This window comes from Adiantum capillus-veneris, chromosome 10 (genome assembly GCF_014529385.1).
Source record: "Adiantum capillus-veneris isolate H3 chromosome 10, ASM1452938v2, whole genome shotgun sequence".
NCBI classification, from domain to species: domain Eukaryota; kingdom Viridiplantae; phylum Streptophyta; class Polypodiopsida; order Polypodiales; family Pteridaceae; genus Adiantum; species Adiantum capillus-veneris.
Genome location: NC_140940.1, coordinates 40,821,206 through 40,893,294, shown reverse-complemented (window position 1 = coordinate 40,893,294; position 72,089 = coordinate 40,821,206). Strand labels below are relative to the sequence as shown.

Below are 72,089 nucleotides of genomic sequence, written 5' to 3'. Positions count from 1 at the left end.
TTTGAAAGTAAGAAGCTGGATGCAACTCATCAGGATTACTCTGCTTACGAATGCGAACTCTATGCAATAGTGTCTGCCTTAAAGACATGGCAGCACTATCTATATGGTGCTCAATTCGAGATTGCGTTTGACCATGAAAGCATCAAATGATTTACACAACAAACAGATTTAAAGGGTTGAAAAGCCAGGTGGGCCGAGATCCTTCAAGAATATGACGCCAAGTTAAGGTATCGCAAAGGCCGATACAATGTAGTGGCACACGCTCTAAGTCAAATGCCAGAGATCAATTCGCTTTTGTTCATGGAACTTCGTAGTGAATTTTTGGATTCTCTCAAGGGCAAATACGAGCAAGATGAAACATATTCCAAAGTGTGGAGCCATGTTTAAAAGAGGGATCCTTCTCACTCCAATGTAGGTAGTGTACATTTAACCTCCACACCTAGTTCTCCTTTATCAAGTGATGAACTACAGCGATGGAAGCATTTTACCATCGACAATGGGTACCTACTCCACAAGGGGATAGTTTGCGTACCGACAGACACAGACACTCGGCACCAAATTCTTTATGAATGTCATGATAGTCCAAGTGCAGGGCACCCGGGGATTAGAATAACTTATTCTCTCGTACGACGACAGTTTTACTGGCCAGGCCTACATGGCTTTGTTCAAGCTTATGTCCTGCATTGCCAAAAATGTCAAGTTAACAAGGCAGAGCGCCTGAAAGCAGGAGGACTCTTACATCCCTTGGAAATTCCCAATGGAAAATGGAAAAGCATCTCTATGGATTTTATTGTAGCTTTACCAACCACTGTACGAGGTCATGACTCAGTATGGGTGGTCGTAAACAGGTTGACTAAACTATGTAAGTTTATTCCGACCAAATCAACGGTTAAGACACCGGAACTAGCAAAGTTATTTGTGGACAATCTATACAAATTGTATGGGTTGCCAAGTAACATTGTTAGTGACCGTGACCCCAAGTTTAACAGCCACTTCTAGAGAGCTATATTTAAATGATTGGGTACACAACTCAACCTCAGTACAACTGATCATCCAAAAACAGATGGTCAAATTGAACGGGTTAACTAGGTGCTAGAGGATATGCTCAGAGCATACGTCAGCAAAAAACAAACAGACTGGGAAGAATACTTACCTATTCTCGAGTTTGCCTACAACAGTTCTAAGCATGTCACAACAGGTTTTAGTCCTTTCATGCTCATGTACGGGTTTCAACCTAGATCACCAATTACGGTGGGGTTGGCAACCGAAAAACTCCAACAGGTTAAGGATTTTGTCCAAGACCACATGGATATGACAAAACTTGCTCATCAGAATGTCCGGCAAGCACAGGATCGGTATAAGAAATACGCTGATGAGAAACGTTGGCAAGTTACCTTCGAAGAAGGGGAGGAAGTATTTTTACGTGTGCTAAAACATTCAGAAAGTCTGAAAACTGGACCGACACCTACATTATCTCCCCGATATTGTGGGTCTTTCAAAATACTCAAGCAAGTTGGTGATCGTGCCTACAAACTATTACTACCACCACATTCTCGCATTCATCCGGTGTTTCATGTAAGCCATCTACGAAAGCGGTTACATGGGGACGACAACGTCATTGAACAACAAGTTTTGGTCGATTACATTGAACCTCCTACTTTACTGCATGAACCTGAATGTGTTATGGATTATCATGAGTTGCGTACTCGACATCACGTACGACAACAAGCCTTAATCAAGTGGAAAGAAAGACCTGAAGAAGGTGCCACTTGGGAAAACATTAGTGTTCTTAAGAAGAAGTTTCCCACTTTTGTTTTCGAGGACGAAAACTCTTCTTTAAGGGGGGAGTAATGTCAGGACAAGGGTCCTGTACCCTAAGAACTAGGATAGTCATGGACTATGGCCAAGGGTCGGGCTAGGTAGTGTGGACAGGGGATTCGTCTAGGGCAAGGGGCTAGGAGCCCGCCTATATAAAGGGAGGTTGGGAGGAGGATCTCAGGTCTAGTTTCCCTAGTTCTTACATCTAGGACACCTAGGGGTACTATCCTACCAATTCTGGTCGCAATCCAATAAGGTACCAAAATCACTATCCATCATGAAAAAGGTCCTGAAAACTGCAAATCTGTACAGAAAGGTCTCCCTATGGTCAGGAACACTCTGCTATGGTCAAAACAACTAAAAATTGTGATTTAAGCACCCAAATCTGCAATTAAGGCTCACAGACGTGTAGTCACAAACCACAACAAAACTTACAATGCTTACACTTGAATGAAAGAGCAAAGAGAGAGGAACACAAAGCAGGTTTTGGAATTGAAAATGGATTACCCAATCATTATAAAAGTTTATTACAAGTTTGAGCAGCTTTGTAGCTTGAGCGTACGTATAGTAGAGCTCTTTCTCCTTCAAAGATAAGCCTCCTTTCACATTAAAATTATTGACCTTTATACCTAGAGCCTTCTAAATGGCCAGTGGCCGGCTCATATGGACCTTTACTCTTATCGTTATAGAATTACATCTCAAGGAATTGACCTGCTACTTTGGAATTAGAATTTACGCAGAGTATCACTACACTAGCTCGAAAAAATAATAGAGTACAAATGTGGTGTTTGGCTACGTGTCCGGCTAGGTGGGTGCTCGTTCGATCAGTCTGCTTATCCCCCCCTTCCTAGCTTGTGTCGTCCCTTGACAAGACCCTTGTTGTCCCTTGATAGGACCATGCGCAGTCTTGTCATCATGAAGGTTGTCTTCAGCTTTGTTTACCAACGACGGAGACCCTTGTGTTGATGTGATTACACATCATGTGATAGAGTCAGCACCGGGTGAATAGGAGGCTTGGTGATTGCCCAATGCTCCCCATCACTTGGTGCTGACCTTGGTGTTAGTCATCACAAATGACAGTGGAGTTAGCACCGGGCAAATAGGAGGCTTGGTGACTTCCCAACGCTCCCCATCGCTTGGTTCTGACCTTGGCAAATGGACGTTAGCTCAATTAACACCCACGGATTCCATATCACAGTGTTTTGAGTCAGGGGTCGGGCTTGTCGATCCTATAGGTTTTTGGGTGATTGCCGATGAGAGGCGCACCACATATCTCATTTGACACTATTTACTTTGACCGGCCAGAGTGGACGCCCATGTGTGAATGGGCCAAATTCATATAAAAGGGCCATTGTAACCGAAATCTCCCATTCTGAGAGGTGCATGCTAAAGAGAGTGCTCTTGCCTTATATCTATCTCCTTCTCCATTGTGTGCTCATGACTGTGTGTGTATGAGAGAGAGAGAGAGAGAGAGAGAGAGAGAGAGAGAGAGAGAGAGAGAGAGAGAGAGAGAGTAAGTGTGTGTACGATTGAGTCTTGCGACAACATCGATGACGCGAGGTGGTTGAGCAGTGACGTCGGTTGGCTCCCCCTTCATGGCAGCGCCAGATTCCTGCGACGGCAAAAAGATAGAGGTGAGTGACACACCATTTGCATTCCCAAGCTTCCCTGCTCATGGGTTGCGTGTTTGCAGTCTTAGTGGCTTACACACAGTGCACAACAAGTCTCTAGCAAAACAACATTTTTGGCGTCGTCACCGGGGAGGCGCTCTGCGCTTAGCTTGTGATGCAACTGTTTATTGTCCGTCCTGCAATTTTTTTTATTTGATGCTTTCGCAAGATCTGTTCTTATTTTGAAGTAATTTTTGTATTTTATAGCAATTTTTTGTATTTTACAACATTTTTTTGCACAGTCTGTATTTTTAGTAATTTTCAAAATTAAAAATCTTTTTTTCTATATAAAACCTACAATTTTTTGCTTTTTTGCAATTTTTGATTTTTTTAAAAAATATTAGCCCTCAAGATTTTCCTAACTTGAATCTCGTTTATCTCATTCCTTTCTCTCAATCCAAGTAGCAAAATTGGTGGTCTTCAAGTGAAGGTGAAGAGAGAGAGAGAGAGAAAGAGAGAGAGAGCCGACTACGTCCAAAGCAAGGAGAACTATACCATACACACACCAAAGTAACATTTTTCGTTCTCTTTATGCTATTGCATTTGCTTGAAAGTGATTTACATTTCATGTTGCTTACTTAAATTTATGCTTAAGCTCTTACAAGCAAACCTTTCCCTTGTTTGCTTGGGAACAAGAACAACTTCTTAATTTTGTTTTTTCTTTCTAACTATGGTTCATTACTAATCATAAATAGCCACGTTGAAAAAAGAAAAAACAAAAACAAAAATAAAAGCCGCGAATTAAAAGAATGATCAGGATCGGGATCATTGCCCAAGCCCAAGCCGAGGCACATGCCTCAATCCTCAGTCTTATGATATATAACATAGACTCAATACTATATATATAGTCTACTCCCCCAAGAGGAATGCAGGCATGTGGGATAAGCCCTCCTTCCTCCCCTTCACACTTGCACCCTTGGACTTCTTTGAGCCTTGTATCCAACTTAAAGGCTATTTCAAGGATTTTGACGCTGTAAGTAACCAAATCTAGGGCTGTACAGCATGCCATGTCCCTCTAACCGAGACACTCCTTTGGAGCTATCACACGCTATATTCCATAGCTTGGTAAAAAAAAAGACAAAAAAAATCAACAATTTGAGAGTAAAACCGGGTTGCAAAACATCTAAAAAACTAGGTGAGCGGCCTTCACAGGCACTCATGAATACTTCTAGGGTGCCAAGGTCACATGTACCTACCCTCTAGTCGTGTGCTAGAGCATGAGAATATAGAGAGCGTCTCTGCTTACACGGGCACCCATTATTCCTCCACATTAGGCTCTAAGCCCTCAGCGGGAACCCAAGGGAGTACTACTCAAGACCCCCTCCTAGCAGCTAGTGACTCTTCTTTTGACTCACACGCGGTGGAGAGATATCCTACACAAAACCCTGAAATGTCAAGTCAAGACATGCATGCCTTTGCCCCACGGCACGGGTCTAGTGTGTTTAGCCACTTAAAGGAGACCTTTAGTCGAGCCACCTGTTTGGAGTGAAGGGGATCGGGGAGCACCACAGACAGAGAGTGAGAGAGAGAGAAGGAGACACGACACACAAATGTGGGTGGGGAGACTCCAAGAGTGAGCAGCCCCCTATACACTTATGCTATGTATAAGGTATACAAGTCAGTGGGCGCCCAGACTCTGGGCGGCCGGGCAAGGCACAGACGCCTATACCCCAACAACCTCCCACTTAAAGGCGACTGTGCCTTTAAGCAAGGGAACCTAGTCTAAAGACTAAAAAAGGTGAGAGAAAACCGCTCTCAACCGATGCCCACTGGCTGGCTGTGATCGTGTGCATCCGGCTGTCCTGCTCCCGTGTAAGTCCATACACCACAAGACGTACCGCACACGTACTGCAAGTATGTACACAATACCTGCATATCTCCCTCGTGCACTATGCCATCATCAGTCAACAAATGACTGACAACCCCAACTACATATGCTCCCACTGTAGCTGCGATATCCGGTCTCAAGATCAGCATCTCATACATGAGACCACCGAATGCCGATGCAATGCTAGCGGGCCCTGCTAGCTCTACGGAGCATGCATCAACATATATGTCCCTGGCAATAGGCATCTCTGACTGACAAGGCGTGTCAGCCACATGCATCTCCTGACTGTCCGCAAAAGACGCATCAACCTGTCGTGCAACCTCAGAGCAAACCAGCTGCTCTAGGTGTCTGCTGGAAGACATATCCTGCACAACTATATCCCCATGCTCACTGTCGAGCATAGAAAGGAATGACTGCATAATCGCTGACATCTCAGCCTCCTCTGCAATCATCCACTGCAAACATGACCACTCAATCTGCTGTGACTCACTAGAGCTCTCATGCTCTAACTCCGTATGCATAGACTCTTGCACAACGTCCTCCTGTCGTGACTCACTAGAGCAAGACCGCTCTACCTGTCTATCCTGCATAGAAGTATCTCGCACAACTGACTCTCTGCTTTGCTCAGTCACTAGCAAAGCATGCATGTCTGACTCTGTCACCTCTCTGTGTGACTGCTCAAGTCGTGCCCCAACTGTGTGCACAACGAGCTCACTACTCTGCACTCCATGCAAAGCATCCTGCAACCCACAAGCAAAAGAGACTCGCCTGCTCTCTTGCTGTCTACCTAGCTGCGTGATCACAGAGACAACACCGTCTCTCCCGTGATCCACATGCAATGGGTAACCTGTACCACTCCTGGCACCTCTCGCAATCACTAGAGAACCCAAATGCATCACAAAATCTCGCTCTCGTAGCGAAATCTGACATCCACAATCTCTAAGCTGACCAATCGAGATCAAACTCACTGTCAAATCTGGTACATAGCGCACATGTCGTAACAAGTAAGATGCACCACTCGGTAATGACAGTCTCACATCTCCTGCACCTGCTATCGCATGCACCGATCCATCGGTCAAACGTACACTACCAAGCATCCCGCTAGAATAGCTACAAAACCATGCACGATGCGGCGTGACATGAAACATAGCATCTGCGTCTAGCAACCACTGCGAAGGGAGTGCACTATCCACATGTATAGCATCTCGTGCATAGCTCGAGGTAAAAGTGACATCCCCATCACTAGTATACTCCGACACTACATGTGCCTCAACTGTCAAAGCAACTGAGTCCATGGCATCACTACATACATCTCTGAGACTGCCATGTCTCCTACGATGTCGCATACGATGAAAATAGCGCCGTCTAACGTGTCCAGAATGACCACAATACCAACATGTCATCTGTCGGCGTGCTCGTGAATGTACATGTCTCACACGAGTCCGTGATGACTCAGATCTATCATACATATCATGTAATCTGCGCCAAAGTGCTCTCGAAGTAGTCTCATACATAACAAGAGCATATATAGATTCCGCAAGGTGCAAAGAGAGCGTAGATAGTGCCATCTCCTCTAGCTCCTGCCACTGATCGTCAGACATGTTTGAAGGTCTACCTACATCACCACTCAATGGTCGATGCAACCCTCGCTGTGTCAATGCATCAAGCATACACTCTCTCCATGCCGCAAAGTCTGACCCATCAAACACGCGCATCTGTGAGAGGTCACAATCTGATCGATCACCTGTCTCTGCCATGAGCACAATGTAGCAAACTAGAAAGCAAAACCACCTCACCAACAACACCTGGAAACTGTCTACCAATATGGCCAGAAACACAATGTAAAACCTGTGAGACACACTCCAAAATAGAGCTCCCGCAATGTCAATACAAGCCTCGCCTGCTCTAGTATCACACTGCAATCTGTGAGCTAATCACCAAGCCCACACTGTGCGGTATCGATGCATACACACGCACAAATCTCCCACCTGCAGAGAACACCGCACGCAAATGTTGAGTGCAACCCGCAATCTCTACCTAGATTGCATAAATGATGCGCATAAAACTCCTGGGAAAATTTCGCCAGAGTTTCGTCAGTAAAACGGCCACAAAACCAGTAACCAAACTGACTGCACGCTCAAAACCATGACCAACCAAAGCGCATCAAACCGCACTCCAAATGCATGCACCAATCTCCACACTTTGCATACATCATTGCAAACACCTGCAAATCTAGTACACAAATATCTGCTCTACCTGTGACTGCCAAAAAACATGCTCGAGGCATACATTGCCGAGCTCAAAATGCAATCACATTAGTCTCCCTGAGCATCAAACCACATAAGGCATACATCGTATCCTCCCACCTGTGAGGAAACTTGCAGCAAATATCACTCTCACATCTGAAAGCAAACCATGTGTGGAATCCTCGACACACAATAAACAACTGCTGCTGCTACAGAAAATTCAGCGTTCAGAATTTTAAAATTCTGATATGACGAGTGCGTCTGGAGCGTGCCAAAACCCCAAGGTAGACTCCTGGATCATATGTATCCGAGTCCGGGTGTGAAAGCTATGCCAAAAACAGTGTTTTTGGGACCCGAAAGTGCACAAATAAACTTGCTGCTGTACCTGCTGTAATTCAAAGCATAATTTCAGCAAATAGACATCACCGTCGCGTCCGGAGCGTGCCAAAACCCTGACCTAGACTCCTGGATCATGTAGATCTGACTCTGTATGACGGAGCTACGCAAAAAACTACGTTTTAGAGCCCGAAAATGGCAAAAAACGAGCTGCACACAGTCTTGAACCTGCTCCTGCTCCACTCTGCATGGTGCAATGTCCTCTCAATGCAAGCTCCAACACAAGAGCTCTGCCACAACAGCATCCAAGCACTCGAATGTCAAGCTCTCCTCCGCCGAGCCCTTCTCTAACGAGCTCCACTGAGCTCAAAAGCCCCTCTCACCAAGGAAGCCGCAACCGCCTCCTCGACCAAGCTTGACCACACCAAGCTCCTAATCTCCAAAGACAATGCTCCTCAAGCTAAAATTGCTCTCCGTGAAACTCCGCGATCGATCTCCACTGTCGAGAGCGAGCGAGCTATCGCCTCGAAGCTCTCAAAGCCGTCGTGCTCTCCGCGGTCACCATAGCTCTGATACCAATTGAAGGGGATCGGGGAGCACCACATACAGAGAGTGTGTGAGAGAGAAGGAGACACGACACACAAATGTGGGTGGGGAGACTCCAAGAGTGAGCAGCCCCCTATACACTTATGCTATGTATAAGGTATACAAGTCAGTGGGCGCCCAGACTCTGGGCGGCCGGGCAAGGCACAGACGCCTATACCCGAACATGGAGCCCACAACTAGTGAAGTGAACGAGGGCAATGGGGAGGTAGATTCACCTTTCACTTCTCATGTAGACCTTGTACTCCCCAAGGGTGCCCTGTTGACATCCTACCTACTTCATTCATCAAAGACCCTACTGAGCCATCACCCTCGGGTTCTACTACCCAATGGTAGGAGTCTTGTCGAAGTGCAAGAGATCGAACGATAAATGCAAGCAATGAGGGAGAGGGAAATTGAGAACCTACAAATGTTAGAACAAAGTCGAGCCATGAAAGCGAAGACCCCTATGACAACAATCATGCCAGTTGAGCAACCAAGTGCTCCCAAGATAGCAGTCTTGGAGGATCAGGTGATGGCGAGCCATAATGCTTCACTTCAAGGGGAACTTGCAACATGCCAAGCTTAGAGGGGATATTTTTTACAAAAAATTGGGACTATGACCTACAAACTTAGACATTGACCGACCTATACACATCCTGGACATACCCTGTGGGGTGGTTAGAGGTGGTGCAATCCACGTTTGGGGCCACAAGTTTAGAGGAGCATCAACGGATGATTAGTGATCTCATCCATGGTACCATCCAATTAGGGAGGAAATACCAAGGAATTAATATTCCTTTGACGGCTCCTATGAGATTCTTGGATAGAGGAAAGGCCAAACGACCAACGCTATCACAAATGGAGACTCCCTCAGTGAGTCCATTGTTACTTCATGTGTTGTTTTTCCTGAGTCTCAATACCCTATGAGCCCACAAGCAATACTGCACATTCCCAAATTTAACTCATCGTTCCTTCAAAGAATCTACAGTTACTATGTCTGTCCCACCAAAAAGTACACCTTGGACATCATTCATGAGTAACGCACCACTGCATAGTAGCACAATGCCCACAACATTAACTACAATTGTACATCAATGATATGTACCTATGGGCCCTCCTACCCATGTAGCTCCCACACCCCCGATTGTTTCGACAATCTACACTTCACAACCACCCTATCCGAGTACTCATTCTAGTGGGGCCATACTAGCTAGTATTAACATGTCATATCCTATGTGCGCTATGCCTAGGGCCACACCTATGAACTTTGGGACACCACATGGCACAACATCGTACCCAGCTTGGGACCCAAGGATCACCCGTAAGAAAATCCCCATTCCGCTTGCAGTCCCAAGAGTGCCTGTCCCCACTATACCTGCTCACTTTGGTGACTTGGCAATGTTTGCTCAAGCTATCGGTCGATCTGTTGTTGAAAATATGTGTAAAATGCCTAATAGAGGCTAGAAGTAAGGCAATACAAGTGGCCAAGCTCACATGAAAATACAGTGGGGACGGGGATGCTAGAAAGTATATCGAAGTATTTGAACAAATATGCAATTCTCTAGGAGAACACAATGAACTACATGAGAGCAATGCTTTAAGCCTGGCTTTGTGCTATAGGACCTTAAGGATGGAAGGGAAAAGGATTTACCCTACTCTTTGAAGATTGTTCCTAAAGGAGTATATATGAGAAGGAGTGCTTTGGGGTGTAGCATCTCAGCTCCAGAAAGCCCAAAGAGAGGAAGAGGAGTCAATGAGAGACTTTATTAGTTGCTGAAGCATTTGAATTATCGTTCTAATCCAAATGAGCGCTTCAATAATAACCAATTGCTCAATAGATTCATGAGGGGACTACGACATGAGGATATCTATAACGGCCTAGTCATTAGAGGTATCACCACTTGGGAAGCAATCACCACCAATGCAATCCAATTGGAGGACAATTCAATGATTCAAGGAGTAAGAGTGTCCATTGAGCCTAAATCTACTAGCTCGCAAGCATCGAGGCATGAGCCAATGACCATAAAGCCTATTTTAAAGAGCCAAACATATTTGAGATGACTTTAGCAGATCACACCAAGGCCATTCAAGAAAGTCTTAGAGATAATCGTGCCTCACAAAACAATCATATGTATCCAAGAAGGGAATAACAACGGTGCTTAGTTTGATTTGGTCCACATAGCATTAGTGAATGCCCTACATTTAGAGTAAAATTCAATGGGAATTGCAATGCATGTGGTAGGTACGGTTACCAAGCTAAGGATTTTCCTTGGAGTTCCTACATTGATGTCTACCCCCCCTATTGAACAACTATCACAACACACGGTTCCTAGAGCCCAAAATGTTGCTCAAGCTACATAGCTACCACCTCCAGTGCTAGGACCACGACACCTGCATCCAAGAGTCACCCCTGTGAATCATATGGCTTGCGAGCCATTTAGTGCTTGTTTGGAGGGCTGTGAGGAAGATATAGACCCTAATATTTCCTATGGGATGGATGCATTTGAAGAGTATCCACAATAATGCATGGAGGACTACTAGGGACAAGTCAAACCTATTTCTCAATTACCTACTCTTGCAGCAAGAGGCCAAAATATCAATCTCATTGCTAAGAGACCACCTTTTCAATGCTATGAGTATGGAGGTCCACATTGTGTAGCTGAGTGTCCTATTAAACTACAAAAGAATTCCACACTAGTGCATACCAATCAAGGGATCACATCTACAATGTTGATACTTATGTGTAATCAATGTGGCATAGATAATTTGATTGCTCAATGTCCTAATAATCCAAATTCACCAAGGATCATGCCATTGAACTTAATTGAGATTACTGAGGCACCATCACAAAGTACACTGGTGGTACCAGTAAATGTACTCACATGATCAATGCTCCAAAACCAAAATTATATTCTTGAAGAAAGAGACATGACATCAATCGCCCAATCCAAGAAGAAGAAGAAAACACGAAGGAAGAGATCACAAAAGGTAGTCAAACAACAGTTTAAAGACTAACATAAGGACTGGTGATGACCCCGTGTTTATGAACAACACTGAAAATGATTCTGATTCAGGTGAGACCATGGAGACTAAAATGACCATTAGAAAAGAAAACAACAAGGAGGATACCTTCAAAGCATCATGTGCAGCCCACTAGCCATTGACATTGCACAACTAGAGGTCCCAGAGAAGCCAAAATTGAGCCGTACTGTAAGGAGACGCCAAAAATGAGAGTTATCTCAACAACTAAGGAAAGTGGAAGCAAAATCACAGTCCACAACACAACAAGATCCCACGGACCTACACCCTGCACCTATCATTTCAAATCCTACAATCAGGGAGGAGCGTAAGGTTGTGTATACAAAGGCCCAAAGAATACCTACTAATAAAAGTAGTGGAGTCTATGATGGTCCGGCAATAGCTAAAGAAATAGAGTTACCACACCTAGGTGAGGACTCCAAACCCGTTTTCATTGCCCAAGACTTGACAGAGATTGAGGAATATGTACTTAAGAAGCTCCTTAAGGAATTCAAGGATATATTTTCTTGGACATATCATGACATGAAGGGCATTCCACCTTCCGTAGTGCAACATACAATTCCAATGATTAGCACTGCTAAACCAGTCCAACAATGACCCTACCTAATGAACCGTAAGTATGCAAAGATTTCAGGAAGAACTCAAAAATCTTATCGAATGTGGATTCATATACCCTATTGAGCACTTAAAATGGGTGTCTTCAATAGTTATTGTGCCAAAAAAGAATGGGAAACTTAGAGTGTGCGTGGATCTCAAGAAGATTAATGCTGCCACTAGAAGGGACCATTACCACTTGCCATATACGAAACATGTGCTCGAGAGAGTCACATGAAAGAAAGCTTATAGATTTTTGGATGGATACTCTGGTTACAATCAAATCACGATTGCGCTAGATGACCAAGTTAAAATCGCTTTTTATAATTGAATTCGGAGTGTTTGCATTTCCTGTTATGTCTTTTGGCTTAACTACTGCCCCTGCTACATTCCAAAGATTAATAAATACTGCTTTTAGGGAATATTAAAGGGAGTTTTGCGAAGCTTTTTTAGATGAACTTTGTGTTTATTCTTCGTGGAAAGAACATCTATCATGTTTACAAAAGGTGTTTGAAAGGTGTAGATTGTATCGCACCTCATTGAACCCTTTCAAATGCCAATTTTAGGTTAAGCATGGAGTCATTTTAGGGCTTACTGTGTCCAAGAATGGGATTTCCATAGACGAAAGAAAAATTAAAGTTGCTAATTTACCACCACCTACAAATTATAAGGGAGTCCAAAGATTCATGGAGCATGTTGGTTATTATTGACGGTTTATTTTAAACTTGCTGAGATAGCTCATACATTGTACAAGCTTCTTACCGAGTTTCAATGAACCGAGGAGTGTGACCATGCCAAAGAATTATTAAAAATGTCCCTGATAAGTGGTCCAATCTTGTGAGTGCCCGATTGGAACGTAATTTTTCATGTGCATATTGATGCATCAAACTTTGCTATTGGATGTGTTTTAGCTCAACCACGAGAACATAAATTGGACTACCCTATTAGCTTTGCAAGTCGCCAATTGAATGATGCTGAGAAGAACTACACCACTACAAAGTGGGAAGGTTTAGCTATGATTTATGTAGTAAAGAAATTTTGGTATAACCTTCTTGCCAACAAGTTTTTTTTTTTTTGTGGATCATCAAGCGTTGTTGTATCTAGTAAACAAACCATGTTCCATGGGAAGAATTACACTTTGGTTATTAATTCTTCTTGAGTTTGATTTTACCATCATGGTGGTGAGACTTGGTAAAAGGCATGTCATGTGTAAGAACCGGGGAACTGCCATCCTTGATCCACCACCCAACCTCCCTTTATAGGACTTGCCCCTAGGATACCGTCTCCATTGACAGTCGGCCGGCTGGTCTGTGACCTCCCTTGGGTTTGCCTTTTGCATTACATTACTCCCCCCTTGGAGAAGCGTTTTCGTCCTCAAAAACAATAGTGGGGACAACTTTATAAGTGACACTAATGTTTTCCACAGTGGCATCCTTCATGGATCCAACTGTTCATTTGATCGGAACATGGCTCAGTAGGAGGTTCAATGAAACCAAAAGTAAAATCTTGATTTTTCACATCGTTGTCCCTTTGCAACCGTCTTGTGTAATTGGTACATATACAACATAGCGTGTAGGCTCCATTTAGAAATCACTTGAGTATGCTAAACAAATTATCAGAACTAAGATGTACCTAAAAGAGTACCTCTTGTCACTTTCCATGAAAGTAACTGGCTGATGTAATGAGCCAAGTGTAAGTCCTTGACTTGTTATCTTCTTTATCTTCTTGTATCAATAAAGAACCCCATCATAATCAATGTGCAAGGTTGAGAACCTGAACTATACCTGAAGCTTCAACTAGAGCAATAAATGCTTACTAATTGAATTGCTTGGTGCTAATATATGCACTTTGTATATCCTTTAGCACCAACTTACACTTTGTAATCTACCTAATCTGCCTATCCCCTTGGATACTGATAGTACTGAGGTGTGTTTCCCCACGGCTTACAGACAGTCTTCCAAAATGATTGGTAAATAGGGACCATCGTTCCTTACAACATTGCTAAGAAATTAACAATGTTATGAAGAACCATCTTGGTTAACTTGAAAGATCCACAAGCATCCAAATCGAGCCATGACTTCTATTGGTGATTGGTAGATCAAAAAGTAATCTCATAGAGATATTTCATATAGAGTGCAAAATGCTTCATAAGCAACTAATGTGATGAATATGCATGCTGCTCCAAATCAGTCTTTGCCAAAACTAGGGCCCATAACACCTAGCATGCATGCATTTAGCAAAAATAGATCCAAACCTACAAATACATGATCATACTTGCCAAGACTTATTGGAGAATGTAATGCTCCTAGCACACATTATAGAGGAGTGTAAATAGTCTTGAAAAGAAACTAAATACTTGCTACTGTAATCATTTGCAAGCCTTGCTGAAATGTTTGAACCATAATAGAAGGTGAAACTTTAAGCACTTCTAGGTACAAACAATGAAACCTTTTCATTAACAACTCATAGCCTTGCTATATTCATAAATAACCATCCGTTAATGTTGTTTAGTCACAATTGTAACCTTAACAAGTCTTTCTACATATCCAAAATTTTTGGGCACTGAAATTTTTCCTAATACTACGTGCTAAAAAATGGTCTAGAAAATGGATTTGCCCAGCACTGAGGGACATCGTTGCGACACATAATTGAAGTAGCGGCACCAGTGTAAGCCCCAGAGACTCATATTCTCCACATGTGGAATATGTCTCAGGTAAGGATGTCTAAAAAGAACATCCTTCAAGTACGAGATGTACTTGGGTGTGGAGGTAACTATAAACACGCATGTGACATGTGTGAGAGAGACCCTCATTATCCATGTTCCACACTGGCTAAACCGATCTCCTTGAGTTCCTAGACCATGTTGGTTCCCATGTGACAACATGTACCAAATCAAACCCTACAAATGGGTCTATAACTACGTAATGCAGAAACTTATTTCGAACACTACAACCCAAATTTCTTGGCTCTTACATGACCTTGTCATTTCTCGTAAGAGGAAAAATGGATGACAACATAGTTTATGCATCCTACGTGGAAAAGCAAACAAAAAGAAACAAAACCAAATGAGATGTGTACCTAGAGGTTGAACATAGTGTTCACTTATCCGTAGTGCAAGGCACCTCCCCAAATTTCCCACCTGCAAAGGCCTGGGAGCACTAATTTGAAAATTAGTAAAATGCAAGTAATATTGCACATGTAACCTTGGGTTTTGCCGTTGCAATCCAAACCTTCAGATAAAATCCACATTGTCAAACCCCTTGGTAAGAATTTTGTATGGAAACTTCTCAACTAGCAGCCAATAATATATGAATTCAACTTTGGAAGTTAAAATTATCCACTAGCCCTTGGCAGCTTATGGACTTGTTTCCTTGAAAGTGCAAGTGTGAAGATTCTAAGAATTGACCATCACACCTAATAAGTGATTTAGTAATCACGACCTGGGTCTTACCCCCAAACTGTGAGCATATAGACACTCTTAGTGCTATAGATGAAGTAGGAGATCCATTAAAAGTGAAAACATATTCACCAACCACTAGGTCTTTTTCAAACCCTAAAAATTAGTAATCTTGGGTTTTTATGAACAGCCGTGCTGTTTGAAATGATGGCTATATCTATACACCTTGGTAGAGATAAGCCCTTACGAGTTTAAGACATTCAAAAACTCTACTTGATCCTCAAACTTAAGGCATGTGGTGCTATTGAGGCGCTCCGGGGCAGGTAGCAAGAAGAGAAACCTCTAGACACCCTTCAAGGCTCCTGTGGTGCTCAATGGGGCTGGGGCACAACACAACACAAGCAAGACACCAAACCCACAAACAAAACCCAACTACACAAGGGACACCACCTAGTTTCAAAGCAAACTAGGATGCAAGAAAGGAGAATTATGGAGCAAACCCACAATCGAGCAAGAGATATACACTTGCCCTTACACCAATGCAACACACTCACACACTAAAAACACAAAAGAGATAGAGCAGGGGGGGTGAAGGAGTACGAGCGGAAGTGCGACGCGAGAGAGAGTGCAAGAAGAAGAGCACGACGATATGGTGAACTCGCTCTACTGTAATGTGTAGAGCATAGTGAGTTCTTATTAGGTTTTAACAAAAGAATATGTGTACATACCTTGCGGCCCGCCCACTTACCTGGGCGACCACATTGGGCTTTATATCCCAACAACCTCCCACTTAAAGTCCAATGTGGTACTTTAAGTGTGAGAGAAGCTACTATACAAGCTAATATACAAGAGATGTAGAGAAGTGATGTACTACCCTACACCTAACTGCTTGCGAAAATGCGCAAAGCTCTCTGAGGGAAGTCCTTTTGTAAGTAGATCAGCAGGATTTTCTGTGGTGTGAAATTTGACAAGCTGAAGTTGCTTATCCTTGAGCATTTCCCTGATGAAATGATACTTCACATCCACATGCTTTGTCTTTGAGTGATAAACTGGATTGCGAGCCAATTGTATAGCACTTTGACTATCACAATATAACACAGGCATCTCTTCTTTGATTCCCAAATCTGTTACTAGTCGATTAAGCCAAATTGATTCTTTGCATGCCTATGATGCTGCAACATATTCAGCCTCTGTAGTAGACTGAGTAACACAATCTTGTAATCTAGAACGCCATGATACTGCTCCACCAGCCAATGTAAAGACATACCCTGACGTAGACCTTCGGTTGTCTAAGTCACCTGCATAATCTGAGTCTGTAAAACCCTTTACACTTAGCTCCTGACTCCCATAGCATATACGCATACTCTTTGTAGCTTTCAGGTATTTCAATATTCCTTTCACTGCCTCCCAATGTTTCTTGCCTGGGTTTGACATGTATCGACTTACTACTCCCACTGCAAATGCAATGTCTCGGCGAGTAGCAATCATTGCATACATCAAACTACCCACTGCAGACGCATATGGAATCTTATCCATTTCAGCCTGTTCTTCCTCAGACACAGGACAATCTTGTTTGCTAAGTTTCACATATGGTGGCACTGGAAAACTCAGTGCCTTTCCCTTCTCCATATTGAAACGTTGCAAAACCTTGTCAATATACTCTGTTTGAGATAACCAAATCAACTTCTTTGATCTGTCTCTCTCAATGCGCATACGAAGTATATGACTTGCCTCACCCATGTCTTTCATGTCAAATGATTTTGCCATCTTTGACTTCAAAGCTGAAATTTCTTCCAAGTGCTTGCTAGCAATCAACATGTCATCCACATACAAAATAAGGATCAGCCAACTACCATCCTTAGCCTTCTTTGTATATAGACAGTGATCGAACTCACTACGTTTGTAGCCTTGAGAAAGCATAAACTTGTGGAATTTATAGTACCATGCCCTCGGTGATTGTTTTAAGCCATAAAGACTCTTTAACAACTGGCATACCCAATCTTCCTTGCCTTTCTCAACAAACCCTTCTGGCTGCTGCATGTAAATTTCCACATCTAAATCACCATGCAAGAACGCTGTCTTGACATCCATTTGGTGCAACACCAAATCTAATATGGCAACCAATGTAAGAGAGCTTCTCAATGTAGTCATCTTGACCACCGAAGAGAACACTTCATCAAAGTCAATGCCTTGTTCTTGCTTAAAGCCCTTGGCAACAAGCCTTGCTTTGTACTTTGGCTGACTATCATGAGCGGTGATCTTATACCTGTAAACCCATTTACAAGTTAGAGCCTTTTTTCCCTGTGGTAATTTAACTAGCTTCCATGTCTTGTTTTTATGCAGAGCTGTCATCTCTGACTGCATGGCCAATTTCCAATTCCCGGAGTCCTTCATTTGCACTGCTTCCTTGTGACATGAAGGCTCATTGCAATCAGTCAACATGACATAGTTCATAGATGGAACAAACCTATCAGGAGGTCGCATGACATGTCCAGATCTACGCACAATAGGTGGCTCAGGCTCAGCCACAACCTCTGGTTCCACTCTATCCTGTCGTTGCTCCTCTTGAGCCCTGACATTTTGTCTTGCACGTGCAGGTCCATGTTCTTGGAAGACAACTCTTCTAATCTCCTTAACCCTCTCTTGTTTAGAATGATAGTTGGATGCATTAAAGTGAACATCATTGCTGCGGACAACCTTTCTGGATTCGGGATCCCAAAGTCTATACCCCATCTCACCAGAATTACCATAGCCTAGAAAGATGCACTTTCTACTCTTTGGCTCAAGTTTGTTCCTAAATTCCTTTGGTACGTGAGTATATGCCTCACAGCCAAAGACTCTGAGATGCTTGTATGAGGGCATTTTGCTTGACCATACCATCTCTGGCACTGAATCCTTCTGCAAAACCTAGCTAGGAGATCTATTTACAAGATGAACAGCTGTTGATACAGCTTCAGTCCAAAACCCATTTGACAGCTGTGCATTAGTGTTAACCCTCGTGGCTCACGGACACCCTATCGCCTACGACGGACACCATAACCGTATTATTTATTTAAGTAGAGTCAGGCACCGGGCTTGTCGGTCCAATAGGGAAATGAAGAGTGATCGCCGATGAGAGGCGCACTCTAACACGAACATGCTAGGGTTAGTTGGCTAAGCATGGGCGCCCAAGTGTGAATGGGGTGAGCTCACATAAAAGCCAATTAAACCTAAAATTGAGTCATTCTCTCATTGTGCAATAGAAGCTGCTCTTGCTCCATCTCCACCTTCTCCTTCACCATCTCCTTGTGTGTGTGCGTGTGTGTGTGTGTGTGTGTGTGTGTGTGTGAGAGAGAGAGAGAGAGAGAGAGAGAGAGAGAGAGAGAGAGAGAGAGAGAGAGAGAGAGAGAGAGAGAGAGAGAGAGAGTGTGAGAGTGTGTGTGCGATCGAGCGTTGCGGCGGCACGACGGCGGCAAGGCGGTTGAGCGCGGCACGACTGCAGCTTCTTCTTCATCGCGGCGAGGAATCCACTACGAAGGCGAGCGTAGAACGGTGAGTGACACACCCTTTGCTCTCTTGAGCTTGCTAGTTTAGGCTTGTTGTGTGCTTGGAGCCATTTGTGGCTCGCACACGGTGTATTGGCAAGTCCTTTGCTTCGACAGTGCGACAAGGAGAGCACATTTTTGGCGCCGCTGCCGGGGAAATGCCCTACACTAAGCTCGGTTAAGCACTTTACGCTTTCTTGTGGTGCAATTTCTATCATAGGAAAGGTAGGGAATGAGTGTGTGTAGTTGTGTGGAGAAGGATTTGTGAAGAAGGAAGGTGTGTGGTTGTGTGGAGAAGGTTTTTTGTTACACTGTACTGTCTTTTTTGTTTTCTGTTAAAGAAAGAGTTACATTTTTTTGCAATGTCCTTTTAGAATTAAGGTATTAGCTATGGAATGTTAGTTCTGTAAGGTTCAATGTTAGTTCTGTAAGGTTAGTTTTGTAGATCTGTTAGCTACTGTAGTACTGTGTAAACAGTGTTAGAGTGTGTGTGGCAGTATCTCCATTAGCTGTAAGTAGATAAGGTAGGTGTAGGTTAAGTGTGTGTGTGCGCGCGTGCGGCGCCGCGATCGCGGCGAAAAAAAAAAATCCGAAAAAAAAAACGTGAGTGAGGGGGAGGTTAGATTTTTCGAAAATAAAAAACGTGAGTTATAAAAATGGCCCAGGCCCAGGCCTCAGTCCTCAGTCTTATGATGTATACTAGACTCACTCTTATATATATACCCTACCTCCTCAAGAGGGAATGAGAGCATGTGGGACAAGTCCTCCACTCTCCTCCCTTCTCTTCCCACTTGCACCCTTAGACTTGCTATTTGGAGCCTAGTTCCCCAGCTAGGAAAAGACTGTTTCGGGCTTTTCTGGAGCAAAATAGAACCAAACGGTGGGCTATAAAGCACAGCGCGTCCCTCCTAGCGATACGCTCGTTTCGAGCTATCACACGGCCCATTCCACGACACGCTCTAAAAAATCTAGCAAAAAACCAAACAAAAAACACGCTAAAAACTAGTCACAAGGCCTCCTAGAGCAGCTTTTTGACACCTCAGGGTATCAAAAGCATATGCACTTACGTTCTGGGCGGGTGCTAGAACACGAGCATATTGAGGGTGCCTCTGTTCATACGGACACCCATTACCCATCCACGATAGGCTCTAGACCCTCAGCGAGGACACAAGGTAGCACCACCCAAGACCCTAAAATAGCCGCTAGTGATTCCTCCTCCGACTCAGAAATCATGGAAGCATACCCTACCCAAAACACTGAGAGAGAAGGCCATGCACCTCGCGAAGCTCCACAGCCTAGTACTAGTATGTTTAGCCGTTTCATGGAAACATTAGGTAGAGCTACTCGCTCGGAACCTGATGCAAATGAAGCACACGAAGGGGGTGGGGAAGTGGACTCTCCTTTCACATCGCACGTGGACCCCACACCCCCAAAGAGTGTCCATGTGGATATCCTGCCAACTTCTTACCAAGAAGGCCCTGTTGAGCTGCCTCCTTCAGAAGTTCCCTCTAGAGTACCGTTGGTGACAAGTAAAACCACGGGGAGCAACATTGCTTCTACCTCACAAGAAACCGTTAACACGTCGACTCTAGAAGGATTGTTCATTAATGATCGTTGGACATACGACCTCCACACTGAGGTGTTGACGGATCTACACTTTGGCCACGCCTACCATGTAGGATGGACAGAGATTGTACAATCCACCTCTAGTGCCACGAGCATCGAAGATCAACAGAAAATGATATGTAATGTTATCCATGGCATTATTCAATCGGAAAGGCAAAACCGAGGGGTAAATATACTCTCAACTGGCCCCATGAGATTTCTGGATACGAGCAAGGCTCAACAGCCTACTCTATCACAAATGGAGACTCCTCTAATGAGCCCCATGGACCCATCTTACGTCATTTCACCTGGGGTCTCTATGCAATCTGAGCCTCCAAGCGACAACTTTAGCTTCCCTAACTTGGCTCAACCCTCTATTAAGGAAAACACAGTGCTCACTCCAGGGATAAGCCTGATAGAGAATGTACCGATGACATCTACGGTTAGCCCAGTGCCACTACCTAGTGTCGTAGTACCTAATATGGGGCCTCGACCGTATGTGCCTCTAGCCCCTTATGCACACATGGCCCCCACACCTCCAATTGTACCACTTGTTTATGCTCCTGGAGTGCCGCTCCCTAGCCCTTATCTGAGTGGACCTATGCCCGATTATGTTCCATATCCTGCATCATCCACACATATGCCAAGACCGGTACCCGTCCCTCTCCCACATATGATTCCAAGAGTACCTCCACCGGCCCTCCCTCCTCACATAGGTGACTTGGCAGCGTTTGCTCAAACCATAGGTCGATCTATCGCGGAAAATATGCGTCATGCATCTGATAGAGAGCCTAGAAGTAAGGCAGTACAAATTGCCAAACTCACGCAAAAATTCAATGGGGACGAAGATGCTAGAAAACACATTGAAGTGTTTGAACAAGTATGTGATTCCTTAGGGGAATGCAACGAACTACATAAGTGCAATGCCTTAAGCTTGACATTAAGTGGGAAGGCTGGAGATTGGTATAGAACCCTAAGGGTGGACGAGAAAACAATCTACCCTACCCTTCGAAGGTTGTTTCTAAAGGAGTACATACGAGAAGGTGTGCTTTGGGGTGTAGCATCTCAGCTACAGAAGGCCGAACGTAAGGAAGGAGAGTCAGTAAGGGACTTCATTAGTCGTCTAAAGCACTTAAACTCTCGCTACCCTGTAAATGAGCGCTTCAACAATAACCAACTGCTTGATCGATTCATTCGAGGGTTGAGGAATGAAGGAATATATAATGGACTAGTGATTAGAGGTATCACAACCTGGGAAGATGTCACTGCCAATGCAATCCAATTAGAGGACAATTTGATGATAGCAGGCATGAGGGTGTCTACTGACACGAGATCCACTAGCTCACAAGCCATTGAGTATGAACCTATGACTACAAAGCCCATTGCCAATGAGCCAAAGGTATTTGAGACATTCTTGACAGACCTCACCAAGGCAATCCAAGAGTCTCTTAAGGATAGTCGACCCCCTCAAAATAGTCACATGTATCCAAGAAGGGAGCAACAATGGTGTTCCATTTGCTTAGGTCCACATAGCACTAGTGAGTGCCCTACGTTTAGAGTAAAATTTAATGGAACTTGCAACGCATGTGGTAGGTATGGTCACCAAGCTAAGGATTGTTTAATGATCAAACGTATGATGGCAAATAGACCACCTGTAGCCTGGACGGATGCGCTTGCATTTAGATAATCTTCTTAGCTTAGCTAGTACTAGAGTAGTTGTTTTAACCTTAGTCATAGCTAACTAATTGATAGACTCACCCATAAGCTCAAAACTCTTGATTAATTAATTTAATCAAAGTGAAATTTATTTGTCCTTAATGGCAGTCTAACATTTCATAAATCTTGCATTTACTCATTTCCACATGCACTTTACATTCCCCTCATGATTTATGGCAATATAATTCCGCTTGCTAAAACAGTGACTTTGCCTTGTAGATTCAAATCTAAATGCTCTACAACATGGACATACCAAACTTCAACTCAATAGCTTCCGAGGAATGAATCTACATCAGGAAGGGGGGCAATGTTAACCCTCATGGCTCACGGACACCCTATCACCTACGATGGACACCGTAACCGTATTATTTATTTAAGTAGAGTCAGGCACCGGGCTTGTCGGTCCAATAGGGAAAGGAAGAGTGATCGCCGATGAGAGGCGCACTCTAACACGAACATGCTAGGGTTAGTTGGCTAAGCATGGGCGCCCAAGTGTGAATGGGGTGAGCTCACATAAAAGCCAATTAAACCTAAAATTGAGTCATTCTCTCATTGTGCAATAGAAGCTGCTCTTGCTCCATCTCCACCTTCTCCTTCACCATCTCCTTGTGTGTGTGCGTGTGTGTGTGTGAGAGAGAGAGAGAGAGAGAGAGAGAGAGAGAGAGAGAGAGAGAGAGAGAGAGAGAGAGTGTGAGAGTGTGTGTGCGATCGAGCGTTGCGGCGGCACGACGGCGGCAAGGCGGTTGAGCGCGGCATGACTGCAGCTTCTTCTTCATCGCGGCGAGGAATACACTACGAAGGCGAGCGTAGAGCGGTGAGTGACACACCCTTTGCTCTCTTGAGCTTGCTAGTTCAGGCTTGTTGTGTACTTGGAGCCATTTGTGGCTCACACACGGTGTATCGGCAAGTCCTTTGCTTCGACAGTGCGGCAAGGAGCGCACAATTAGACAACATACTTCTGACCTTCTCTTGTATGGTCCTATTCATCCTCTCAGCAACACCATTTTGAGGAGGATTGTAAGGAGCAGTAAGTTCACGTTTTATACCTTTTGACTCACAAAAGTCCTAAAAGGCCTTTGAAACATACTCTCCACCATTGTCAGTGCGTAAGCATTTAAGCTTCTTGCCACTCTGATTCTCCACAAGTGTCACAAACGTTTTGAAAACACTAAACGCTTCATCCTTGTGCTTGAGAAAGTAAACCCATACTTTCCTCGAGTAATCATCTATAAATGTCATAAAGTAAGAAGCTCCCCCTAGAGATAGGTTAGGCATAGGTCCACACAAATCACTATGAACAAGTGCCAACTGTGTATCTCTTCTATTGCTTCTATGCTTATGTGGCTGCTGTGTTTGCTTACCATACAAACAATGTTCAGAGAATTCAAAATCATTAAATGAAAAGCCAGGCAAATAACCAGAACGAGACAAGATTTCCATTCCCTTCTTGGACATATGTCCTAACCGGCTATGCCACAAAGAAACGTTCGGCTGCTCAGTTACATTGATTACATTTTTAGAGACATTTGATACATAAATCATGTAAAGTCCTCCAGACTTTACTCCATGTGCTACTGTCATAGAACCCTTGGATATCTTCCACATGTTCTGTCCAAAAGTGGTGACGTAGCCAGCATCATCAAGTAAACGTGTGCTGATCAAGCTCTTTGTAATTGCGGGAACATGTCTCACATTCGTCAGCGTGAAAGAAGAGCCATTCTGAAACTTCAGTTGAACATCTCCAACACCTAAGATCTCACATGTCTGCCCATTGCCTAGCCGAACATGATCTTTAGTGGTCATATAAGAGGTAAACCACTCCTTGTTTGGAGACACATGAAGTGATGCCCCTGAGTCTATAATCCAGTCACTCAGTGCATTTCCATCAGATGCTGTAAGAAGAGCTGATTCCATTGTATTCTTCAAGAAGTAGATGTCTAGACTGTCATCCTCTGCAACAGTGTTTGTCACATTTATTTCTTGAATCTTCACTGAGGACTTGTTCTTCTCACCATGGTCTTCAGCTTTCTCTTTGCCTTTTTCTGCTTTCCATTCTCTGTAGTCTCTTTTCATGTGACCCTTCTTGCCACAATGGTAGCATTCTATGTCACTCTTGCCTTTAGCACTGCGGGACTTGCTACGAGACTGATTCCTCTTTCCACCTTTGTACTTTTCTTTGGTCCTTCCCCTGACAACTAAGGCTGTTCCTTTGCCTTTGTCCATTGTCTTTCTATTGGTTTCTTCAGTAAGCAGACTTCCTTCTACACCTGCTATGTTCAAACCATCTGGAGGTGCAGAATTACTCAAAGCTATGCGAAAAGTGTCCCAACTTTTCGGCAATGTGATCAACAGGAACATAGCTCTAACAGGTTCATCAAACTTGACACCTTGAGCTGACAACTGACTATAGATTGTGTTGAATTCATTCAGATGATTGGACATAGGTGTCCCTTCTTTCATCTTCAAGTCAACAAGCTTCTTAAGCCAGTATACCTGTGAAGCTGCACTCTGCTTCTCATAAAGATCACTCAGCTTTAACCATGCTTGATAAGCCGACATCTCGTCTGCTACATTGAAGTAAACGATTTCTGCCAAAGTCAGCATAATGGTAGAAAGTGCCAATTCATCCATTTCGCTCCATTCATCTTCGTCCATATCTTCTGGTTTTATCCCCTTGAGCTGTATAGGTTTTATCTGCTTCTTTTGTACCAACGCGTGGCCAAATCTGCTTCTTCCACAATGGGAAATTGGTTCCATCCAGCTTCTTGATATTGTAAAGAGCAGTGTCCTGTGATCCAGCCATAGCTACGCTTCACAGTGGTTTACTTTTCTGGGAAAAATTCGGCAGAGTTTCCCCTGTAAACTGACCTCTGAACCAATATCAACCTGTCAAATGAACCAAGAAAGCTTCAGATTCTACATAAATTTCGGCAGAGTCTCCTTTGTAAAATGGCTCTGGTGTACTCAAAAAACAGACCAAAAAACAGCTCAAAAAACACTGTCTCTCTGACACTGTAAGCTGTGGGTAAACTTGTCCTGCACCTGTACTGTCTCTGACTGTCCTGTCACTGTCCTGTAAGCATAGACTGCGAGAATGCCTCAACGGCAGTAAAGCAAAGATGCAATCCCAACTGTCTAACTCACAGTCAATACATCCTAGCTGCCTATCTAAGGGTGCTCGAGGGATCGCTCCAAGACCTGTATCACCGAAAGGATCTCAACATTCGAGAATCCCACAGCTCAATAAAACCTCACTCGACCCTCAACAAAGGCTGCAGTAAATCTGACAGTACATAGACTTCCCACAAAGTCATACATCCACAAATTTCCCACTGTATGCTGTAACTGCTGCGGCGGTTGTTTGCTGCGTGACTCACAGCCAGCAAACCCTCAACAGACATACATCATCTTTGACAATACATCCCATGTGGAAGTACCTGTAGGATGAAATCTGGAATATCAAGTAGCAAACACAAGCTACCTGATGAACTAGTGGATGTCACCTATAGTCTGTGTGTAGATGCGCCCATGTCGTATGTGACACGCCTCCAAGAACTGTGAGCCGTCCTTCGATGTGTAGACAACCACAAATCAACACTCTGGGAGTGTCGATATCCTCAGCACCTGCAGTCGTAGGCCGAAAAACCCCAAATTTGCAGAGTCGGATCTGCACCCGCTTAGACCACATAGTCGAAAATGGCTTGCGTAGAACTTTGTCGAAGCTGAACGATAACCGAGATGATCTCAGAATGAAATTTTGAGCACACCAAGCCCTACGGGCTTACCCAGAAGATTTGGGGCCGTGTCTTTGCCTGTCGAATTTCACTCCAATCTGAGCTGGTGACTCTAGCCTCCTGCAGTGCTGCCCCAAGCCTCGATCTGAGCTCTGATACCAATTGAAGGAGTACGAGCGGAAGTGCGACGCGAGAGAGAGTGCAAGAAGAAGAGCACGACGATATGGTGAACTCGCTCTACTGTAATGTGTAGAGCATAGTGAGTTCTTATTAGGTTTTAACAAAAGAATATGTGTACATACCTGGCCCGCCCACTTACCTGGGCGACCACATTGGGCTTTATACCCCAACAAGGAGAGAGAGAGAGAGAGAGAGAGAGAGAGAGAGAGAGAGAGAGAGAGAGAGAGAGAGAGAGAGATTGTGTACAATTTAGCTTCAACCTTATGATTTGCACAAGAAGGTACCTAGAGCTTGGGGATTCAAATGACAACACTTTAGATTTGGTTATAGTACTACACACTAGCACATTGTCTTAGGGTTATGGGAGCCCTCTCACCATCCACCCTCTTACAATGTTAGCCAAAGAAACAGTCAAATCAATGAATCACAAGCACAAGCAATGAGAAAACAACCTTCAATGAACAAGTTACCTTATGGAACTGAGTGAGTTTGCCAAGCCAAATTGGAAGAGAAGGGTGAGCCTTTGGAAATCAGTTGCACCCAAGCTATTAATTTTATTGATGTTGGAGTAGATATAACAATGATGGGAGGAGTATAATTTACTCACACTCACTCACAAACTCAAATTAGCTTGAGCTTGTCTATGCATCAAGGTGATGGTGTATAGAGAGCTCACTCTCTCTTCTTACAACTAAGATGGAGACTAGAGTGTGCTAAGCTCAATGTAGTGTGCAATAGTGTGAAGGTCTATTTTATAAAGAGGAATGGGCTCTATTTATAGGTTTTTGGGAGCCTTAATTAGGATTAGACCTAATCAATTTTATTGTGAATACAAAAGATTATGAAATATTTTTTATTTTCAAAATGGGAGTGGGTCTTCCTTATCCCTTGAGTCACATGGATGTGGGCTCAAGAAGAGAAATTATTGAGAGTAAAATGAGAGAGAGGTGAGTAACTTGGAGGTGCCTACTCTAGTAGATAGTAGAGGGTGCAACTTACAAAAAGGGTTAGTCATTAGTGTTAGTAGTTTGTAGTTAGTAGGATGGGATAACATTACATGGCATATGCACTCAAGATGCATTACATGATCTATACAATGATAAAAATTAAGCGAGTGATGAGAATATATACAATTTGATGGAAACCACAAGATGAAAAGGGAAATTTTCACCTATCTTCTCCATTGAATGAAGTGGTTGTAGAACTCTGTCGGTGTAGTTCTTGTGACCATGGAAAAGTTAAATGTTCCATGATCAAACTCCTCCTTTGATAGATCTTAAGCTTGGTTATTTGTTGATTTTTTCTCTTTTTGTGAAAGGATGAAGAGTTTATGGTAATATGAATTTAATTATAGAGAGAGAAATTGAGCAACATGTGTGTAAAGATGATAATTTTTGAGCTATGGAGTAAGGGAGAGATGGAACTGGTGAAGAAGATGAAAGAAGGCATGAATGGTGTAGGTTTTGGTGCTGGAGAAGGAGGATGATTGTGTGAGTATGTGTGGAAGTAGGAAAGGAGGTGAGAGAAGACTATGGACTACTTGTGAGAAAAGTGGACAGATTGTGTGAGTATGTGTGGAAGTAGGAAAGGAGGTGAGAGAAGACTATGGGCTACTTGTGAGAAAAGTGAGCATATTGGGGTCCACCCAAAAAATCCTATCTCACCGGTGGTAGCTCCAGATTATCAAACTTTTTGAGGTGTTTTTTCAGCTCTTGTTCCACATTTTGTCTTTTAACCACCACTTCAAATTCAGAATGGAGATGGATATAAAAAATCCCACCAAAAAGTCTATTTTTCTTAACAAAAAAGTCTTCAGTGGCCCCCTTTTTATTGAATTTGCATAAGGCTCCAAAGGTGAGCCCCTCCTTGCGTGAGAGCATGACCTAACAGATTCTTAGGGGTTTGAAAATATACATGGTTGTGGATTATGCATAAATATAATATATGGATATGATGAAAAAAAGAAGCTAGTATATATAAACAATTTATGGAATCTAGAATAGTGTGAGTTATATAGAAAAAAAAATATATAAAAATATAGGGAATCAAATGAGGAGGGTCCTCATTTGTTCTTATTGATGTATATTTATTTACAAGAGGTAAGAAAAAATACCAGTAGAAAATAGGAATTTAGTGAAAGGCAAGGACTGATAGTGGAAGGTATTTTTTTGAGGTTTTTCTTTGGAGTTGATTCACACAAAAAATAAGAGAAGCTTGCATGAAAATATTTCTATATGGAATAAAGAGTATGAAAAATGGTAAGAAAAATTGTGGTAATGGTGAGTCAATGTACATAGCATACATAGGTACATAGTGCACACCTAGGTAGAAATATTTAAACAAATACCAAAATAAATATGAAAATTCTTTATATTTCGGCCCTATATACAATGAAACATTTATATACAAATGGGCCATAGTAATTTCTTTTGATTTTATTTACCTTTTTGGCTCAACTAACCCAATGACTAGGTGGTTGAGGGTTTTAAGGAGATATGGAAAAAGTCCCCTAACTCACATATGCCTATGTACAATGAAAAGGTAGAGATAGCCACAGTGTTTGAGTGATTTTGATAGGGTGATTAGCTCGCTATAGATATTTCAGATAGCCAAAAAATGGCTATCACTACAATCATGCAAAAAGATGGCTAACAATGGGATGCTTGCTTTGTCATTATAATCGATGGGTACTCCACCGAATATAATTGTTGAAGCTTGAAAAAAATCACTAATGGATTACAAACAAATAGCTCTTAGCCATTCCAAAATAGGTGGTAATAGATGGCTCTTAGTCCTTCTTGTTGCCTCTTAGCCCTTTCTGTTACCATATTAACATAAAATCATGCCTAATTTCACATGTCCTGCATAGATGATGGAGAGAGAGAGAGAGAGAGAGAGAGAGAGAGAGAGAGAGAGAGAGAGTTGGGTTGAGGAAAACCCCTCATTCAAATGTGGTGTATGCCCCTTGCATATGCTCTAGTGCAGACTATGTTTGTGTTATAGCTTATCCTATAAGCGCACAACAATGTACTTGTACCACTTGCTCGTAGAGAGAGGGAACACAAGTGATTTCTTGACCCATCTATTTTGGATGTGAGCGTGATTGGTTTAGGCTGACCTTAGATACGAAACTTTGCCTATGAGTAAACATAAAAAATGTTTTAAGATATCAGTAACTTACCTTGTCCTTGACAAAGTAGTTAGTGTTATAGCGGAAGCGTGTGCAATGATGGGTGTTGTACGTCTATCGTACTAGTATGCCATGCATACATAGCAAAAACAAGAATAATAAGCCCTTGGCTTCAATGAAAGTCTCAACCATGTGAGCTTCTAGTATACGTTGGATAGGGGGAAAGGGGAACACACCCGAGACACAAGTAGCTTGCCTCTCTACAGCCCTTGGTAAACACAACACCCCAATCCACTAGGATTCACCTTCAAAAATTCTCTTTCCTGCTAGCCGACCAGTTTCTGCACACCTCTCGAGTCAACCACACTATACAAGATCACGATCGAACACATACACACCTCATGACACACTTTCGAGCTTCCCTCGCACACCCAAAACCTCGTTCTTTCTCTTTGCCACAAGACACCACCGGTTCGATGGGGGCACACTTGCCTACACACACATTTGACACCGCGGACACAAGCACAAGAGGTGCAGAACAGAGGGGGGAAGGGAAAATGACACAAAAATGTGGGCAATCTTTGCTTTCCTTTTCTCAACACAACCTGGTTCAAATAGCCTCGTCGACACAGCCTCGACGGGCATAAAAAGCTGATCTCACGGTGGACGACAACCCTCGCTGGTGCAGTCATCGAGAATCGGACTTCTTCCTCCTGCTTTCGTTGTCGAGCCGCGCACACATGCAAGTGAGCTCCTTTCCTTCCGAGCTCTCATGGTCCGAAAGTCCTTTCTTCAAGAGTCGCTCCTTGGCCTTGCCTCGCCCTCAACCAAGCCTGCAAAGAAGCTGACCATCTACCGAAGCTTGCCTTGTTCCTTCGCCCCTCAAAAAAAACCCCTCCTTTAACGGCGCCGTCCTCCTTCTTCTTTTGCCCCTTTTTCTAAAAAGGGTTTCCCCTTTTTTTCCTTATAAAAGAATTCTAAAGGCTTTTAAAGGCTCCACCGCTAGGCTTAGTTCCACTTTGCTTATTCTTCTTTTTTTCCCTTCCCAAATCCCAACCATCTTTTACTTTTAAAGTTAGGCTACAATAAAGAGCTTTTCAAGTAAAGGTTTCCACACGTGGTCGGTGCTTCGTGCGCTTGGACTTGCCAAACACCCATCGCGTCCATCCATTGGAATGCCATCCTACTGGTTCGAAACCATGAGAAATTTTTTCGCACTTCAATCTTTTTTGAGGCCGTCAATCGAAACTGCCAAAAAATGGAAACATATTTGTGATCGCCTCCCATTGACCTTGGCGTATCTAGTCGACCATGGTCCCGATCAACGAGCCATAAATTATGGATAATTCCTCACATCATGTGCATTTTTTTTTGAGAACCTTAGCGAGCTTAACAAACCCCCTGCCGATGCGCCTACCACTGTCGCCCAACGAGTCCACAACTGCCCCCCTTGAAAACTTTGTCGGCCCATAACTTGCACGTCTGAGCTCCAAATAGAGATCCAAAAATATCGGCATGATCCACAACTTGATATTTACACACTTGCTTGCGCATTCTATCTCGGGCCACCTGTCCCCATCTCGCGTGCCCGTCGGGGATCTGCAAGACCTTCCAACTTCGAACTGGCACATCTTTCATACCGAAGCTCCGTTTGATGAGCCGTCTGGACGGGCCTCAAGAGCATCTTGTACCCTACATTCCAAGGCACATTCCCTACATTTTGGACACTTTGGTCTGCCATCCCAATTATCCCAATTTGAAGGTCCCTTGGCCTAAAAAACCACTTTAGACGTACATTTCCGCTGCCACTAGTCTGCCAAGGACTTTTCCACCTGCTTTAGCTCGCCGCCATGCACCTGCTAGCATCCATAGCACTGCTTGTCACCCTTCCTGGCACGGACCAACTTTGGTTGCACCATCATTGCCCACCCCCTAGTTGAGCATTCATGTTCAACCAAAAGCATATTTACAGAACTTGAAATTTGCAACACTTCACTGGCACTCAAGCATATGGAAAAAGGCACAACCATATGTACAGTATATGCAATATGTACAACACTGTGTATCTGTTACTTTCAAATCTCTTCAGGTGGGTTGCCCAACCCCCTCGGCTACAACCCCCTCGGCACTCAAGCATATGGAAAAAGGCACAACCATATGTACAGTATATGCAATATGTACAACACTGTGTATCTGTTACTTTCAAATCTCTTCAGGTGGGTTGCCCAACCCCCTCGGCTACAATCTGGTTCACATTAGGCACCAGACCTCTGTCAAAGTACAGCTTGATCCGTACAGCATTTATCCTGTGCCTGAGAAATTTACTATTGACTCTCACCAACTGATAGGTCCCATTCGGAAATGCCTTTGTTAAGTATGGAGCCTGATTTACCCTTGTAATTTTCTGTGGTAAAAGCGCACATTTGTAAGGCCCCCATTATGAGGAGAAGCCATCGTGTGTGAAGGAAAATCACTCACCGGAAACCAAAATTTTCACGGACAAGAATCAGGGGCAACTTTAAAGGCCTCGGGGGCGGAGGCCCTCGAGATTTTTTTTTCCGGAATATTCTTTTTCGCCGGAATATTATGGCCGGACGGCGGTCAGAAAGTGGTCGGAAAACAACCGGTCGGTTGGCTGGTGGTCGGAAGTCAATGGCCGGTGGCCGAATTCAAAAGCAGACTTGTCTTCTCAAGGGCGGCCACACATGGGCGAATTGGAGGGTCCGATTTGGACTTATTCGCACAAGGGCGGCTACACATGGCTGTCTCTCATAAGAGAGGGCAGCCCTTTTGGCCTATAAAAGGATGCCATTTCTACACACATTTCATAGTGTGAAGTTGATGCAACAAGGTGAGTGTGAGGTGGTGAGAGTGAAGCAAAGTGGGAGCTCCATTAAGGGTATAATCCCTTTGTAAACTACTTCTTGTTTTGAAGTACTAAAGCCATTGAGTGGCTGCTTTCCCGTGGATGTAGCCCACATTGGGTGAACCACATATATCGTGTGTACTCTCTCTCTCTCTCTCTACTCTATAATCTCGTGTATATAAATCTGTCTCTCTCCATTAAGTAATCTACTCAATTATCTATTTAGCTACGTTTTATTTACTAACAACTTGTATCAGAGCAAGGTTTTCTCGTAGCTAAATTATCTCAAGGAAAGGATTCCTTGAATTGAGTGGGAGTTATGGCGGAGGAAGGGAAGCTCAAGATTGAGAAGTTCAACGGCAAAAACTACCAACATTGGAAGATGCAGATTGAAGACTATCTCTACCAGAAGGACCTCTATTTGCCATTAGGCGGTCTTGCGAAGAAGCCCGCAACAATGGCAGATGAAGCATGGATTGTCCTTGATCGAAAGGCACTGGGAACAATCCGATTAAACTTGGCGTCAATGGTAGCCTTCAATGTTTCGGAGATGAAGACCACGGAGGACTTGATGAAGTCACTTGACGACTTCTACGAGAAACCATCGGCATCCAATAAGGTATTTCTTATGAAGCGCTTGTTCAATCTAAAGATGGCAGAGAATGGTTCAGTTGCAGAACACCTAAATGAATTTAACACAAACATAAGTCAACTTCGATCAGTGAAAATCAATTTCAATGACGAAGTGAGAGCTCTCCTTATACTATCATCTCTACCGAATAGTTGGGACAGCCTTGTGATGGCTGTAAGTAATTTTATCTCTGGCACAAATACTCTTAAGTTTGATGATGTTGTGGGTGTTCTCCTAAGCGAGGAAATGCGAAGGAGAAGCACAGGAGAATCATCAAGTGTTGCACTATCAGTGGAAACAAGAGGAAGGCTTAAGGAGAGGTTCAAAAACCAAAAGGGTCGTGATCGCTCAAGGCGGAGCAAGTCATGCACAAAGTCAGTTCTTGAATGTTGGAACTGCGGCAAGAAGGGCCACGTCAAGAAGGATTACTGGTCCAAGAAGAAGAAGGAGACAGAGTCTCAAGACAACAAGCCAACATCGGAGGCCAATGTGGCAGGTAAAGTAGAGCAAGATGCTCTAATTCTCTCATTAGACAATGTGTCTAATTCCTGGATAGTAGATTCCGGGGCTTCATTCCATGCGACACCACACAAGCAACATTTCCAAGACTACACCAAAGGTAATTTTGGGTATGTATACTAGGGAGATGATGAAGCTTGTGAGATTGTCGGCAAAGGTACAGTTTCTATCAAAACTGCTAACGGAAATGAATGGAAGCTTAAAGATGTTAGGCATGTTCCTTCTCTTCACAAAAATTTGATCTCTACAGGACAATTGGACGATGAAGGTCACAACATTGCATTCGGAAACAAACGGTGGAAGATCTCAAAGGGATCTTTGGTGGTTGCCAAGGGTAAAAAAGTCGGTACACTTTACTTGTGTACTATTAGCACGCAACCTTCAGCTTGTGCAGCAACTACAGAAGTTGACAGTGCGGTGTGGCACTACTGACTTGGACATATGAGTGCCAAAGGAATGCAAATCCTTCAAACAAAGAAGCTTCTACCAGGTTTGAAAGAAGTGGACTTAGAGTTCTGTGAAGATTGTGTTTATGGTAAACAAAAGAGGGTAAAATTTCAAAAATCAGGAAATGAAAGAAAAAATAAAAAACTTGAGTTGGTTCATTCTGATGTTTGGGGTCCTGCAAGTACACCATCACTTGGTGGCTCATTGTACTATGTAACATTCATAGACGATGCGACTAGAAAAACATGGGTTTATGTCATGAAGAATAAATCCGATGTATTTTCCATATTTCAAAGGTGGAAGGCCTTTGTGGAGAATGAAACAGGTACCAAGATTAAATGCCTCAGATCCGACAATGGAGGCGAATATTGCAGCCAAGCTTTTGAAAGCTTTTGTGCTAGCAATGGCATTCGGAGGCAAAGGACAACCCCAAGGACACCTCAACAAAATGGGATTTCAGAAAGGATGAACAGGACAATCATGGAACGAGCACGAAGCATGCGGCTACATGCAGGCCTACCGCTTGAGCTTTGGGCAGAAGCTGTAAGTACCTCTGTGTACTTAATCAACCGGTCACCCTCAACGGCATTGGATGGGGGAGTTCCAGAAGAGGCATGGACAGGTAAACCGGTGAATTATGCATTTCTCAAAGTGTTTGGGTGTGAGGCTTTCATGCACATAGATAGAAGCCTAAGATCAAAGTTAGATGCAAAGTCCAAAAAGTGTTTCTTCATTGGCTATGGAGAAGGAGACTTTGGGTATCGCCTATGGAATCCTGAAGATGGTAAAATCTTAAGGAGTAGGGATGTAATTTTTAACGAACAAAATATGTACAAAGATTACTTGGAAAGAAAACAAACAAAAGAAACGGGTGATGAGTACATGGAGCTTGAGGACGGTGAAGACTCAAGGACTGCAAACGGTGACAATGTGCAACAACGTCAACCAAATGGGGAGCCTCAACCTATTCCCCGAAGATCTACAAGAGCAAGTAGACCTCCAGAAAGGTTTGTTCCTTCCTTCAACCATCTCTTGATCTCAGATTCTGGAGAGCTGGAATCATATGAAGAAGCTATGCAACATGAATCCAAAGAAGAATGGATGAAGAGCATGCAAGTGGAGATGGACTCACTACATCGCAACCAAACATGGGATTTGGTTGAGTTGCCTAAAGGTAAGCGGGCACTTCAAAACAAATGGGTGTACAAGCTAAAGGAAGAAGAAGGTGGGAAGAAAAGGTACAAGTCTAGGCTTGTGGTAAAAGCTTTTTCTCAAAAGAAAGGTATTGACTTCAATGAAATATTTTCTCCTGTTGTAAAAATGAACTCAATTAGGCTTTTCTTAAGCCTTGTGGCTGCTCATGATCTAAATCTCGAGAAAATGGATGTAAATACGGTATTCCCTCACGGTGACTTAGAGGAGGAAATCTACATGCTTCAACCAAAGGGGTATGAAGTAAAAGGTAAGGACAAAATGGTTTGCAGATTAAAGAAGAGCTTGTATGGTTTAAAGCAAGCATCAAGACAATGGTACTTGAAGTTTGATCGATGGATTCACAAGATGCAACTCGGATCACTGCGTCTATACGAAGAATTTGGGAGATGGGAAATTCATCATCCTAATGTTGTATGTTGATGACATGTTGATTGCAAGTGCTAACATGCAGGACATCAAATACCTAAAAGAGGAGTTGTCCAAATCTTTTTCAATGAAAGATTTAGGTGCTGCAAAGAGGATACTTAGTATGAAAATATCAAGGGACAGGACGAAGAAGACAATAAAGCTATCTCAAGAAGATTACATCAAGAAGGTACTAGAAAGGTTTGCAATGCAAAATGCAAAACCAGTTTCATTTTAAACTAACGAAGGATATGTGTCCAAAGACACAAGAGGAGATAGCCTATATGTCTAAAGTTCCATATGTTGCAGCGGTAGGTTCTCTAGTGTATGCTATGGTCTGGACAAGGCCAGACATTGCACATGCAGTGGGAGTTGTGAGTAGGTTCATGGACAACCCAGGTAAAGAGCATTGGCAAGCTGTGAAGTGGATACTTAGGTATCTAAAAGGGACAACAACAAATGCTTTGTATTTTGGAGGAACTGATATTTTTCTAGAAGGGTATGCTGATGCAGATATGGCAAGTGACAAAGATACTCGAAGGAGCACTACTGGCTATGTGTTCACGGTTGGAGGCACAACAGTAAGCTGGGCTTCAAAGCTGCAGAAAGTGGTTTCACTTTCTACCACGGAAGCAGAGTATGTAGCAATGACGGAGGCAAGCAAAGAAATTCTGTGGCTTCACAGATTCTTAGAAGAGCTTGGATTCAAACAAGACAATTGTGTCTTGTACAGTGATAGCCAAAGCGCTATCCATCTTGCGAAGAACTCAGCCTTTCATTCAAGGACAAAGCACATTGAGGTGAGATATCACTTCATACGCACTCTTTTGGAAGAGGGACAGCTAAAGCTAGGAAAGGTGCATACAAGTGAAAATCCTGCAAACATGTTTACAAAGGTGGTCAACAAGGAGAAGTTGAGCTTTTGCTCATCTTCAATCGGCATTCAAGGATAAGAAGCCAGAATGGAAAGCAGTCACAGGTTTGGTTTGGAGATCAGTCTCCAAGTGGGAGATTGTTAAGTATGGAGCCTGATTTACCCTTGTAATTTTTTGTGGTAAAAGCGCACATTTGTAAGGCCCCCACTATGAGGAGAAGCCATCGTGCGTGAAGGAAAATCACTCACCGGAAACCAAAATTTTCACGGACAAGAATTAGGGGCAACTTTAAAGGCCTCGCGGGCGGAGGCCCCCGAGATTTTTTTTCCGGAATATTCTTTTTCGCCGGAATATTATGGCCGGACGGCGGCCGGAAAGTGGTCAGAAAACAACCGGTCGGTTGGCCGGTGGTCGGAAGTCAATGGCCGGTGGCCGGTGACCGAATTCAATGGCCGGTGGCCGAATTCAAAAGCGGACTTGTCTTCTCAAGGGCGGCCACACATGGGCGGATTGGAGGGTCCGATTTGGACTTATTCGCACAAGGGCGGCTACACATGGCTGTCTCTCATAAGAGAGGGCAGCCCTTTTGGCCTATAAAAGGAGGCCATTTCTACACACATTTCATAGTGTGAAGTTGATGCAACAAGGTGAGTGTGAGGTGGTGAGAGTGAAGCAAAGCGGGAGCTCCATTAAGGGTATAATCCCTTTGTAAACCACTTCTTGTTTTGAAGTACTAAAGCCATTGAGTGTCTGCTTTCCCGTGGATGTAGCCCACATTGGGTGAACCATGTATATCATGTGTACTCTCTCTCTCTCTCTCTACTCTATAATCTCGTGTATATAAATCTGTCTCCCTCCATTAAGTAATCTACTCAATTATCTATTTAGCTACGTCTTATTTCCTAACAGCCTTTTGCACTTTGTACAGACCCGTCCAGTTCTTCTTGAACTTCTTTTGGAAGGTGAAGTCCAAGTAGCTCTCGTATTTCATTACCAGGTCTCCTTCCTCTATCTTCTTGTCTGGCAGACTCTTATTGACTTTAGACACTCGTCTTTCCCGCTGCTTCATGTAGTAGTCTGCTGTTGCTTCTCTATTCATCTGTAATGCCTCAAGGTTGGCAATCCTATCCTGTAAGACAGCTTGTGGAGTGGCATTGATGCACCACATACCTTTCAAAGAACCCAGTTGTGCATGCATTGGCAGTATTGCCTCCTTGCCATAAACCAACTCAAAGGGAGTAAAATTGGTCGCCACTTTGTAGGATGTCCTATAGGCCCATAGACACTTCTCTAAATTGATCTCCCATTCTGTCTCTTGCTTATACACATACTTTGTCAGCATCTTGATGATCTTTCCATTGTCATTCTCCACAAGACCATTGCATTGGGGATGATAAGGCGAGGAAAATCGATGCTGAATCTTTAATTTCTCCACTAATGGCTGCATAAGCTTGCTCCTGAATCCTTAGCCTCTATCAGAAATGAGTACCCACAACACTCCAAAATGACAACAAATGTTATTGAAAACAAAGTGGGCTACAATCTGTGCATTAACCTCCTTTACAGCTTTGGCCTCGACCCACGTGGTAAGGTAGTCAATTGCCACTACAATGTATGTTTTACCGCTTGCTGACTTCGGGAGTGGACCAATGGCATCCAGGCCCAACTTCTCAAAAGCATCTTGGGCAATGATAGCTCCCTGCAATTCAGCTATCAGCCTTCTCTCACCCATAGTCTGACATTCATGGCAGGTTTTGCACCAATAGTGCACATCACGTACCATCGACGGCCACCAAAAACCTACTCTCAAGATTTGAAACAAAACCTGGTCTTTAACTTGATGCCCGCTTTCCTGATGACATTGCTGCAGCACCATACCGATTTCTTCCTTATAAAGTACCCTTCGCAGCACTTCATCCCGTCCATAGGTCATAAGATCTTCCCCTATCAGTGTAAACTTGAGAGATTTCTGTACTATCTTCCGTTTTGTAGCTTGGACAATCTTTAAGAGCATTGACCGGTATTTAAAAAGTCTTCAATCTCTTTCAAGGTCTCACGACTAGCATAGGTGGCTGGGGCCACATATATTCCTGCAACCTGTACTTGTACTTTGCTGCTTGCAAGCTGATCCACTTCTTGGTTCTGCTCTCTTCTAACATGCTTGAACTGAACCTCCTCAAAAAACTTCAGCAACTTCTTGATGGCATAGAACCAATGCTTTAATGAATCCCGTTTCACCTGCCATTGGCCCAACAACTGCTTGATGACTAACAGTGCATCACCTTTCACTACCAACCTCGATATACCAAACTCGACACACTGTTTCAAACCTAAATGGAGGGTAAGATACTCCGCCTCATTATTGATTTGAACATCCTTCAAGTCATAGGCTTTTGAAAAAATCACCCTGTTGCGTGGATCTCGTATCACCACACCTCCACCTGCTTTTTGTATTACCCTCCTATATGCTCCATCAAACCACATGGTAAAATCTTCCGCTAAGTCAGGCTCCTCCTTGGTTTCATCCCGCACCACCCTGGGATAGATCGGCAAATCAACCACCTTGATGACTAGAATATCTGCCAGGTGAGATTGACTTGTATGGTCAACTTTGAATTCAAACTCAAATTCTTGTAGCTCTATACCCACTTCATGATCCGTTTCCCTGGCTTCAAGTGCAACACTACCTCCGGAAATAAATTATTGGCCGCCGTTAGCACAAAAAACTTTCGCACGATGAGATACACCTTGAACTTCCTGCAGGGGAAAATTAAGGCCATCACCCACTGTTCGGCTTCATTGTAGGTTGCCTCCCCAGGACTTATCACCCTACTTTCAAAATAAATAGTTTTATAGCTCCTTCCCACCTTTTGCAATAGTACTGCCCCAATGGCTACCTACAGTGCCTACCGCCATGGCAACATAAAAATCATCTTCACGATTGGGAGGACACACCGTAGGTAGTTGACACAAGATTTCTTTCACCCTGTCAAAAGCTACTTGAGCCTCTTCATCCCATTTAAAACCATGCACCAGCTGCGCCCTTTTTTGAAGGGGGTATATATACTGTGACAACATCCAAAAAAAACTTGACAGATACTTCAGCCTGTGCACGAACGACACCAAAGCCTGTGCACTGGAAGGAGGCTCCATCAAGACTAGAGCCTTGACCTTTTCTGGATCCGATTCAATCCCATTTTGTGACACCACATGGCCCAACAATGACGCTCGGGGCTGTGCTGATTTGCACTTCTTGGGGTTCAACTGACCGGGCCCTCTTCATCCAACCTCTGAAAACACAATCGCAGCTTTGACAAATGATCTGCCCTTGAGCTATAACATCCAATGTCGTCCATGAAAACCCTAATGAACCTACCCAAATAGGGGCTAAACACCTTGTTCATCCAATCTTGAAATGTGGCATAGACATTCACTAGCCCAAAAGGCATCCTACGATAGGCAAGGCAACCCCATGGAGATATGAATGTTGTCTTTAGTTGGTCTTCAAGAGAAATCCCTATCTGAAAGTAACCTGAAAACCCATCCATAATGGAATACCTCTCATGGCCAACCACCTGATTCAAAATCTCATCCTAAAACGAAAATGGGTAGTGATTCCTCTTGGTCGTAGCATTCAATGGCTTATAGTCGACACACACCCGCCATCTCCCATTCTTTTTAGGAGTGATAACCACTGGGGAAACCCACTCTGATTCCTTTACGGGGTATATAATACCTGCATCCAGTAACTGATTGATCTCTTGCCATATATACTGCTTGAGTGAGCTAGCGTATGTGTCATATACACCCTCTTGTGATGTAAAGAACCTGTAGCCCATTTGACAAATTTCTCTAAGTTTGTATGCTAATAGCATATTCCAAAGTGTGGAAAGGGAAATCGTCCTTCACATAAGTATTCATGGAGTTTTGGTGCTCATAGCTAACAGATACTCTTTGAAATTTACTATGTCATAAAAAAAGTCGACCTTGTCAAATTGTACCACGTATTGAAAAACATAAAACTTCTTTCAAAATATGTACCTCGTACCTGATGGGCTTGATTAGTATCATCGTGAGAATTTGTAGACAGAGCCTTGCTCCCATGATGTCTTAAAAAACTTGTCGGATCTCGCTTGCCGACAATGGGTGGATCTTATCATTGCCTGATTGCATTTATCCTTAGAATTTGTAGACAGAGCCTTGCTCCCATGATGTCTTAAAAAGCATGATTGCATCAATGACAAAGAACTTTCCTAGGAGCCATGTCCTAGTACAACTTCTTGAAAATGTAATCAGTGATTGTCCTTGCTGAATACCAACACCTTACATGCCACATACCTTGCCTGTACCAGCATGCCACATGTCTTGCCTGAACTTGAGGAGCAAACACTGCCTAGAATCAAGAAATTCCAAGACAAAACTGGGAATTTGATATCCATAACGGTAGACCCTTGATGGTATAATTTATTCGGCCAGCCGACTGTGCTCATAGACGTTTAAGATATCACATGCCATGCATGAAAAATGTTCAAGACTTACCGAACATGCTCAAATTGCCCCATGCTGAGGACAAATATCACTAAAGAATAAGTTATCATGCTTGCCTTTTCTTGTTGTGCTGATAATGTAGAGAGATCTGCGAGATTCAATGAAGTCATAATGTAAAACGTTAAAGTCGACTTGCTTACCGACTCTTAGAAGTCCACTTCGAACAACGAGAACATGTCTTTGTAGCCACAATGCAACATCTTGCATGTTGCATGGCCCTCCATGCCAAGCTTACTGTTAATCCATGTTGGATCACTACCATCCTGATTTAATATCAGTTAAGATATGACCATAACTTTCTTCTTCGTAAAGAGTTCACAATTTTGGAGATTTATAGCTTGTACTGCAATTGACTGGTTTGATGGAAGATTTAAAGCGTTAGTACACTCTACTGCAATAATTGTTGCCACCATCCACGGACTGCTTGGGTCTATCTACCATGGGCCTCATCCCTGAACGAGAGTGGGTGCCCAAAAATAGGACACCCTAAATAAAGTTTAATCTTGAAAAGTATGCACTTCAGCCTTGGCCATGGCCGCTTCTGCAGATAGCACATGCAGGGAGAATAACATTTGCGCCGTCTTCTATCGACTCCAAGTGGCTTCAAGCAAGGAAATGAAAATTACAGAGTACGCCTTGGTGCTTCTTTTTGGTGCTGATCGCGCCCCCAATTGTGTAGGTCCACTCCCGTCTTCTCTTGCATGCAAGGGGGGTTTCCCCCCCAGCCGTTGTGAGCGGGATGGAAACACACAAAACGCCTCTATAATGACCCAAGACACACTCTTGGGATGATACACACACACACACACACACTATGGGGCACCACTCGGCTTCCACAACCCACTTGGCCGAGACTGGGAACACAACGATGGAGCGAGAGGAGAGAGACTACCCATTTACCCACTCCACACAGAGAACACACACACACACACACACACCCAAAAAACTCAGCTCAAAAGAGGAGAATTTTTGATGTTTAGATACAATTGAACTTGGGCCAACACCAATGGGGCAAATAACTCACACAATATGGGTAAAATATGCCAGATACAATCACAAATTGGAGCAGAAGCTTCGCTCATAGGAGAAACTTACATAGCCAAAACACTAGAAAAAAAGTGAGGAATTTGGCAAAATGGACAGCATCATCGCATCCGGAACGGCCCAAAACCCCAGTCTACAATGTCACAGTACTCAAATCTGACCTCGGATGAGCAGTTTACAGCCAAAATAGGTTCCAAAAACAGCAAAAACACAATTGCGGCTGTTCCTCCTCTTGTCTCCACGTTTTTTTCTAGTCTTCTCTCAGGTTTTTCAGTTCCCACACTTAGCTTTATTACTTGGTCACCCTTGGCCTTTTAGTTGACCTCAAACGGACCCCGAATAGTCCAAAAAGTGGCCTCGCAGTGCATAGTTGTCACCCTGCTGCATCCATCCGCACACCTGGCACTCAACTTTTTCCAATAATGCATTCTGCAACCACGTGAAGTGGACCCAAAAGATGGTCCTCATGATGACCTTACATAATTCATCACAAGAAAACACCCACGTTGTGTCCGTACTTATCCACGTGCAAGTATTGATCCCATTCGACCTCCTGACGCCACTAGATGCCATCTGACGCACCTGCTTACCTCATGTCGTCGGCCCATAGATAGCTTTCTCGAGAAGTTTTACACGCTACCAACTCCTCATTATTATAGAAAAATACACTGGTACGGGTAATAGTGAAAATCGATGCACTATGTACATGTTGTCCTACCTGTACACATGTGGGCCCCATTTAACCACCTGGCTATGGAAAATGGGCAATCCTTTTTTCGATGCACCATGCATGTGTATATACATATGCGCAATCCCTTGCTCCAGAAAAACTCCATAACTTGCCCATCCCCTAGCCTGCTAGATCATTCATGATCAGCAGCAGTAAAAAGAGATATGAGACTCGCCGCGTCACAGGTCTCCTCATCCCTCACCAACATTACTTGCTCCATAGATACTGAACTTCTTGTAACTGTAAGAGCCTCTCTTTGAATGCATCACTAGGCGGCCCAAGCAACTTCTCTAGCATCTTTACTGCAGGCAACTCTACCTCCACAGGCAATAGTGCTTCCTTTCCATATACCAGATGAAATGGAGTAAACCCTGTACCTATCTTCACTAACGTACGGTAAGCCCATAATGCACTAGGAAATTCCAAATCCCAATTCTTTCCTTGGTGCTCTGTCACTTTTGAAAGAATCTGTACCAACTCACCATTGAATCTTTCATTTAAGCCATTACACTGCGGGTAATAAGGAGTGGTATGCTGGTGTCTAATCTTCATCTTTGCACATAAAAAGTCTAGCAGTTTAGCTCTAAATCCTGGCCCCTTATCTGAAAGTAGCTCCAGTGGCACCCCAAACTTGCAAAATATTTCATCATACACAAATTTTGCCACATCCTTTGTAGTGATCTGTTTTACTGCTATAGCCTCTGCCCATCTAGAGAGATAGTCCATTGCAGTCAAAATATAGCTTCTGCCCCTTCTTGTGATAGGTAACGGGCCAATTGCATCAATCCCCCACTTTTCAAACACATCAAACGCCATAATGGTTTTCCGTAGCTCTAGCTTCAACACTCTCTTCCCAAATGCTTGACACGTATTGCAAGACCTACACCAATGGTGAACATCCTTGTGCAAACTAGGCCATATATACCCCTCTTGCAAGATCTTATGCAAGGTGATCTTTAGAGCAAAATGGCCACCACATGCGCCTTCATGATTCTCTTCCAACACTCTATAAAGCTCCTCCCGCCAAGGTACACGTCTCAACACGAGATCAGCCCCTTTCATGTATAAGACATCATGAGATCATAATGGTTTTCCGTAGCTCAAACTTCAACACTCTCTTCCCAAATTCTTGACACCTATTGCAAGACCCACACCAATGGTGAACATCCTTGGGAAAACTAGGCCATATATACCCCTCTTGCAAGATCTTATGCAAGGTGATCTTTAGAGAAAAATGGCTACCACATGCGCCTTCATGATTCTCTTCCAACACTCTATAAAGCTCCTCCCGCCAAGGTACACGTCTCAACACGAGATCAACCCCTTTCATGTATAAGATATCACCAATCAATTTGTACCTAGATGCTCTACACAGAAAGACATACTTCTTAGACTTCTGAATGTCCTTCGGAATGATTCTTATTAGCAAAAACTCCTCTTCTTGAGCCAAACTTTTCCAGCCATGATAAAGAGGTAAATTGGTCCTCAACACCTCCCCAATCATGCTTTGAGCTGCTTCATGTGCCTCTCCATTTAGAGCACGTTCAATGTGTCTGATGCTCCATGCTTCAAAATTTTTTAATAGGCCTTTAATTCTGAAACACATTTCCTTCAATGCGGTGTTCTTGCTCTTCCACACACCCAGCACTTGCTTCACAACTAACAAGGCATCACCTTTTATGCTCAACCTTCTAATCCCATGCTTCAAACAAATGTGTAATCCGGCTTCCAAAGTAGCATATTCAGCCTCATTGTTACTATGCGCATCCAATTTAAACCCTCTCTTGCATACTAGCTTCCCCTCTGAATCATGAAGTGCTATACCCCCTGAAGCTGCATCATGGCTCTTCCTGTATGAGCCATCAAAGAACAACACATGTGCATTGCTGATCTGTGACACTTCTTCAAAGACCTTTCTCACCACATCTTCCTTAATAAGAAGGGGATTCTCCTTATAAGTCAGCAAATCAGCTAGTGTAGCTCTTGTACTGTCTTCCACTAGAAAAGAGAACTCAAACTCTTGCAGCTCAATTACCCATTTCTTCACCACATTTGACATGTTAGTGCCATAAATTAATTGTGGCAAAAAAGCATAGCTCATCAAGAAAACAAAAGGTCATGGTAGCAAGTAATGACAAAATCGTCGACAAGCAAATATTACACGGGCCATCACTAGCTCTACTTTCGAGAATTTTCTCTCTGCTACCAACTTCACTCGGCTTGCACAATACACTGGCCTCATATAATGGCTGCCCTTCCCCTTTTGCAATAGCATGGCTCCAATGGAATTATCCCCTACTCATGGATTTACATAAAAAACTTTCTCCCAATCAGGAGCCTGCATGGCTGACAACCCCCCTAACACCTCTTTCACCTCTTGAAATACTTCTTCACACTTGGTATCCCAACCTCTCATAACTTGCCAAACTGAATCCAAGATTTGATCAATGAATCGAAGAGGATATGGGTTCTTCTTAGTGGCTGCGTTTAAGGGTTTAAAATCTACATACATCCTCCACTTCCCATCCTTCTTTGGACTGACTACTACTAGACTCACCCATTCTGTGGTTTCCATTGGAACTATGAACCCTACCTTCAATAACTTGTCCACCTCTTCCCGCAAGGCTTCCATTTGCTCTTGACCCATCCTTCTTAGCCTATGCCTCACTGGCTTAGCACCTTCTTTCAGCTCTATATGCATCTCTTTACCCTTGAACCCTCTGATCTCTTCATATGAAATGAACAAATCAGGAAAACTAGCCAGCATATGCAAATATATCTCCTTCTCCATAGTTGAGAGGTCTCCACTGATCATTTGTGTTATCAATGCTTGCTTCGTTGACAATTCAACATTGGTTCGCATCAGCCCTTCAATCACTTCATAAGGCTCTTCACTTTCATCTTCAACTTCATTCGCAAATGCAACTAAGCCAGACTCCTGGATTTCTTTGTCCATCAAAAGAAATGCAACATCAATGTCCTCATCACTGCTGGTAGTACTATCACTGTCCTCATCAGTCATCACTGTGGAATAGTCTTCATCACTAGACTCATCCTCATCTTCATAAAGCTCCTCCAATCGTTTCCTTGTGTCCATATTATACAGCTTCTTGGCACCTCTCTTTCCATAGAGACTAATCGTACCACGTTGTGACGTGTTTTGGCGAAATGGTGCAGACCACCCCAAAGTCTTTGCGAGATGTTTTTTGGTTCTCTCATACCTCTTGGATGTTAATAAAGCATGCTTGTACAAAGTGTACAAAGGCGGTGTGTGCCAGCTGTCTCTACGCATGCGGGCCAGTTGTGCAGGGTACATAGTTTTGTTGTTTTTGTACATAGAAGTGTCGAGACTTCAAAGTGTGAGTTAGTTCTTTAAAAATATGAATAAAAACTGAACTTTTATCAGGTTGGGGTCGTGAGTGAGGAGGGATATTCAGCTGCGAAGAAGAAACTATGTGTTGCTGCAGCCTGCGGTGAAGGGTGGGGGTTTTGGTGTAGAGGCGCCCCTCTTGCTTTGCGAGAGCCTGGTGTGGTGAGTTGAGAGTGTGTCTCTCCTCAATGGGCTGATGAAAGTGGGTGCTTAGCTCTACATATTGACCTCTCTTCATCTTGGTTTGAGGTATGGCAGCCATATTGTTTGTGGTTCCCTTTGGTGCAGCTAGTCGAGGGTAGACTATGCGCTGCAATTCCTTGCTTGTACATACACAAAAGAGCAAGGTTTTCCCCAATTTTTCCATCAGTTTTTCTGAGTTTTTTTAATGAACTTTGTGGGCTTTCAAGGTGAGCTTGATCTGGATGGGTTTTGGTCAAGCTATGTGTATATATAAGAGCGCCTATGGAGTCTCTACTAGCACATGGAAGGGCGTTTGAAAAGAAGTGAAGCTCTTGGTTTTATGAGGAAAAGTGCAGAGATTTCCATTGTTTTTATTTACTTTTTTACTTTGGTTTTCTTGGTTCCCTTGCTTCCTTTGGTGCATTCAAGTATAGTGGGAGTTGTAGCGGTGTAGAGGGAAGCTAGTTGAAGCTAGTTGGGGCTGAGTGCGAGTGAGGCTATCAAAATTCGTGAGAGAAGATCAGCCCATATTATCTTGAGAGAGATATACTCTTCATCCTCTTTTCTTGGTTTTTGTTTGAGGTGTTGTAGAGGCTAGCCCCCCAATCCTTCACATAAACTGGTGCCCCCACTGAGGAGGGGAGAGTAGTGTTTTGCTGCTTTGATTGTCAGGTTGAAGTCCACTTGGGAATCAACTCAAGGCCTTGTGTAATATTGATTTGAAGATGATTTTTCAGGATTTTCATCACTTGAAGAGGTACTTGGAAGCTTGTGATAATGTATTTGATACATGTGGATAGAAAGATGACTATAAGCAGGGTTTGCTCTTCTTGTTGGCTTGCCATTAAAGGCACTTTGAGTTCTTGAAGGTACTTCAAAAGTTTCTTATGGATGATGCTATGTATGACATATGTGGTAGTTGGGAAAAGACAAAGGATTCTCTCTTGGAGTTTAGCAAAGGTCTTGCAAGTGGAGAAGCAGGTTATGTTAATGAATATGCATCTCTATGGGATAAGGAAGGCATTGTCTTCAATAGCACATGCAAAAGGGATGAGGTCATGCAAATTGTGAATGTGAACTTCCAATATGAAGAAGCTCATTTGGGTAAGCCTATGGCAGAGTATGCATTGTGGAAGCTTGAGGTAGGTCTTTGTGACCAAGAAGTCAAGTGTGATAATGAAGCATCATGTGATTGTGTGGACGATGAAATTGTAGATGAGATGGATAATTGTCATGTGGATTTGGATGCTACATATGCTATCATCGATACTTCTCATGGTGATGAAAGCACTGATTTTGGTGACTTGAATGCTGATTTGGAGTCCTTTTCTATGAATGATGTTAAGGTGAATGAAGACTATGTCTCTACATACGGGTTATTTGATGCTTTGGTGTCTCATGCCTCTTTTGATAATGCAAAAATTGAGATCTTTTATGATTATCAATATCCCATTGGTATGCATGAGATGGTGTCACTTGAAGATTATGTGTCTACGTTTGGCTTGTTTGATGAGATTGAGGACATTTCTAATGATTCCAAGCATAGAGATGAAGAGCATGCATCCCTTGTGAATTTTGATATGGTGGATGGTACTGAGGCGGTCCGGGGCGGGCAACAAGAGAGGTGACCTCTAAACACCCCTCAAGGCTCCCGTGTTGCTCAATTGGGCCTGGGGCAACCACAAGCACAACACAATAAACAAACCCACAGCCAAACCCAAACAAGATAGGGGCACCACCTAGTTATGGTATGCGAACTAGGACACAAGAGATTTTTTGTCACAACCAAGAAGATACACCACAAAAAACACACACAAGCAACCTCACACCAAGACACACAGAATGGACTAGAGAGAGCTAGAGCAAAGGGAAGAGAGAGAGGAATGGATCTTGCGTGATACCTTATTTGTGACTTGCAAATGGAGATGGTTCGTTATGTTGCTATCGTAGAGCTTGTACAAAAACTCACTCAATGCTTAGTGAATGCTAAACATTGCCAACACACACACACACACACTGTCTTAGGGTGTGGGAGACCTCTCACCACAATACCCTCTTACAATGGACACAAAATTGGCAATGAAAACACACTAAAACACTTTCTAAAGCAAGATCAAACGATAGAACTCAAAATACACAAGTCACCTTGAATTCACTAAACCGTATTGCACAAGTGGAAGGACGAATATTTGAACGTTGAAGCACGCCTTTGATGCACTAAACCTCAATTTATTGATGATGGAGGAACATATACAATAGTGGTTTTGAGATTTTGAACTCACGCTCTCTCACTTGCAATGTGTAGCTTGAAAGCTGCTCTCACACCAAGTGTGAAGCTCACAAAGTGGTTGCTACACCTAAGTCTCTCCTCACGCATAGAGTGTTGGGGTGCTATGTGAGATATTGGAGGTTGTTTTACAAGAAGGAGAGGGGCCTATTTATAGGTTGGAGACCCATCATTAAGATTATTTGGAAATCCTAATTTACAAGCTAACAAGTCAGGATTATGATTTTTTTGAATATCAAAACATTGCGGGCCTTCTTTGTCTGCTTGAGTCATGGATGTGGGCTCAAAAAGAGCATTATTGATGGTAGATAAGGTGAAAGTAGCGTTTTAAGGAAGAGAGAGAGAGAGAGTGTTGAGCCAGCAGAGGATCACACCCACATTTTTGCTCACACCCATCATTTTGTAACCATTGATTGTAATAAATGTCTTTCCGACATTAATTTTGATTTGAGCCATTCATTAAGTAACGGGACTCAATTGAGTTTCCAGCTTGTAATCCCGAAGTAATTTCACCTGTTGATGTAATAATTAGAGATGTTCTCACCTCCAAGGCTGAGGTATATAAGCCAAAGTTTTGTAACCTAAGGGAGATTCGAATTATTAATCAAAGTGAGTTTTGAGCGCCGTGACTGTGTCTGAGAGAGAGAGAGAGAGAGAGAGAGAGAGAGAGAGAGAGAGAGAGAGAGAGAGAGAGAGAGAGAGTCTTATCTTCTTTGTGTTAGCAATGGTGAGAGCTACGCACAGATACAAGAGTGCGCGCTATCGGCTTCTATGTGTGGTAAGTTCCTACGAGCTTCGGTGTGAGTTTTCTTCCAACTCGTGTGTCGGAATAGAGCGTGCAGCATATCTATAGAACCACAACGAGTAGAGCTACACATTAGTACCATCGGGGTCAAGTTTCGGTCACCTGTATTTTTCGGCCTGTCTTCATACGCGTTTACCGCACGGAGTGGTTATAGGTTGATTTTGCAGTTCAAGTCTTTAGGGTGTTGTTCTTACCTAGTGTATAGACTTCCCCTTGAGTTTGAGATCGATTCAATGATTCTAGATCCTGTTTCGTATAGCATTCGTTCGTAGTACGGATTTCAGTCACTTGCGTATTTTAGAACTTAGATTTGATTTCCTTAGTAGTGATTGTCATTAGAAGGTCGAGTAGGTGATTTGACACCCACCTAGTTGTTTCCATGCGCCTGCGGGTCAAGCTCGTCCTCGTCTGACAAATTCTGTTGTTGGTTGAGTTCTCGCTATTTAGCTTCCGCTAGCGGCGTAACCGCCTTAACATTTGGCGCCGCTGCCGGGGACGAGAGCCCTAAGTAGGTGACCTTAGACTAATCCTACGAGGTGAGTCGTATAAACTACTTTGTATACTTTAGTTAGAAAAGATCTAGGAGTGGTGGACTCCGAAGGTCGAGAGATACTAGGAAGTGGGGTATTCCTGGGTCTTCCGTGTTGACAGTTTTTTAGTTTAGCTTAGATTTGATTGTTTTTTGATGGTGTTTAAGTGGTTGTTGACATAAAAAGCATTTGCTATCCTTGTGTGGTAGTAAATCTTTTTTATTTTCAATTGCAAAAAATCCATTTTATGATTAGAAGTAGCTTAGGTAGGGCCTGATTTGATCCTGATCTAGAGCTATCAATTGGTGTTCTATTTGCTTGATGTGTTTGATTGCATGTTAGATCACTGAAAAAGTCGCTTTGGTAGTGAAATATGCAATAAACAAAGTTCAGAAAAATTTTCTGTGTAACTGATTGTTGCTGAGCACTTAAAAGAGCTATTGGAAGAGTTCTGTGCTGAAAAACTGGAAATCTGCAACTTTAGACATCATACGCGTATGATGTCTTAGGACCTAAACAGAGACTAAAATTGAAAATTTGACATTGCCAGAGTGTTTAGAAGGGGGGTTTTACCCTAAGATCAACTTAAAACAAGAGCATTAACACTCAAAGAAACCCAAAAAGACAAGTCGGAGTCCAAGAAACGCAAAGAATAGGAAATTTTGGATTCAGATCTTGTTTTTACATTCAAACCTGACAAAAACACTTGAAACTCAATTATAAACATTGGAGAAGGCTTAAAACCAAAAATAGTCAAAATCTGGGACAAAAGACATCATACGCGTATAATGTCTTTTGCACATCCACTGCTTATTTTTGATATCTGACCTGACAAGATTGTTACAAACACTGTAGAAAGCATAAATATCAAGTTTGGACCCAAATTGATGAAAAAGACATCATACGCGTATGATGTCTTTGACCTAATTTTGGACATATTTTGATACTTTGCTAACACAGATCCATTGTAATAGCTGTCTAGAGGTTATATTTCAAGTTTCATCCCATTTGGATCACAATTGACCCAAAAAAAAGTCAAAAGCGGAAAATTGCCAAGAAAAGCCTAAATTAGCCATAACTTGCTCAAACAGAGTTCAAACTGAATTTTGTGAGTGAACAGAGCATAAAGGGGCCACTGAGAGTGAGCATAACCAAAATAGTCAAAATCTGTGAAAAAAGACATCATACGCGTATAATGTCTTTTTCAGCATAACTGCAACAAAATTCTCACTTGATGAAACAGAAGTTGTCCAACTGACAAGATTAAACAATTGACCAAGTATCAATCAGTTTGGATCAATTCTGACCACAAAAACTTGGGGAAAACAAATTGCCGAGACGGAAAAGTTAAAGTCCTTTAGGGGAATTGATGAATTTGAGATCGGGCAGGAATCTCCGGAATAATCAACCAAAACAAGGGGAACCAGCAAGTGTCATATCAACCGAGGGAAGTGTAAACCAAAGTTGGGTGCAACCATTAGAGCCGATCTTTGAAGGAAGTGTCTCTGATACTTCTTCGGAGAGATCTTACGAGATTTTCACCGAACACTGGAACACTTGAACCTGAACAACAGAGAAAATATGGCAGCAGGATCATCAAACCCTTCCGCCACAATGAAGCTATTGTTCATAAAATACCAGTACGACAATGAGCAAGGTGCCAAGATCTACAAAGATGGAATGGACCGCTATTGTGTAAAGATAGAAGATAGACCTAGTGAGTTCAAGGACTTAGTGCCTGTGAGCTATAGCGGAGATAGATATCTAGATGACGAGGGTACCATGTACTTGGTAGTCCTAAACCCTAACATTGTGGACAAGTGGGGATTGATGGGCACCAAAGCCAAAGTAGATGAAGAACTTGAGGAGAAAGCACCAATAATGAACTTCCCTGATGCGAGGTTAAGAAGAGAGAATGAAACTACAAGGATCAACACTGATAACATCTATGTGGGGCTATACAAATATAATAATGGGGAGCAAGATCTCTATTATAGATGTGAAGAACCCTACACCGGAGAGTTGACAGACAAAAAAAGACTTTATGTCTTTACCTACACAGAGGGATCGGAAGTGAAAATTGCCGCTTACGATAAGTATGGCAGGCAATACTCAACAATGGGCAAGAAAGAATTAGAAGGATATACATACTTTGGGGGACCACTACATCAGTATTATGTTACTTCTAGCTCACATAGACCAGCACCAACAAATGGAGTGCAAAACTCAATGACAACAGGAGGACAAAGAACTCAGGTTGCTGACTCTTTCAGTCAACCTTGGGACTCGAAGCTCGGACCAATGGGATCATTACATTCCAGAGAGTCAATGGAGACGAATCGAGGTAGTGCAGTTCCAATCCCCACCTATACCACTCCAGGTCCAAGGTTTGAAGCGGAACCATCACATTTACCTCCCAGTAGTAGATTCAGGGCAGAGGAACCGACAAGGGTAACCCATGAAGTCCATGATGCTAGAGAAAGCTTTAGCCGGGACACAGGAGCAATGAGATTGGTAGCAGATCATAGACGTATGAGACCATCTCAAGTAGCCAAGTGTATGCCAAAGAAGTATGGTGGTTCAGGAGATCCGTATGCACATGTGTCACTCTTTAAGCAAGTCTTAAGAGCTGAGCAGATAACAGATTTCCATACACAATACGAGGGATTTGGTCTTACTCTAGAAGGTACTGCATTGACATGGTTTCAACCAATGAACATAGGGGGATTCCATGACATTGACCATTTGCTAAGAGAGTTTGCTGAGGAATTCTCAAAACGAGGGATTAAGCACAATACGGTCTCACAAATATATGCTTTTAAACAGAGAGAACACGAAAAAGTGAAGGAAGCTTCACTTCGCTTCAAACAATACATTGAGAGATGTCCAGTACGTGAACGACCACAAGATGACAGACTATCTGTTCTCTTTATTGAGGGACTGAGGAACGACACTCTCAAGAAGGACTTGCACTTGAAAGCTTGTACAAGTTTCGAGCAAGTAACGAGAGAGGCATTGTACTTAGTGGATAACTGTACGGTTTATGGAGAGGTGTCAGCGGATACAGATTTTGCATCCAGTAGCTCCTCCTCCGTAGCGAGCGAGACTACCACTAAAAAGAATGTTCAAACAACAACCATGCCAAATGTAGAGCAAATGATAGAAGATGCTCTAAAAAGGATGGCACCATACCAAAAACCATTGCCAAAAACCACTGAAATGGTGTGCTATTGAACAAAAATGGACAAATCATCCAACAGAGGAGTGTTATTACAACAAAGGGTATGTAAGGGAGCGCCAGTATGCACCTCCTGCTCAATTAGCACCACCTCAGATACATCCAGTACCTCGATACCCAACGGAAAATGTACCAGGACCTATGGGGATAGAAAGACCGCAACCGGTATTGGGACAACAACCACCTTTACCAGGAGCAAGACCAGTGGGCATTAGATATGCACCAACCTTAGAGAATCAGGAAGAACAAGCCTTAGTGCCTGTTCAAGCCTATTATGAAGAATCGGGTGCACACATGTCTCCGACAGTGTATTACCCACCAGAAGAACCAAAACAACCAGAACCATGGGGCATGATGGGGAATGTTGGAACACCAACAGTTACAAGTGCTTCTGATGAAGAGAGATACAATTTGGACGCAAGAACATTGATGTTCATAGCTCATGGAGGGTTAACAGGACAGAGACCATCCTATCCACAAAGGACGAATCAGTGGGACCAAGACCAGCACTAGGACCCTGTTACAAGTGTGGAGGTGACCATCTGATGAATGTTTGCCCACATACGGAAATCATTAGAATTAACGCTTATTGCACTGAGTGTGGGGTTACTCACTTCATTGAGGATTGTTCAAAGAATCCAAACAAAGTGCAAAAGACGACATTGAATATGCTAGAAACTATTCCTACCAGCAGTGGGTCTGAAAATGAAACTCTGATACCAACGCAAGTTGTTACTAGAGCTCAAGCTAAGAAAACCACTAGAGAACCTGAGAATGGAAAGTTAGCGACTGAAGTGGTTAGTCAAGGACCGCGGAGTCAGAAAAACACATGGAAAGCTAGAAAAGCACGCATGAAGTTGAGAAAAGAACGTGAAGACGCTATTCTAGCTGAGGAACTAAAGCAAACTAAAGCTAGATTAGAAAAACTTGAGAGTCAAAACGGGAAACGAGAGATGAGCCCGGAAAGAACGAAACAAAAGAGTATCAAAGAAACAACGAGCTTAAGCTCAGGGGGATCAGTGCTAGTCGACAAAGTACACGAACCATTGGACGCACTGATGAGAGCTTACGAAGCTAGGTTAAAGAACAACCAAACACAAGAACAGAGGTGGATGACATACCCAAACGCGGAATTGGAAAAGCAGAGACTTGAAATGTGCCAGAGAATGATCGAGACTGCACAAGCCTTATTAGAACCACCAAAAGAAACAATGAATTGTGGGAAGGAAAACCCAATTCAGCAAGAGACTATCGTTTCACGGGTAGCTGAAAAGACTCCCAGTGCACAAAAGCCTGAAAATACACAAAAGGATGACCGCATAGTATTGAACACAACCGATCAGGAGATAGAGAGTTTTCATCCAGTCATACAGAGGATTTACGGAAAAGATGAGGATTACAATGAATTTTGGAAACAAGTGAGAGAGGCAAACTTTGCAAACGAGCTAAGTTGCCAAGCTAATCAGACAAATTGGGAAAAGGACATCAGGAATCCTCCCATAGTGGAATTTGAGGCAGGATCTCAAGTGGACTTGGATCTGCAATCTTACTGGGGAGATGGGGGCTCTGTTAGAACAATGGAGAGCAAACCTCATTCACTGAAAACCTTACCTTCATACTTAGGAGAGTATGAAGCAAAATCCGAGATTAGAGCACTTCCCTCACGAAAAATCTCATCAGAAAAAGTCATGGACTCGCAAGGATTGATAGAGATTTTGTCAACACCAGTGACATGCACTATCACTCTAGCTGAGCTTTTGAGGCTAAGACCACATATGTGGACCACTGTAGGAAAATGCTTGGAGAAATTCGGGATAAAAGATCCAACATCGAGATTGCAAGAGAGCATAGAGGAGCTGAGCAAACCACAAAAGAACGCTAAGCCTGTACCCTTAAACAAGGTCGGAGAGTATTGCGAAGGTGAAGAGGGGAATACAACCTTACCAGTTGAATTCCAAGGAGTGAACACGATGGCAATACTAGACAGCGGAGCTGGGGTAGCCATTGCTACAAAAGAAATCTGGAAAAAATGGGGGAAACCAGCAATAAGGAAGACTAGGTTGAAACTCCAATTAGCAGATGGACACATGGAGAAACCTATGGGGTTATTAGAGAAAGTTGTAGTGACTTCTTGCGGCATTGAATACGAACATACTTTTGCTATTGTCGATTTTGGCAAGGAGAATAACTATGATATCATATTGGGAAGACCATTCATGAGACAGTTGAAAATGGTCCAAGATTGGGGCTACGATCACATATACTGAGAAATATGGAAACCACTACACGTGTGAACCTGAAAGACCATAGCTACAAAGATGTGAACCGAACACCGGTAGAGGAGTTTGATTCAGCTACTTTGGCGGGATCCGAATTTCCAGCTTGGTTAGGTAAACCCAAGGAGTTATGGATGTGTGGAGCTTCGAAATGTGGAAGTCTGAAACGAGAAGAATGTGTTTTAGAAAGGGCTATCGAAGACGAAACTTATGTAGAGAACCCTTTCCAGAGGACACGTTTGAACCATTAGAATGGACACACATTCTAGCAACCCTAGATGTTTGTGCAATTCCGGATGGTCCCACAACGAAATTTTGCGACAAGGACGGGTACGACGTGGTTCCGTATTTCATGTTGAGAACTGTACTCGAAAAAGAAACTGAAAAGAACGATACACTGGAAAAGGAAGATGAAGAAGAGGTGTTTCACGACATTCCCGATCATCCAGAGTGGGGAAATGAAGCAGACAACGAGTCAACGGACAATTCAAGCGGAAACGAAGAAACTATAACGGATGTCCGATTTTATGATTTTCCGAACCAAACTAAACAACGCCAGAAACGCTATAGAGCAAAGAGAAAAACAAAAGGGGTTAGAACCAATCCGATGCCTAGAATAAGAGGAAAAAATCAATTCCTAATGCTAGTAAAGGCTGAAGATTGTGTTAAGGATAAGATTTCTGGAAGAATGAGAGGCAGTGATCAAAAGAGCTTACGAAAAGACAAAAGAGGCTCAAGAAATCAAGTTCAAAAGAATGGAACGAAAACTGAAACAGAAAAATCAGAAAAGAACAAGCGCAACAGAGAACACGGAGTCCAAGTTAGAACGTAGAAACAAGTACAGAGAGCTCAAGAAAACTCTGAAAGAAGTTTGGACGACAGAAATTGAGAGTGGAGAGGACGAAAACGCCAAAATCAAGGAAAACATGGATGTTCCCTCTCACTATAGGAAATTCACAATAGAGGATAGGAAGGTGATATTAACCCAACCTATTCGAGAGAGGAAGGAGAACGAATCTTATGACGGACCGGAGGATGCAAAAAAAGTTGATTTAGCAGCTCCAGGTGAGCCACCTAGACCGGTGTACATAGCCACAGATTTGTCTCCAGGCGAGGAAGAGAGACTTTTGAGTCTTCTCAGAGAGTATAGGGATGTGTTTGCATGGTCTTATAAGGACTTAAAGGGAGTTGACCCATCGATATGCCAACACACAATCCCACTGAAACAAGACGCAAAGCCTAGCAGACAGAGACCATACACATATAATGATACGTTTGCTAAGCGAATCAAAGAAGAGATAGATAAGCTAATGGAAGCTGAATTCATATACGAGATTGAACACACCGATTGGGTATCTCCGATTGTGGTAGTACCAAGAAGAACGGAAAACTCCGAGTGTGTGTCAACTTAAAGAAAGTGAATGCTGCAACAATCAGGGACAATTATCCCCTGCCGATAACTGATCATGTTCTAGAGCGTGTATCAGGGAAAACAGCATACTCCTTTCTTGATGGTTTTTCAGGATATAACCAGCTAGCCATAGCACTGGAAGATCAACATAAAACAGCTTTTGCAACGGAGTGGGGAATTTATGCTTATCGGGTTATGCCTTTTGGTCTAACCAATGCTCCCGCAACCTTCCAGAGGCTGATGACGCATGCTTTCAAAGAATACTTAAGGTTGTTTCTAGAAATATACATGGATGACTTATGTGTACATTCTCTTCTGAGAGATGAGCATCTAGAACACCTAAGAAAAGTATTTGAGAAATGTAGGACATATCGCATTTGTCTCAATCCTGAGAAATGTGTGTTTATGGTCCGACAGGGCAGAATTCTGGGACATATTGTCTCACAAAACGGAATATCCACGGATTTAGAGAAGATAAAAGTTATAGTGGATATGCCTAGACCAACCAATGCGAAACAAGTACAGAGCTTTATGGGACATTGTGGATATTATAGACGATTCATTTACATGTACGCTATAATAGGCCAACCACTTTACAGGCTAATAGTGAACTTTGAATGGACAGAGGAGTGTGAGGAATCGTTCAAGAAATTGAAAGAGGCACTCATTACTGCTCCAGTCTTGAAATCACCAGATTGGGAGAAGATATTCCATGTGCATATAGATGCTTCGGCATATGCAATAGGATGTATTCTGGCTCAGCCAGAAGAAGGAAACATGGATTTTCCTATCTGTTACGCCAGTCGACAGCTCAACCATGCAGAGAAGAATTACACCACAACAGAGCGAGAAGGATTAGGAATGATCTATGCTGTGAAGAAATTTCGGCATTATCTTCTAGCCAACAAGTTTGTGTTTTTTACGGATCACCAAGCCTTGCTCTACCTAGTGAATAAACCATGCAATACCGGGAGAATAGTGAGATGGTTCATTATCTTACTGGAATTCGACTTCACGGTAGTAGTAAAGAAAGGAAAAACACATCTTAGAGCTGATCATCTTTCGCGATTGACGAATGGAGAAGACCCTATAGGAGTAGATGACGACATGCCAGACGCGTACTTGTTCAACATAGAAATGATACCGAAGTGGTCTCAAAATGTCGTTAACCTATTAACCTATGGAGGAGAGTTCGATAGAAGAGAATACAACCAGAAACATATTGCTATTCAGCAATCCAAGAATCTTCAATTGGTTGCAGGAAGGTTGTATCAATTGGGAAATGATCATGTTTTACGACTATGCATCAATCCTGAGGAATATAATATATATCTGCGCGAAGCACATGTTCAGGAATGTGCATTTCATTGTTCAAGAAGGAACACATATAGGAATTTGTTACAATTGGGAGTCTATTGGCCAGGAATGAAAGAAAGCGTACATGAATATGTCACTGTATGTATTGTATGTTCATCAAAACCGCCAGCAGAGTATTCGACATTATATCAGATAATGATCGCTCCAGAATGGAGTCAGTATATTGTTGAATATCTCACAAATAGAACTTTCCCAGAAGGAACGTCAAAAGCTCGTCAGAAATCTGTAGAGACAGAAGCTAGAGATTACGCTTTAATAGGAGATCAACTCTATAAGAGAGGTAAAGACAACCAGCTTAGGATTTGCGCATCAGAGTCTGAGTATGTGATAATCCTGGAGCAAGCTCATGGAGGAGTAGGTGGAGGCCATTTCTCAGGTGATAAGACAACAAAACTTGTCTTAGCCGCAGGAATATGGTGGCCAACATTACATATGGACGCTGAGGAATACGTTAAACGGTGTGATGACTGTCAGCGGACCAAAGTACCACTTAAAAGAGATGATATGCCGCTTAGACCAATGATGGGGGCAAGAGCTTTTGCAAAATGGGGGATTGATTATGTCGGACCCATTTCACCTCCTGCATATAAGACTCATGCACAATACATCATTGTGGCTACAGACTATCTAACAAAGTGGGTCGAAGCAAAGGCAACTCAAAAAGCAGATGCCAGGACCACGGCACAATTTCTATATGAATACGTCTTTGTACGATATGGATTGCCAATAGAAATTGTGAGTGATCGAGGCACACATTTTATAAATGAAGTGATAAAGATCCTTCTAGATGAATTCATGGTAATCCATAGGAAATCAGCCCCGTATCATCCACAAGCAAACGGACAAGCTGAAGCAACAAACAAAACCATATGCACGGTCCTTACGAAGATTGTATCTGAGTCGAGAACTGACTGGGACCAGAAGTTGCATTCAACATTATGGGCATATAGGGTAGCATATAAAACATCAATAGGAACGACCCCATATAACATGGTTTTTGGGCTAAATGCTATCTTACCAATAGAATTCTTGATTTCAACCTTAAGGGTGGCTAAGGATCTAGAGTGGACAGGGCACGAGCTTTCTGATAGAATAGATGACCTGGAAAAGCTAGATGAGCTTCGCCTAAAAGCAGTAGCTTCTATCTACGCTCAAAAAAGGCGACAAAAGGAATTTTTTGATAAGCATGTGCGGACTAAAGAGTTTAAGTTGGGGACTATGTCCTAGTTTACACTCTGAAACAGCATGCTAAGAAGCTTAAAAAGCGAGGGATGGGACCTCTGGTGATTAAAGATCTATCACCAAGTGGAGCCGTCAAGCTTGCTACATTAGACGGAGAGGAAATGCCCAATTGGATTAGTGGATGCAGAGTGAAAAAGTATCTTTTGCCGCTAACCCAAGACATGCTTCTCAAAATACATCAAGAAAAGCTGCGTGTCCAGAAAAAGAAAAAGATTGAGGAGGAAGCGCAAGCCGAGGCGAAGGAAAGAATGGAAAAAAGAAGACTACTGCGTCAGAAACAGCGCAATGAAGGAGCAATACGAATAAACGCAGTCAGTATAACAGAAATGGATAATGACAAAGAAGAACCCATCATTGAATGCAAAGTAGGAACCAACCAAATCAAAGCCAGAGCACTATTGGATTCAGGAGCTCAAGCTAACCTACTTTCACTCAGTTTGTATAGACAATTGACAAATGACACTAAACTACAAACTGCCAAGCAAGAGTTAAAGAGTTACTCTGAGAATTCAATCAAAACTGTCGGATGCACAGTTTTACATATACAGATTAACCAGTATGTGTATCCTCATATGTTTTACGTGGTTGAAGACCAAGCTACACAACATCCATTATTGCTAGGACAACCATGGCAGAAGCAATATAATGCAATGATTGACTGGAGTTCTAATTCAGTGCTTATCAAATACGAAGGTGAAAGTCAATCAGTTAAGTTCACCAAAGGAGAAGAGCCAACTCCAAAGGACGAATCCAAAGACAAAGATAAACAACAACCAGAGGAAAAGAAGAAGCAATGGCAACCAAAAGTTTCTATACAACCGGATTACTCTTCGACGAGGAATTCTCAACAGTGGATAAGGAAGACAAGCAATAATATAACAGCTCAACCTTGGAAAAAAACGGAGTCAAAGTTGGTATGGAGACCAAAAAAGACTGTGCCAGAGAACACAAAGGTGGAAAACAGAGTCTTCAATACCAGACAACAGAGTGATTCCAGACAATCAAGGACAGTGAAACAGATCTGGATTCCAAAGAAGTTCATGACGGCACAAAGCTATAGCAAGCAAATTTGGATCCCAAAGATTTGTAAACAGGAACTCCCTTCAATACAATCAACGGAAACTCCTAGGTATTTCAAGGCGAGGAAATCAACACACAGAACAAAGCAGGTTTGGGTCGCAAAGAGTTTGTGGCAAGCACAAGAAAAGCGGAAGCAGATTTGGATTGTGAAAAAAGACAACAAGGTAATGAAGAATCCATCTACTGATTCTACTACCAAATTGCCAAAACCAACCTAAAACCCGACCACCAATCCATCAATCAAACAAAGAGCAGCTTTATTAGAAAGAATGTTGTATCGTCGCTCTACAATTACATTGGGAACTTATGACCAAAACAACTACAATGCTTCACCCACAGACACTTCATAGTCGTCCGGGAGGACTCAGACTAGGAGGGGGGGAGGTATACAGAAGCTACAAAGCAGCTACAAGCGGAAAAAACAAAGAAAAACAAAAATTATATTACAAGGGCAGTGTCTTACATGATTTTGCAATTTTTTATGTTTGATTGCGGATATTGATAATATTTATGCCCTTATATACCTTGTTTTGCAACAAGAAGAGATCAAATGATGAATTTGGGTCTCTATATGTGTAAATATCACTAAATAAGAGTGTTTTTGGAGCTAAAAAGTGGTAATCCAAGTCCAAAAATCACAAAGAAGTGTATATTCATATACACAGGGTTACCAGCTATTTATCATGTATGTTTGGAATTTTTTGGCTTCAATTTGATATTTTCCTTTATTTTTTATGATTTTCTTAATAAAAATAAAAGAAAAATAAAAAAGCAGGTGAAATGAGATCGGAAAAAAGAAAAGAATAGACGGTGATGGTCCTAATGACAAGGGCAACCCAGGATAAAAATTGGGTACAATTCTGAAAAAGTTGCGGAAAGCCCGAAATGACAGAATTTTGGCAAAGTGGACAGATTTCTAGGAAACAGGTCAAACGGAGTCCAAATTGAGAAATTTCAAATCCTAAAGTGCATTTCACGACGAGATAGGAGCACATGTCAAATTTGGTAACAAGTGATCCGGGAAGTCCGAAGTTAAGTATTTTTCACTTCACTATCAAGCTCATTTCCACTATTACCTTCTTGGAGAGAGCAAAGAGCACACAGGAGCATCCGACCTTCTACCGCCTTCTACGACTGCTACGAGAGCTCAGAGGACACCAGACATGAGAGGTAGACTCGTTGCCATAAGCTTTTGATGCTTATTGTTAACTTTTGTCGCGAAAACTCACCAAAACCAAGAAACAAGAGCAGACTGGGAATGGGGAAGAACGCTAGGTAGGGGCACAACTGCCTAACCAAACCTTACAAGAACTTAGAGGTGGGTTACCCTAGTATAGGAGATGAGTTTCTAGCACTCAAAGCTCAAGAAAGAACGACTGGAAAAACCCTAGGTCAACAGAGCCTGCAAGAGGCAAACAGAAAAAAGTTGTCGGAACGACACAAAACTTCTCAGGAAGCTTAACAACATCGAGGTCAATGCAACCATGGAGTATCTCTGGGTTTGGATCACCAAAAGTAGGTCGGAACAACCGATTCGGCTGCGGACACACAAAGCGTCATTTTGGCATAACGGCTAAAATTGACGACCAAATGACATGAAACTTCACAAGCAGCTTCAAATATACATGGATGACTTATGTTTGCAAGCAAAACCCAAAAGAAAGCTGATTCACTTACCGATGGTGAAAAAGACACTTTCGGGCAACCAAATGGAGAAAGATGGAGAACGGGGAGCCAAAGTCAAGTTCAACCAAATAGGTGGCTTCACAACATATCCAATGAGCTGGAAATGCAACTCTCGAGAAGAAAAGTTGAAGAAATTCAACTCCAAGGCAAAAAGACGACTTCGGAGACTGAAATGCCTATAAGGGGGCTTTTTAGCTAAACTGATGACTTTTTAAGTTGAAAACTAGTTAGCAGGGCTTAGGGCACTAGCACAAAGCATTCTTTACACAAAAAGACCAACATTTCAAGAAAAGACATCATACGCGTATGATGTCTCACAGCATGATTTTCACATCCATTTCAACATTTGAGTGCATAGCCTCATTCCACATGTTAATCACATCCTATGAACCAAGTATCATGAGAATTGGAGTTAGAAAACCCAAGGAAAACCAAAAAGACGCAAAGTAGGCCATAAAATTGATTTTTGGTCCTAATTTTGTCAAAATAACTCCAAACTCATTGAAACTTTGTAGGATTGTTGATTAACACATCTACAAGCTATCTGGAACCAAAAAGCACCATTTTGACACAAAAGACATCATACGCGTATGATGTCTATTTGCACTTACAGAGCCAAAAATGCTCATTTGTCATCATACATCCATTATATATATCTAATACATGCTACATATGAAGTTTGGAACCATTTGGTCAAGTGGATCACCCCATTAGCCCAATTAAGAGAAAATCCTTCATACAAAGCCTATTTTTGTCCCAAATCCAACATATTCAAGTCCAAACCAAGATTTGAGTATAAACAGTCCTTCACTAGCATATGGAGAGTCCACAGAACCAATCCCATGAAAAATTGACAAAAAAGACATCATACGCGTATGATGTCTCCAGAGCCATTTTTAGTCCAAATTCTACCCAAACTTGATAAATCCACTGAATAAGCCTATCTAAAGCCAAAACCAAGCTTATAGAGAAAATTGGTCCAAAAATGCACCAAAAGACATCATAGTATGCGTATGATGTCTCACTATGTGATTTTGGCACCTCAGGGCTTCAACCACCAAACAGAAGTGATCTACATGCCATTTGAAGGTAATCCACCAAGTTTTACCCAATTTGGATCATAAAATCCAATTCCCTTTCAAAATTTTGCCAAGAGCCTGAACTGGATTGAACTGGCCAAAACTTGACCAAATGGGATCCAAACTCAAATCCAAGCATATGACACTCATGTATACACTATCAGCTACAAGCACAACCAATATGAAGTCATTCTGACACAAAAGACATCATACGCGTATGATGTCTCAAGCATGTTTTTGAGCCCAGTTTGCATTTTTTTTCACCTACATTGCATCCTTAGGCCCTGAATAGCTCATGTTTCAATTTTCAAGTCATTTGAATAGTTAAAAGCTTCATTTCGGCTTTCAGTACTAAAAAGACGCTAACTTCTGTAATTGGAGTTACAGGATCCATGGATTCCGCTAAGTCATCGGCAACTAAGAGAAAAAGACCAACCATCAAGGATGCTCTTGCAGAAGCAGAACCTTTTGATATTCCAACAGAAACCCTCAAGCCAACCAAGACTTGGGTGGAGGAAGCAGTACTAGAACAAGAGGGAATAAAGATCTACCAGGGGACTTTCAGAGATCCTCAAGGGCAATCGGTCGATGTACCTATGATCCCACGAGAATTAGTGGATTATAGTAGATCAGAGAACATCAGCAGATACCTGGAAAAGGCTGACTTACACAGGTTCTTCACCTCTAAACCATCAGGTGTAGACACAAGAAGAGTGTATGAGTTGGCAACATCCATTCAGAAGGATGGGAAAGCCACGTTGACAGCCATGGATGGAGAAACAGTTGAAGTACAGATCACTCCACAGGTCATTGCAGATGCATTGAAGCTGCACAACAAAGGGAGTTCTGTCAGAGAAAGAAGGGAGGCCATAGAGGTCTATGGATCAAAGAAACAAAATACAACCTACGGAGATATGGCAGATCAACAAGCGGCAACCCTTTGCCGATTATACAACCAGTTTTTCCATGTGTGCAGTAAAAGACCACAGAAGTATACTACACCACCCCATGCCATTGCGACAACCATCACATGGGCACTGAAGAGCAACGTGCCAAAAGAGGTGAATTACGCTCAATACATCCACGAGCAAGTAATCGCCATGCACAACCAGAAGCCAAAGTACATAGGAGGAGGAGAAATCCTAACAAGAATAGCTTATGAAGCTATTGGAGCTAGGGATCAAGGGCCACGGGTTCCCTCCCAGAATGAGTGGCTTAGAGAAGCCGATGAAGAGAAAGAACATCAAGAAGTATCCAAGAGGGCGTCCACAAGAGCACACCGAAAACTAGAAATAGTTTCAGAACCTGAAGAGGCTGTGGACGAGCCGCTCAGGAAGAAAGCGAAGAAGAAGGCTGATCCCAAGCAAACCAAAAGTCAAAAAGCCGCAAGAATGGAAAGGCTGGTGGAGCAGTTTAGAGCGGAAAGAGCTCTAAAGGGGGACTTTGAAGAAATGTGGGTGCCAGACCCCACTAAAGTCGGAACCAGCTCAGCCAGGCCACATGTTGATCAATATGATCAATATATTAGAGCTTATGAGGAGTCGGAGGCCATACTGGAGCAGCAGCCTGTCGAGCCTTATACTGAAGAGGAAGTACAGCTTTTAAAAGCTGAGCTGAAAAAGGACGACAAGGAGAAGAAGGAAGTAGATGAGTCTACTGAACTTCGAGAGAAAGACGGGCAAGCAAACAAAGGGAAAGCCAAGATGACTGAGGACAATCAGCCCTCCTTTACTGATGTACCAAGCCCGAAGAAGACGGAAATTATTGTGGAGGAGACCACAATAGAAATAGAAACAGAAGTTATGGAAAAGCCGGAGACCGGGACCAAGGAAAAGGAGATAGATCCAGTTCAGCAAAAGAAAGATGATTATGAGGATCTGGTAGCGATTGGATACAATGAAGAAGAGGCCCTGGAGGCAGTTTATGGGATATCCCTACGAAAACAAGATGATCGGAAAGGGACGAAGGAAAAGACAAAGGGTACAATGGAGAGTGAAGAAAAAATGGACGAACAGAACATACTAGAAGAGCCGAAGCCATTGGAGGTGGTGGCAGAAAGAGCTGTCAAGTTGACAGATGAAGATGAAAAAGACATACACATGGTGCATGAACTGCTCAGCAAGATTAAAGAAAGATCCAGAGCAAAGGAAGTAGCAATTGAGACAGCAAAACAAAAGGAAGCAGAGTTGCAGAAGAAGTTAGAGAATGCTATGACTGAATCTGAAAGTCATAAAGCATCACTCTACGACGCAGAAAACGAGAGAGACGGCTTGATACTCCAACTAGCTGAAGCTTCAAGAGAGGTAACAAGTTCACAGGAAGCAAAGGAGTGAATAGAAGAAGAGCTGGAGGCAGCCAAGGATGAGCTCATTGAGCTAAGGGAAAGAGTCGAACTTCAAGAAAGGACAATCACGAGACTCAGGACAACCCCTAGAGCTAGCAGAGCAGGAACAGAACAAGAGGGAGCCCTCGTACCAGCTCTGGAAGATCAGGTCAGAAGTTTGCAAAGAGAGCTAAGGTTAGAGCAAGTGCAAAGATTGCACATGGAGGAGGGATCATTGGCTGCAGAGGAGAGGCTCACATCAGAAAACCAAACACTAAGGACAGAAAATGAAGCCCTCCGCAAACAGCTCCAAGACCTCCAAGAGCAACAAAGAAGAGAAACAGAGACACCACAAGAAGAAGCAGGGGGAGCAGCCATAGAGCTACCAGAAACTGGAGAGGCAACCACAATTGAAGATCCTGCCCCAGTTCAAGAAGTGGCCTCAACTTTAGGAATCTCTGAAGAAGAAGAACAAAGGCTCCAGGACCAAATAGAAAAGTCAACAGAGGAAAGTGCCAAGGCGGAAATGGAATGGGAAAGGAGACTCCTCATCTCCATTAGACTTCAAGGTTTAGACACAAAAGTGCTCCATGAAGAGTGGATGCAACCCAGCCTGCATTTCCCTCTGATGAAATTTGAAGTGATAAAGACGAAAAAGAGAATAGAGGAGGAGCAGTATGTCGCTCTTTACGAAGGCGACATCACAAAGGATGAACAATCAAAGAAGATTGTAGATTCTCAACCTAGATGGAGGAAAGGTTGGCTGAACAAATACCCAGCCTACCTCATCTACTTGGTAGAGGCTCCAAAGGAGATTCGGGAGGATGCAACCTTCTGCCCGGCGCCAAGAGTCAGAAGCTGGAAAGAGCATGGCAGGATTGCAGAAAAGAAGCCAAATTGGCTTAATTACCCAAGGATGCCAGGACCAAAGGCAGGAGAGAGAATAGGTAAAGCCTACATGGTGAAAACCCTAACGGGCACCATCAAACTCTTTACTGGCTCTCCTGACCTTTCGTGTCAGATGCTAAAGAAAATCTGCAGGACTCTCTTAGCATGCATTGAAGTGTTTGCGCCAGATAAAGCCACGACCTCGAGTCTACTATCGACGGCCGACACAGTGACGGATATGATGTATGATCTTTCATTGCAGCCATCACCAAAGGTGTTACATCTCTTATACCAAAGAATTATGTTTTTGCCTAGCTTCCACATGCAAACATTCGAAGAAGCTTTCTACACCGGCTTTTTCACTCACGAAAGCAAAATATTCGGCCCAACCTTGACCATCGGCAACCTACGCTACGAATCACATTTGCAGATGCTCAAGACGACAGGACTCTATTGACCAAGCCTAAAAGTCATGTCAGGGACGACATGAACGCGGAGGGGGGGAGTGTTGAGCCAGCAGAGGATCACACCCACATTTTTGCTCACACCCATCATTTTGTAACCATTGATTGTAATAAATGTCTTTCCGACATTAATTTTGATTTGAGCCATTCATTAAGTAACGGGACTCAATTGAGTTTCCAGCTTGTAATCCCAAAGTAATTTCACCTGTTGATGTAAATAATTAGAGATGTTCTCACCTCCAAGGCTGAGGTATATAAGCCAAAGTTTTGTAACCTAAGGGAGATTGAATTATTAATCAAAGTGAGTTTTGAGCGCCGTGACTGCGTCTGAGAGAGAGAGAGAGAGAGAGAGAGAGAGAGAGAGAGAGAGAGAGAGAGAGAGAGAGAGAGAGAGAGAGAGAGAGAGAGAGTCTTATCTTCTTGCTACGCGAGCTACGGGGCCGCCATTGGAGAAGCGACACCGCCATTGTGTTAGCAATGGTGAGAGCTACGCACAGATACCAAAAGTGCGCGCTATCGGCTTCTACGTGTGGTAAGTTCCTACGAGCTTCGGTGTGAGTTTTCTTCCAACTCGTGTGTCGGAATAGAGCGTGCTGCATATCTATAGAACCACAACGAGTAGAGCTACGCATTAGTACCATCGGGGTCAAGTTTCGGTCACCTGTATTTTTCGGCCTGTCTTCATACGCGTTTACCGCACGGGGTGGTTATAGGTTGATTTTGCAGTTCAAGTCTTTAGGGTGTTGTTCTTACCTAGTGTATAGACTTCCCCTTGAGTTTGAGATCGATTCAATGATTCTAGATCCTGTTTCGTATAGCATTCGTTCGTAGTACGGATTTCAGTCACTTGCGTATTTTAGAACTTAGATTTGATTTCCTTAGTAGTGATTGTCATTAGAAGGTCGAGTAGGTGATTTGACACCCACCTAGTTGTTTCCATGCGCCTGCGGGTCAAGCTCCGTCCTCGTCTGACAAATTCTGTTGTTGGTTGAGTTCTCGCTATTTAGCTTCCGCTAGCGGCGTAACCGCCTTAACAGAGAGAGAGAGAGAGAGAGAGAGAGAGAGAGAGAGAGAGAGAGAGAGAGAGAGAGAGAGAGAGAGAGAGAGAGAGAGAGAGAGAGAGAGAGAGAGAGAGAGATACTATGCACATGTCTTGAGGTGAGGTGTTTTTTATGGTTAGGTCAATGACTATTTTGTGTTAGTATGTTAGTGGTGGTTAGTGTTAGTAATCACTAGAAAGTTAATGATGAATTTACAATGGGTAGAATGAGGTGTATGGTTGAAGTAAGATGGTTGAATGGAGTGAGGAAATCCTTGTGATGGTGAATCTTGAAGAAGTTTTTGACTTACTTGTGTAGGTTCTCAAAATGACTATCGATCTTCTTCTTCGTCTTCTCTTCTTTACGCCACCGCCGCCAAGGTTGATTATCACGATGAAAATGGTAATTCCATTGATAAGATCTCTTGATTTTCAGAGGTTAAGCATGGTACACATGCTGAATTTATGTATATATATAAGGGGTAAGATGGAATTGTACTTTGGAGATAATAGAGAGAGGCACAGAGATGGTGTATGTACATGGAGAGCTCATATGAGAGCTATGGGAGTAAGTGGGGAGGTTAATGGTGAAGAAGGTGAGAGAAACCATTGAAGTTACAGGTTTGAGTGAGGGATTGAGAGGAATGTGTGTTTGTGTGTGTGTGTAGAAGTGTGGAAAGAGGTGAGAGAAGACTATGGGCTACTTGTGAGAAAAGTGGGCAGATTGGGGTCCACTCAAAAAATCATAGCTCACCGGTGGTTGCTCCAAAAATCACCAAAATTTTTGAGATGATTATTCAGCTTTTGTTCCACATTTTATCTTTTGACCACCGCTCCAAATTCAGAGTGGAGATGGGTGCCAACATTCTCACCAAAAAGCCTATTTTTTATGCCTGCAAAAGTCTTTTAGTGCCCCCCTCCTTTGTTGAATTTGTACAATGCATCCAAGAGTGAGCCCCTCCTTTGTCATATCATAATACAAAGCATCCAAGTTGCCCTTGACACATGCATGGAGGAGGATTATTGGTGAATAAAGCAATATATACATGGTGTGACTAGTGTATGGACTATTCATGAATTTTAGCTCAATGAGCACATGGTGTTAGAATATCGAGTAAAAAATAAATAAATAAATATGGAGGAATTATGAATATGGAAAGATATTGGAATCATATGATATGGTCGCTCTTTGTATTATTTTGGGTGAAAGAGGAAAAAGTATGCAAGTAAATGAAAATAATATAATAAACGTGACTAAGGGAGTAGAAATCATTTTTTGTTTTCACGAGGGTGAGGGTGGAAATGTGAGAGTGATTTGTATAAAAGAAAAATATGAGGTTAGAGTATGTACACATTGACAAATATATACTTATGGTGTAAGAGGATGAAAGAAGGTGTACATAGGTTTAATAAAACACACACCTAAGTATAAATATTTAAATAAAATACCAGAATAATTATAAAAAACCCTATATTTAGGCCATATATACAATGCAATATTTACACACAAATGGGCCATAATATATATATATATAAATATATTATATTTTTTATTTTTTTGGCTCAACTAGCTCAGTGACTAGCTAGCTAAGGGTTTTAAGAAGATATGGGAAAAGCCCCCTAACTCACACACGCCTATGTACAATGAAAAGGTGAGAATAGCCACATTGTTTAGGTGAATTTGGTAGGGTGAGGTAGCTCACTATGACAATTTTGAATAGCCGAAAAATGACTATCAGTACTATGCCTCTTATGATTGGTTTTGAGATGCAAACAAATCAGGAAGTTTCTATGAGAGATGATGTTATTGTGGATGGTGAGAGACAAGGCTTTGATGATAGTTTGTCTCTAGTTATGCTAAGAAAGGATAATATGTATTGTGTCATGAGTGAGAGATGCTTTGATGTTTATTTGAAGAGGATATTGAGTACCTTTAAGGAATTTTGTGATGCATCATTACCATTTGTTTATGATTTTCAATCCAATAGCTTGTGGGAGATGAATTGCTTTGACTGGCATCGTTATGAACATGGTAGCCAACTCATTGTATGTTCTCTCTTTTATGATGAGGCGTATGGTAGATATGTTGGGAGGTACCATGCTGATATCACTGATTTTGAGAATGTTCATTTTTCAAATGATGGCATGCAATGTTATGTGTTTGATAGAGGTAAGTGGGATATACTTGATTTCACAAGTGCATGGGCTTTTGTTTCAAGCGAGGTAGCTCTTGGTATATCATGTGTATGGTTGCTACATGAAGAATGGAGGTGAGTGGTGAGTAGAAACCATTTTTGGTGTTTATCATGAGAATTGCTGCCTTCTTGGGATGCAAGCTACATAAAGTGACTACTTGATGATAGAATGTGTATATGAAACACTTGAAGTGTTCCATGCTTGTTGCGGGGGCACCATGTGACGTGTTTTGGAGAAATGGTGCGGACCACCCCAAAGTCTTTGCGATATGTTTTTTGGTTCTCTCAGACCTCTTGGATGTTAATAAAGCATGCTTGTACAAAGTGAACAAAGGCGGTGTGTGCCAGCTATCTCTACGCATGTGGGCCAGTTGTGCGGGGTACATAGTTTTGCTGTTTTTGTACATAGAAGTGTCGAGACTTCAAAGTGTGAGTTAGTGCTTTAAAAATATGAATAAAAACTGAACTTTTATCAGGTTGGGGTCGTGAGTGAGGAGGGATATTCAGCTGCGAAGAAGAAACTATGTGTTGCTGCAGCCTGCGGTGAAGGGTGGGGGTTTTGGTGTAGAGGCGCCCCTCTTGCCTTGCGAGAGCCTGGTGTGGTGAGTTGAGAGTGTGTCTCTCCTCAATGGGCTGATGAAAGTGGGTGCTTAGCTCTACATATTGACCTCTCTTCATCTTGGTTTGAGGTATGGCAGCCATATTGTTTGTGGTTCCCTTTGGTGCAGCTAGTCGAGGGTAGACTATGCGCTGCAATTCCTTGCTTGTACATACGCAAAAGAGCAAGGTATTCCCCAATTTTTCCATCAGTTTTTCTGAGTTTTTTTAATGAACTTTGTGGGCTTTCAAGGTGAGCTTGATCTGGATGGGTTTTGGTCAAGCTATGTGTATATATAAGAGCACCTATGGAGTCTCTACTAGCACATGGAAGGGCGTTTGAAAAGAAGTGAAGCTCTTGGTTTTATGAGGAAAAGTGCAGAGATTTCCAATGTTTTTATTTAATTTTTTACTTTGGTTTTCTTGGTTCCCTTGCTTCCTTTGGTGCATTCAAGTATAGTGGGAGTTGTAGCGGTGTAGAGGGAAGCTAGTTGAAGCTAGTCGGGGCTGAGTGCGAGTGAGGCTATCAAAATTCGTGAGAGAAGATCAACCCATATTATCTTGAGAGAGATATACTCTTCATCCTCTTTTCTTGGTGTTGGTTTGAGGTGTTGTAGAGGCCAGCCCCCCAATCCTTCACAACGTCTCCAATCTTGAGCAGCTCCCACTACACGTAGCCATGGTCTGCCCAATATAATAGGATATGCTCCCAACCCTGTTGACATCACATGAAAATCAACCACTGCCTTTGCATCATACGCCTCCACTTCTAAGCTCTTTACAACACCCAAACATTTTACTTTTTGATGGTTTGCCAATCTAATCCGAAAGCCTGACACCCCAGTCACTGTAAGACTCATCGTTTCAACGCATGAGTGTGTTATGACACATATTTGGGCTCCGCCATCAACATAACCTTGTCCTAGATTTTTTCTTTTGTGCCACACATCTACTATTGGGAAAATGTCTGGTAGCTCGTCCATTCCGAACACCTTTACTGAACCTCTCTCTGGCTCTTTCTCCATTGGGTTAACCATCCGCTTTAGCTTAGGCACCACCTCTATAAGCTGCCCAAAAGTAACATCTGCCTTCCTGCTTGTCAGATCCTCCTTCAAGTCGTAGCTTAATTGCCCATCCCCTAGTGAAAAATCTGAAACATGAAACTTGCGACGAGCCCTTCTTTTCCTCTTGGCCTTGACATCTTCGCCTTCATGGCTCTTTCCCTTCTTCTTACTAGGACCTAGGGCACTTCTTCCCTCCTTGTCGTCAGTGGTCCTCTTCCCAATAGGCATCAATAATGTATCCTCTAGCTTTGATGCCTTCTCCAAGGTAACCAC

The 72,089-nt window shown here is 42.8% G+C and overlaps 1 protein-coding gene across 1 annotated transcript; it reads right to left on the bottom strand.

Moving 5' to 3' along the window:
* Window positions 1-37,255: 37,255 nt before the first annotated feature.
* Window positions 37,256-41,115, bottom strand: LOC147448718 (uncharacterized). Its single transcript, XM_086521444.1, has 10 exons — window positions 41,049-41,115; window positions 40,900-40,996; window positions 40,699-40,753; window positions 39,756-39,935; window positions 39,630-39,650; window positions 39,228-39,426; window positions 38,599-38,801; window positions 38,141-38,362; window positions 37,916-38,059; window positions 37,256-37,801 (listed from the first exon to the last, which is right to left on the bottom strand). Exons 1-10 carry the CDS (start codon window positions 41,113-41,115, stop codon window positions 37,256-37,258), a joined length of 1,734 nt encoding a protein of 577 aa, XP_086377570.1.
* Window positions 41,116-72,089: the final 30,974 nt, after the last annotated feature.

Excerpts from the sequence above, each read along its gene's own strand:
- LOC147448718 (XM_086521444.1), bottom strand. The coding sequence starts at position 41,115 with ATGCAAGATGTTGCATTGTGGCTACAAAGACATGTTCTCGTTGTTCGA. Across the intron at positions 38,802-39,227 it reads GGGCAGTACTATTGCAAAAG|GTGGAGGTGTGGTGATACGA; the intron begins GTGGGAAGGAGC and ends TACAAAAAGCAG. Across the intron at positions 38,363-38,598 it reads AGTTGTTGGGCCAATGGCAG|ATTGTCCAAGCTACAAAACG; the intron begins GTGAAACGGGAT and ends ATGCTCTTAAAG.